We start from the raw sequence: 72089 nt of genomic DNA, 5'->3' as shown, positions 1-72089 counted from the left end.
CATATCCGTCAGGCACAGCAGAATACATCAAAGGTTTCTGTTTTTTTTTTTTTTAGATGTAGTTCATAGCGCGTGGACACCATTGCAGAGATGACAGGTCTGAGATAACCAGACTGAGATAACCAGATTGAGCTAGAAAAAGTAAACTTTGCAAAATAGGCAGATTTCTCTGTCGCGTGGGTGGGTAAAAAGATAATATGTGCGATAGATATTTAGGCTTGATTTGTTGTGGTACGTCGCATGACGTACTAATCTTCGGCTTACAACCGCCTGCTGATAAATCATACCAATATGAAGATAGAATATTCTTGTGAATATTTGCTCTGTAGCTTGATTGGAGGAAAGCTATTTTGGTATTTGCACGCGTAAAGAACAACTTTCAATTGATGTGGACTTATATAAACTACATTTATGTCGCTCGTTTGTCGCAATACATAACAAACACACACACACACACACGTGTTACATAAAACATACACGTGTATAAGAACTGAAGATATTTTGCGATAATTATCTGAAAAAGAATTACGGCGTCTGTGAATATTTGACTGAAGCAAACTTAATTTGGTTTAAGTTATATATGAATAATTAAGGTTTTTTAGGTCTGTAGGATATGTTCTGACGAGGAATTGTTAGTTATTAAGATCATTACTAAGCAAAGAAGTTAATTTTGCTAGAACTATTTAACTAAGATGTGAATTATTTTGTCATATGAATTCGATAGTATTAACGTTTGAGCAGGATGGCGGGTTATATGGTTATTTATTGATCATTGGTCTATATGTCCGACATTTAGTTCAAGATAGTGATTAATAGTTCACACGTCATTAAACGATAGCAGAATATGCTAAGATTCTGTTCATAGCAGAATATGCTAAGATTCTGTTCAGCTGCCAATATAGGGGTGCTGTGATACGGTGCGTCCGAGCTGACAACACGCTTTGCGGTCATCTGTAATAGCTAGGATAATTATGTCACCTGTCATTCTTTATCCGGCACCACTGTACAGCTACGATTTGTATTGGAGTGTTGTAATTCGTTGCATCTGGGACATAACGTACTTTGCGGTCATCTGCATTGACAAGTTGAGATAATGATGTTAATTTTCATTTTTCATTACAGGGCTGACTGCGATTCAGTGCACATAATTTTATAACGCGCTTTTCAATTTTCTGTGCTGGCCGTATAACATAACTTTACAAATTATGTAGATGTATATGTAAATTGCATCCAGTGATACATAACTAGATACGAATTGACCTTAATGGTAATGGATACTATAATTTTAAATTCAGAATATTAGAGAGATTAGCATTTAATAGGAAGTTGGACCACGACCTGAACGCACAAACTTAAAGTCACGCTTGTCTTAACATGGTCTTGCTGCTAGATTAGAAAATTATGACAATACGAAACTGGACGATTGTCTTAACATGATCTCGCGAGATTAGAAACGCATTATAACAGGCAACACGACCTTATGAGAGGTGAAGAGAGTCATATCGAGACATAAGCCGAGTGCATGAAAGAAGACAAAGATCTGCATTCGGAGTTTGATAGATTAAAAGGAAGAAGTTATCAAATAATGGCTTAGCCTTGTGCGTAACTCTCGTAGAAGAGAGTAAGCCGATAAAAATATGAAAATATACCAGTTGAGACTGTGATACATGTTAGATAACATAATGTGTAAGCAAAAAAGTACAGATAATTTGTAAGTTCTAGACGCAGTCAAACAACCTTTGCAGATATGAAGCGCAATATCAAACCTTGAAATATATCATTGCAGTTAAGTTCAGTGAGCGAGATATAACATGTGGATTCGTGAGTTAAGCAAATACGTGTCGAAATTCAAAGAACCATTCCTTAAATCATTTAAATGCAGTACCTCAGCGCAAAGAAATGCAACGCGACGCACGTGTTCACTCGACATGATTTAGAAGAACCAGGTATTGTAATTGAAGATAATGAAAGACATTTCTACAGTAGCAATCATTCGTACTCAGCATAATAACTCGAAAAAAGCAACAGCGAAAGCCTATTATCAGCATCAGTATCAAGGACTTGTACGAAACGGCAAGAAAGCCACGAGCCTCAGAAAAGTGTATGTACTTTCCATGAAGGTGTTCAAGAAAGGTTTTGGATCAAATTTTGTATGAGCCAAAGAATGGCATCATATGTATTATCATAAAGAAAATAATAAGTGAATTCAGGGAAACGAACAATAGAATATTTTCTGAGACTATGGCTCAGCAAGTAAAAAGTGTGCTATATTTGCAGTGTTTATTGTTTCCATTTGCCGGCAAATGTTTGACCGTTTATTTCTTCTGATGATATGGGCTGTACAGGGGTTATTGTACTTACCAACTTATCGGTACATTACCAATCACTAGGTATTGAACGAAGTGGATTTTGCAGTACTGAGGGAGCATTGACCCGCACAGTTGAACTTCTTCGACAACAGACATTCTGAGTTGAATTCTTTCTCACGCTCTTACAGTAGGTTAATGGCGAACTTCAGGGAGAATTTGAGAAACATAGAGTTGGGGTTATTATATTTTTTTCAAAAGGTCGCGTTGTTTCACTCCTTTGTTGATCTGTGGTAAGTAAATAGTTTTAATGATGAGGTCGAGATCGACGAATAGTGCAAATATTTTGTTTTCGGAGCCCTTTTGTCATGCTCAAATTAACTCGCAAAGTATGCTGAAACAATATATATATATATATATATATATATATATATATATATATATATATATATATATATATATATATATATATATATATATATATATATATATATATATATATATATATATATATATATATATATTTGATATGCTTGACCGAAATGGCATTTTCTTAATGATGAGAGATTAAAACGGCTTAACAGAAAATACTTGAGGTGGTGATTAGAAAAAGCATCTGTAGTATGTTAACAGTCAATTCCTATGTTCAGATTATTTGATTTTGTTATGAATATTTCAGATCATCATTCTGTACGAATAGAGCTGGTTAGGCCAGTTCTACATAAAAGAACAAGGGTACCTATGAGGAAAATTGTTAATTGAAAAAAGTCTTTTACAGGTTAGATAAGCAGGTATAAAGAAACAATGAGCAAACATTTCATAATGCTATTAGAAACGGTGAGGAAAATGATACATGATATTGACGTTATTATTCAAGATATGATAAACATAATGCATAATGCGGCTTCAAAGATTCTGCTAAAAAGAATAGGGTTTACGCGCACGCCAATTGATTTGGAAACTATTACACGTACCAAGGTCTCACACAAAATGCATCAGAAGCGTAGAGAATGAATCTCAAATGGCAAGCCACAAGGATGAGATTAAATGAAATATGCAAATTATTAATAAGCAAAGATTGATTTGAAAAGGATTATTACAGGCTAGATAAATGTACAAATTAGGAATAATTCAGTGAGTTCGAAATTCTGATTTTATGAAAGTGTTTACGCAATGTACCGTCAAAGCAGCAATTTAATTTTGAAATCAAAGTGAACGTTATAATTGCATACGACATTGAGTGTATTTGAGCACTGGTCTAATCGTTTTGCTTGGTTGTCGATACATAATACTAGTTATCCGTATGAAGAGCATCGCCAGATTGATTTAATCCAGGTCGCATAATAAAGCAAGGAAACGTTGTCCCATTTTGAGCAATTTGCTGATAAAGAAGACATTATGTCGACGATTAGGTTGCCCAATTAAGACAAGGCATATTGTCAAGGCAAATTTTATGCAGGCCATGCACTTACTGCGGACACTACTAGTAGTCTGCAGATCCTTGAAAATTTATTTTAAAGTGTATTAAATATTCCCAACCACGTAAAAAAGGAGTACTACAAAATTCCTTTCCAACTGTGGAATGAACAAGAAATGAGACAAAATTAATCATCGGGATATTATGTAGTTCATTGTTTCAAACAGTCTTGCAAAAATAGCCCCATATACAAATGAACTGGCTAGTTTCTCTGAATAGATCTCTTTTCTGAAATAATTACAAGAGGGCTTTAGAAGCATCTGTGTCAGTATTATTGCAGCATTTTCGTATCAAAATCGACAAGACATTATTTGGAAAAAGACACTCATGTCTTTGTTGCGTTGTTAGATAAGCATTAGTACTGTCTAGCGTTATGGGCTATTTTACGGTTGCTTGGACGGTAAATCAAAGGAAAGACCATGCTCGTTATGAAAGACTAGTTTTCAACCTTTACGTGTTATGTTGTTGATGCTTTTCTTGAGGGGGCAGGTTGGTGAATGGTTCGTGATGTGCTATGGACAAAGAGTATAAAAGGTTCTTTATTGGACAGGATACAGGTCAGAGACGTACCTTGTGCGCAAGATTCATTGTCAAGACGGTAGGTGATTCGATCATTTAATTGAATTAAAGTTTGCGTCATCTCAGAATTGTAGCTCTTCATTTGCCATTTGTTTTATTAGCAGCCAACCCCCGTAGTGGCTGGTTTGCATCATTTAATGCAATATGAAATTTCTATAAAAAAGCTGAAAAGTGGAGATGTAGATATATATATGTAGACCGAGAATATATGCAACTGTTTTGTGGGGCGGTGTTCTCCATTTTCTTTTTGATGAACTTATAACTCACTACGGTCAAAAGTAAGTAGTATGAAGGCTTACGTCTATAATACGACATTAAATCAAACGATCCCATAGAAAAAGCGTGTGATAAATAACAGCAGATTGTGATAAATAGAAGAAGCATGTGATAAAGGCACAAATCTTTCTTTGCTATTGATAACAGAGACACTGGAAAGAATCCCTTGGCAAGTCTTTGATCATTTTACCTTCTGCTCTGCACGGATGCGAACTCTGGTCTGGCATCTCATATATCAATGATAGAAAAGCGGGAGATACGTCCGATGTAGACACAGAGAGTTACGAAAAGTCAAAATACAAATTTGCTTACAAATACAACTTGCAGCACTTGTCGACGCTTGTCAGTGGAACAGATATTTCTTTATAATATCAGTGTTAGACAAACACTGTAGATCAGATATGTTATGCATTAGAAACTGATAGAATAGCTTAGAAATAAGGGTATCGGAAGCACACATTTTGAGTTCTCAATTGGGGTCCAGTTTGAAGATTAAAGGACTTAAGGCTTTAATGAAACTATCTGACATTACAATTAGTGAATGACTTAATTCACTTCAGAAATATTCATATAGAGTTAAAACCATGTATCATTTGACTTCTTGTGGCGTTTATTCCAAGAATTATTACGGTTAGTGCCTGAAATAATCAAATTATCTGTCCTGCCTGTTGATGCACCACATATCTGTAAACACTGGGGAAAATACGTTGACGACGATAGAGCGAAACATTTAACTTTTAAGTTGTGGAAAACTACTTGCAGAACACAATAATATATGTAAGATCGTTATTCACACGTTAGCAGTGAGAGGCGGGGTTAATTTATTTAATTAGGTAGAATATATTTTGACAGGGACCATTACTGGAGGCAGACTTCATTGTAAACAGTCAATGATGATGTATGCTATTGAGCAGGTTACTGGTAGTGACAGTGGGGGATATATAGAATCTATGTTGGGGTTTAGACCGAGACAAGGAACTCCCAGTCAAGGGGTTATATTATTCATCTCCCCACGAGGCTTGCCGGAGTGGGGAGACATATAATGTAATGCCGCGACTGGGGTTTCCTTGTCTCGGTCCAAACCTCAACGTAAATTATTTTTCTCACCCAATATTTTCCTTTAAAGTAAAAAGAATTTTCACTAGTGCTCACGTCTAATGTCTACATGTGGTGCATGAATATAAATATGTTAATGAGGGCCGTGGTGTGGCCGTTGCGTCCGAAGTACACAGTTTATACGCGTGAGCAAAGAAAAATAACAACATAAAACGTCTCATAGTAATGCGATATTATCACATTTACTATATGGATGCTATATGAAATTGACAATAAATAATTAATATTTATTACAATAAACTGTTTTATTTTCATCAGTTCCAATTTTGAAAAGTTATATTGTAAATAATAAAACGATACTCACTACTCAGCTCTACTGTATTTATATATAGTACAAGCTGTAACGAAGAGTAATATCTTTTTTTAGATTATTCATGGGTAATTAGTGATCTGTGTCACTATCGTATATAGCTCTCCTTTTCTTTGGAGCGGGTGAAACTGCTTGTGACATACTTGTGTTGTCCTTAATATTGATTGTAAAATTACCGCCGTGCATAATAGACCCTCCAAAAACGGACTCTAGAGGATAACCATGTGCCAAACTTTCAAGTTCACGGATTCCTTGAACATTTGTTTTTCTGTCTTGGAAATATGTCAAGTGCTACAGTGAAATTTGCTTATGGATTAATGTGTTGACGGAAAACTGATTCTTTCTGACTGGTAAGTGCATTATTTGTCGTTAAATATTGTAGGCATATTTTTAATTCAACTGGTACACAATGAAGATGCTTAACAAAATTAGAATACAGCGTGTTTTATATAACACTTTTCTGGCTGATAAAGTTTTCCGTAGTTGTTAAGAGAGTTGGGAGGCTATGAAGTGTATAGGTCAGCGTCATTAAATGTAGCTAACAGTATATAATTTGTTTCACACGAATTATTTAAAACTAGCTTTAGCTACATTAATGACGCTGACCTGAAAATGTTACGAGCTAGGCCTGCATATAGGATAAAATTGTCCCTGCTGTGTGGAACGAACTAGCATACTACCAAAAAGCTCGACATCGTATGCCTATGTGTCTTTGTCTCTCTAAAAATGTTTTTGTATTGTGTGTTCTCAAAGATGGATTTACCTAAGTTACTATGTTTTTGATATATATTTCTTGCTATTGTTATTTGATTTAGAACAACTACGTCAGACACAGCATGAAGACTTTTTTAAAAAGTAGTTCTGAGCGCGTGGACACCTTGGCTGTAACGACTGATCTGAGATGACTAGACTGAAATAAGAAAAGTAAGGTTAGCAAAACAGCTAGATTTCTCTGTCGCATGGGTGAGAAACAATTTTCTTAAAATGGATGCCCTTCGCTCACTCGATGTCTCTCTGTCTGTCTGTCTGTCTGTCTCTCTCTCTCTCTCTCTCTCACACACACACACACAACTATATATTTAAGAGAACGTTTCGCTCTCTGTCTGTCTGTCTCTCTCTCTCTCTCTCTCACACACACACACACACACACACACACAACTATATATTTAAGAGAACGCTCTTTCAAATGTATGTTACATCAAAGGTAGGTGACTTTAATATCCCACATATGTCAGACATTCTTCATGGATGAGTTCCAGCACGACTTACGTTCAGATTTAGTGCAGGGAAATAAACAAAATACATTTGGTGAAAAATAATATAAACAATGTCTTTTGAAGTGATTGGAAATTGAAGCGCGAGCTTTCTCTTTCTCTCACGCGAAAAGACCATAAGAGTTCCCAAATGTAATGAAGGAACTAGACATGTCAAAGCCTAAAAATAGCATCCAAAGTACGAAAACTCTATTGCATCGAGCAGTGGAATTTGAATAACGCATTGAAAGTCGTAGTAGACGTGTTTAAGCTAATTCTGATTTCTCGTTGGAATAGTGTCATCGTTTCATCTTGATTCCAAAGCTGGATTATACTAGATTACACACATAATATATATATATATATATATATATATATATATATATATATATATATATATATATATATATATATATATATATATATATATATATATATATATATATATATATATATATATATATATATATATATAGACATACATACATGCATACAGATAAAGAGAGTTTCTAGCTATAAGATTATATAGTTATTGTTCTTCCGAATGAAAAAATGTATATGAGACAGACAGAGAGTGAAAGAAAGAAACAAAATGGGTATTATTTCCTTTCTTAGAGATATAGATGGTAATGAAAAGGACAGCTAGGTGTTTTTTAAATCAAAAAAAATATGGACTTAACTTCATCAACTTTAACTATTGTAATCCCTTCCAACGGCTAAGTTCAACTCCTCCTCCGGTTGTTGTTGCTGAATTTGGTAGTTGTAGTAGAAACTGTTGCTGCTTCAGGCATCTAAGTGGCAGTGAGAGTGGATCTAGTGGTAACAAGTTTAGATATCATGGCACTAGAACGTCTCTTTCTATTGATTTTAGCAAATGAAGCCTGGTCTGATACACTTGTCTCAGACACTTTAACTCGACCAAAATGTATTGTACCATTTTGGTTTCATACCTTTCCTTTGTCCTTCAGCTCTTTCCTTCTTCTCGTTTTCTGAGGTGAATGAAGCACTACGGAGGTGAAGCAAACCTAGTAATATCGTCGCAGGCAAAACTTCTTTATGGAGATGACAACAAACCAGCCAAAGCCAAATTGAAGTCATCCACTTCTGAAAAAAGAATATTGGTTACAGCCGCAGTAGCAGTCGTATCACTATCACTCCGAGTATAATAGGCATCTGTAGCAGGTGTTCCCCGATACATTATCTTCTTGTTTTCATTCATATATATGGTACCAACACTGTTCCGCATAGGTAAACCGTAGGAAGGCTGGTGTACCTATGTATTGAAAGTAACATAACACGTTCGTTCTCGTCTGATTAGAACAGAGGCCACACGCTCTGACTGAATTTTGTCACATGCGTTTTGATTGGTGGAACATTAAAGTTCGTTTTGGTCCTGTATTAAACATAATATGCTGTCACGTGTTATTAAGACAATTCAAGCAAGATTTAGGTACGACTAGAGCCAACGCTTTAACGCATACTTTCTAATCGATCTGAATGGATCTTAAGCCATCACCAGGATTACTGACACCGCCCGAAATGTTAAGAAGTATTGTATGTTGAAAGGCAGGAGTGTCTGACGAGTGTATTTAACCTCTCGTGACACAATGTTAGAGGAGAAAAGCAATGAGTGGTTTGATCCTTTTCTTGAAGCATGTGTGTAAGGTTATATTAGTGTGTCTGTAAAAGCTTCACAACCTTTTGTGTGATAGCGTTCTTGTGTGAAAGTGTTTGTGTATAGTAGTGTGTCTGTTAAAGCTCCCCGCCAATTTGTGTGCTAGTATGTGTGTGTGACAGTATGTGTATAGCTTTATGTCTGTAAAAGGTTCTCACCCTTCTGTGTATGTTTGTGTGAAACTATTTGTATTACTATTTCCTGCTCTTTTCGTATGACATTAGGGGGAGGGGGTGTTTGCATAACAAGGGTGTATGTTTTGATAGTAATCAAAACGCGGGTTCTGGATAGAAGGTGTTTGTGTTTGGATTGTAATAAACAAATAGGGTGCTCAGCAGTATATGTGATGTGATAAACAGTATATTTCAATTATGCCCAAGATCAACCTGTCTAACGCCAAATTTCTATGGCAGTCAGGGGCTTAGAATTTGCAAGTAATGATATGCCCCATTATGTTCCGGCCTCCCCGACAATACTACTCAAGACGATATAGTCCATGGGTCGGCAACCCAGAGCACGCGTGCCACAATTTGTGGCGCGTGAAGAGGTTTTGTGTGGCAGGCGTAGTGCCTTTATAATCTCGATTTTAACAGTGTTACTTTCTTACTGGTGGCAGCGCTCGTTCATTTTGTAAATAATCCGGAGAAAAGTGGCAGCTATTTAAAATAGGTTGCCGACCCCTGATACACTCCAATGGCCTCAATACTAATTAACCTACTTGTGTTGTTGTGTACTAAACCAGACCAAACCAATCCAGTACATTAGTAATTTTATTTATAGGTTAGAACTAGTAGTTTTTACCCATCGTTTAAAAAGCTCTGTAATCAATATGCTTGAACACTTTAGTTCATTTAAACTCCAAAACAGACTATGTATTTTGCCTTCCTAAAACACAATTTTCACAACATATATAATGTCATATAAATAGTCTGCATTAAGATGAATTATCGTATTTAAATGTTTCCCACTGCAATAACTTGTAAATAAAAAAATTAATTAATTAATGATCAGTATTGAATCAAGGATTCATAGTCTTATTATAGCTTCAATCATTTCATGCAGTCAAAAGATAATAACGAACTTGGCACTGATAAATAAGAACGATTATTGACTGTCAAGGATGACGTATCATTTGAACTGAATCACCAATATTAGTAGTAAAGTGGGCCACTATAGCCTCAATGGGAATTAGCATTACAGACCCCCCCCCCCCCCCGGGCCACTATAGCCTCAATGGAAATTTAACATGGAGAAAAATCGTGGGCCACTATAGCCTCAAGGGGAATTTAACATGGGAAATAGTCTTGGGCCACTTTAGCCTCGAGGTGAATAAAGTGTGGGTCTATCTAGGGACAAGGGGAATTGAACATGGGAAGAGAGTGTGGGTCTGTCTAGGGACTAGGGGAATTTAACATATGGAAATTGAACATGGTGGGTCTGTATAGCGTCAAAGGGAATTGAACATGGTGGGATTGTCTAGGGACAATGATGGTAGAGGGTCAAACACAACAGAGACAGAGACATACATACACTAGTACAAGCGTGAGATTTGTATATAAAGCATTACCAAGACCTGAAATCTTGCTGGGGTGTTCAAAAATTTGCATAATTGTAATGATGCTATAAATAGCTATAATCAAGGAAATGCTCAACTACAAAATGGATGTGACTAAAAGTAACCCTAAAATGACGAAATTGTCCCAGAATTTAAAGGAAAATAAACATATCCCCGAAAATTAAGTTACAACGGTTTAGAATAAAATAGATAAAATTAGTAACTACTTACAAAATCAACTTGTGTGACGATCGTCGATAAACACCCATCTATCTATTTATAGCTATAATCAGCTAAAATTCCTATGAAATTCCACTATCTATTTATAGCTCCAACTTGTGGGTTATTCCTTTGGAAAATCCCATTATCTTTTTATAGCTCAGCTTGAGTGACGTTCCTGTTTATGAACTTTAGTACATATGTATAGCTACAACCTGTGGAAATCACCAAGTCCATATTTATAGTCTTAAAATTTCCAGCGTCAGTGACGTCACTGTACTGAACACTAGGGGATAAGTGTCAACAGTGTTGCAAGTGGCTGACCTGAATACGCGCTACTGTAGGTAGGTAGGTAGAATGTATTTGATAGGGATAAAGGGAGTTTTATACGGACAAACAGAGATCAATAGACACACACAAACACACAATTACACACACACACACACACAACGTACGCGCGCAGACACACACACACAAACACACACACAACGTACGCGCGCAGACATACTCACACACACACACAGAAACACACAACGTACGCGCGCAGACATACTCACACACACACATAAACACACACACACACTATAAAATAGATAAAATTAGTAACTACTTACAAAATCAACTTGTGTGACGATCTCAATATCTATTTATACTACAACTTGTGGGTTATTCCTTTGGAAGATCCCACTATCTTTTTATAGCCTCAGCTTGAGTGACGTTCCTGTTTATGAACTCTAGTATATATGTATAGCTACAACCTGTGGAAATCCCCAAGTCCATATTTATAGTCTCGAAATTTCCAGCGTCAGTGACGTCACTGTACTGAACACTAGGGGATAAATATCAACAGTGTTGCAAGTGGCTGACCTGAATACACGCTACTGACAGGTAGGTAGGTAGAGTGTATCTGATAGGGATAAAGTGAGTTTTATAGGGACAAACAGAGACCAATCCACACACCCACACAACGTACGCGCGCAGACATACGCACACACACACATACACACACACAGAGGGAAGAGGAAAAAACAAACCCCAAATATACTATCAACACAGAAGGGAGATAATACAAACCCCAAATAAACTATCCACACAAACGTACGCGAACGCATACAAACCCCAAATATACTATCCACACAACGTCGCTAACGCATACAAACCCCAAATATGCTATCCACACTCGGGAGGAAGAAGAAAGAAAAACAACCAAATATACGATCTACACAACGTACGCGAACACACACACACACACACACACACACACACACACACACACACACAGGGAAGAGGAAAAAACAAACCCCAAATAAACTATCCACACAAACGTACGCGAACGCATACAAACCCCAAATATACTATCAACACAGAGTGAAGAAGAAAAAAGTTTTTTGAAAGCACCTAAGCCCTCACCTGCAATGACCAACTCTGCCAAACACCTACACCCCATCCCACCCTACCCCCACTCCCAACACTACAAAACCCATTTAACCCGTTATTTTATGGCATCAGTGTGTGATTTAGGAAACATCAAGACACAAAATGATGGATGAATAGACTGACTATTGTTTACCGACTTGCATGCCTAAAGAGCGTGCGTGAAGGAAAACATCCTTCCATTTCAATTCTAACTAAAACATGATCCAGAGGGATAGAGAGAGGTGAAAGAGCACAATTTCATAAAGTGTGAGTAAAAAAACTAAACACGCCATGCTTATTATACAATGCCAAGACCAAGAGACACTTACGTTTTCTTTCTGGTCTATTCTCTTTTAGAAGGTAGTATGAAATTTCACATCAGGGCCAACGCATCGGCTCACATTGTCAATTTTTCCATTTCCATGTCTTTACTGGCACAAGTTCTTCATCATCTTCAATTTCTTCTTCTTCTGAATCCCTCTTCTCTGTTTCGTCTTGTTTTTGTTTCTTCTCTTTTCTCGTAGTGCACTCTGAATTCCAGTGTCCTTTCTCCTGACAACGATATTAGGTATCTTGACTTTTGTCTCTCTTTCTTAGACGAAGCAGGTATTCTGGAGACAAATACCCATTTACCTTTGCAGATATAGCAAACTTCATTAGCACTTACACACTTTCGTATGACTCTCATCAAATCAACGACCAAAAGAGTAAGTTTTGTTGCCACTTTCGCATGTGAATTATGCTTTCGTATGACTTTTAGCAAATATTTGACCAGCAGGTCGATCTGTGCTGACTCTTCCATCTTCTTGATCGTTTGAGAGCGGAATGAATACTCTGACGCTAAGACACTCTCCTTATATACAGAGACCTGCTGCGTATGAAACCTAGTTAAATGTAATTTTGCAATAAGATGAAACGATTTCATTGAGGAAGTAAAAGGCAATGATGTACCGTATCGCCTCACACAAAACCTGAAGTGTTAGTTCAAATCCGTGTCAGCGATTTCGAAGACGACATAACTGGGCTTTAATCAATGCTCTCCAATAATGCCACAAAACCACGAGTCCTGATTCACGCCAAAAGAAATTTCGTTCGGTCCATAAAAAATAGTATCACATCTGAGAAACGCAAAAACGAACTTCCAGAAAACTGAGAACGACGGCTTACACCTACAACATAAATGTATGAGTTCAAGTAGTGCGTAAAACTTAGTCAAATTAAATTTTTATAGTCAAGACGAAACGATCTCTTTTCGAAGAAGAAACCAGACACCAAACGATAATGGCGATCCGTGTCACACAACACTTTTCAAAATGTGTATTATAAGAGGTTTGTTCTAGCGATCTGCACGGTTAAATTAAATGTTGATGCATTTTGCAATAAGACGGACACAATTTCCATGGGATCGCCCATGGTACGATTGTTCGTGCATTAGTTTAATTTTTAAAAATATTTTTTTATATAAATCGCCTATAGGATAGACCCAGTAAAGCATGGCCATTCTCGTCACTGTCTGAATAGCTACTCAAGTCAATTCGAAGCGAACGCGGTAAGAAAATAAGTTTAGCCAATGAAATGGCTTACAACGGGTGATGCATTGTTTTGTTCTAGGACTGTGTGGCGTAATAATCCCTATGTTCTTGCGTTGTTACCATTACAGTGCAGACACTGAAATGTGAACTTACAAGCCCTCTTTGTGTGTGTGTTGTACCATTTCCTCTTACCACATCAAAATACTGAGCGTCACAGTATTGGTTCGCGTTTTCAAGCTGACCATTTTTTTATATCTCACTTAAACATTTCGACATAAACACTCACACTCACATCGGTAGAGTATTGAGGGGCATATTATCTTTTTTTTTTCAAACTAATAAATTTGGGGTTTGTATGAAGTAAAGAACCGAAAGTACAGTGAAACTCAAGGATGATGACCCAATCTGTCTGTCTATTGATGCGTGTATTTACTTAAAAAGAAATATGACCTCTAAAACACAAAGAGATACGGCAAGCATGATTAGATTAAAGATTAGATTTCTTTTAGGTCTGTGCGTTTTTGTTTTTTTTGTTGGTGATAATATGGATAATGTAAGTTCGGGTACAACGAAATTAAAAGAATTAGGCCCAGAACTCGGTGTGGAGGGAAGAAATATACGCAACAGCAGCGGGAGCAAGAAATGCAGACCTAGCCAGTTAGCATTGAGGCATTCTGTGTTTGACAATGCCTTTGATGTCGTACACGTCGTCTTTTTTTGGTGACAGGACTTGATTTGAAATAAGTACGGGCTAGCGTTTTGGTGAGTACTTAACATCCATGGCTGTCTTGCTGAGCACCTTTTTCATCCTTTACCACGCTCGGACAGAAAAATGAGTGTGTGGTGAGACAATTCCCACTCATGTTTAAAGCCTTTCAGTCAGGTTGTTAAGGACTAGTTAGTCCTACACCTGAGTGGCTAAATTTAAAAATAGTCTGTGAGTACATAAAAGCCTGGGGGATGAGGCTCTCTTTCCTTCCCCAGGAGTAATTAAAAATCACGCGGTGCGTTATTAAACCAGTGATACATGCTCCATTAGAGCGAAAATCACTTTAATTTTAGTAAGCAAGCAAACAAGTTCGGGTACCGTCTCTAGCACTCTTGATGACACCAACTGCCTGGGTTATTTTCTTTCTTGCAGGCCCCTATCTTCCACTTCAGACAGTGACGAGAATGGCCATGCTTTACTGGGTCTATCCTATAGGCGATTTATATAAAAAAATATTTTTAAAAGTTAAACTAATGCACGAACAATCGTACCATGGGCGATCCCATGGAAATTGTGTCCGTCTTATTGCAAAATACATCAACATTTAATTTAACCGTGCAGATCGCTAGAACAAACCTCTGATAACACACATTTTGAAAAGTGTTGTGTGACACGGATCGCCATTGTCGTTTGGTGTCTGGTTTCTTCTTCGAAAAGAGATCGTTTCGTCTTGACTATAAAAATTTAATTTGACTAAGTTTTACGCACTACTTGAACTCATACATTTACGTTGTAGGTGTAAGCCGTCGTTCTCAGTTTTCTGGAAGTTCGTTTTTGCGTTTCTCAGATGTGATACTATTTTTTATGGACCGAACGAAATTTCTTTTGGCGTGAATCAGGACTCGTGGTTTTGTGGCATTATTGGAGAGCATTGATTAAAGCCCAGTTATGTCGTCTTCGAAATCGCTGACACGGATTTGAACTAACACTTCAGGTTTTGTGTGAGGCGATACGGTACATCATTGCCTTTTACTTCCTCAATGAAATCGTTTCATCTTATTGCAAAATTACATTTGACTAGGTTTCATACGCAGCAGGTCTCTGTATATAAGGAGAGTGTCTTAGCGTCAGAGTATTCATTCCGCTCTCAAACGATCAAGAAGATGGAAGAGTCAGCACAGATCGACCTGCTGGTCAAACATGTGCTAAAAGTCATACGAAAGCATAATTCACATGCGAAAGTGGCAACAAAACTTACTCTTTTGGTCGTTGATTTGATGAGAGTCATACGAAAGTGTGTAAGTGCTAATGAAGTTTGCTATATCTGCAAAGGTAAATGGGTATTTGTCTCCAGAATACCTGCTTTGTCTAAGAAAGAGAGACAAAAGTCAAGATACCTAATATCGTTGTCAGGAGAAAGGACACTGGAATTCAGAGTGCACTACGAGAAAAGAGAAGAAACAAAAACAAGACGAAACAGAGAAGAGAGATTCAGAAGAAGAAGAAATTGAAGATGATGAAGAACTTGTGCCAGTAAAGACATGGAAATGGAAAAATTGACAATGTGAGCCGATGCGTTGGCCCTGATGTGAAATTTCATACTACATTCTAAAAGAGAATAGACCAGAAAGAAAACGTAAGTGTCTCTTGGTCTTGACATTGTATAATAAGGATGGCGTGTTTTGTTTATTTACTCACACTTTATGAAATTGTGCTCTTTCACCTCTCTCTATCCCTCTGGATCATGTTTTAGTTAGAATTGAAATGGAAGGATGTTTTCCTTCACGCACGCTCTTTAGGCATGCAAGTCGGTAAACAATAGTCAGTCTATTCATCCATCATTTTGTGTCTTGATGTTTCCTAAATCACACACTGATGCCATAAAATAACGGGTTAAATGGGTTTTGTAGTGTTGGGAGTGGGGGTGGGGTGGGATGGGGTGTAGGTGTTTGGCAGAGTTGGTCATTGCAGGTGAGGGCTTAGTGCTTTCAAAAAACTTTTTTCTTCTTCACTCTGTGTTGATAGTATATTTGGGGTTTGTATGCGTTCGCGTACGTTTGTGTGGATAGTTTATTTGGGGTTTGTTTTTTCCTCTTCCCTGTGTGTGTGTGTGTGTGTGTGTGTGTGTGTGTGTGTGTGTGTGTGTGTGTTCGCGTACGTTGTGTAGATCGTATATTTGGTTGTTTTTCTTTCTTCTTCCTCCCGAGTGTGGATAGCATATTTGGGGTTTGTATGCGTTAGCGACGTTGTGTGGATAGTATATTTGGGGTTTGTATGCGTTCGCGTACGTTTGTGTGGATAGTTTATTTGGGGTTTGTATCATCTCCCTTCTGTGTTGATAGTATATTTGGGGTTTGTATGCGTTCGCGTACGTTTGTGTGGATAGTTTATTTGGGGTTTGTATTATCTCCCTTCTGTGTTGATAGTATATTTGGGGTTTGTTTTTCCTCTTCCCTCTGTGTGTGTGTGTATGTGTGTATGTGTGTGTGTGTGTGCGTATGTCTGCGCTCGTACGTGGTGTGGATGTGTGTATTGGTCTTTGTTTGTCCCTATAAAACTCACTTTATCCCTATCAGATACACTCTACCTACCTACCTGTCAGTAGCGTGTATTCAAGTCAGCCACTTGCAACACTGTTGATATTTATCCCCTAGTGTTCAGTACAGTGACGTCACTGACGCTGGAAATTTCGAGACTATAAATATGGACTTGGGGATTTCCACAGGTTGTAGCTATACATATATACTAGAGTTCATAAACAGGAACGTCACTCAAGCTGAGGCTATAAAAAGATAGTGGATCTTCCAAAGGAATGACCCACAAGTTGTAGTATAAATAGATAGTGAGATTTCATAGGAATTTTAGCTGATTATAGCTATAAACAGATACATTGGTGTTATCGACGATCGTCACACAAGTTGATTTTGTAAGTAGTTACTAATTTTATCTATTTTATAGTGTGTGTGTGTGTTTATGTGTGTGTGTGAGTATGTCTGCGCGCGTATGTTGTGTGTTTCTGTGTGTGTGTGTGTGAGTATGTCTGCGCGCGTACGTTGTGTGTGTGTGTGTTTGTGTGTTTGTGTGTGTGTGTGTGTGTTTGTGTGTTTGTGTGTGTGTGTGTGTGTGTGTGTGTGTGTGTGCGCGTACGTTGTGTGTGTGTGTGTGTGTCTGTCTATTGGTCTCTGTTTGTCCGTATAAAACTCCCTTTATCCCTATCAAATACATTCTACCTACCTACCAACAGTAGCGCGTATTCAGGTCAGCCACTTGCAACACTGTTGACACTTATCCCCTAGTGTTCAGTACAGTGACGTCACTGACGCTGGAAATTTTAAGACTATAAATATGGACTTGGTGATTTCCACAGGTTGTAGCTATACATATGTACTAGAGTTCATAAACAGGAACGTCACTCAAGCTGAGCTATTAAAAGATAATGGGATTTTCCAAAGGAATAACCCACAAGTTGTAGCTATAAATAGATAGTGGAATTTCATAGGAATTTTAGCTGATTATAGCTATAAATAGATAGATGGGTGTTTATCGACGATCGTCACACAAGTTGATTTTGTAAGTAGTTACTAATTTTATCTATTTTATAGTGTGTGTGTGTGTGTTTATGAGTGTGTATGTCTGCGCGCGTACGTTGTGTGTTTCTGTGTGTGTCTGTGTGAGTATGTCTGCGCGCGTACGTTGTGTGTGTGTTTGTGTGTGTGTGTCTGCGCTCGTACGTTGTGTGTGTGTGTTTTTGTGTGTTTGTGTGTTTGTGTGTGTCTATTGGTCTCTGTTTGTCCGTATAAAACTCCCTTTATCCCTATCAAATACATTCTACCTACCTACCTACAGTAGCGCGTATTCAGGTCAGCCACTTGCAACACTGTTGACACTTATCCCCTAGTGTTCAGTACAGTGACGTCACTGACGCTGGAAATTTTAAGACTATAAATATGGACTTGGTGATTTCCACAGGTTGTAGCTATACATATGTACTAGAGTTCATAAACAGGAACGTCACTCAAGCTGAGCTATAAAAAGATAATGGGATTTTCCAAAGGAATAACCCACAAGTTGGAGCTATAAATAGATAGTGGAATTTCATAGGAATTTTAGCTGATTATAGCTATAAATAGATAGATGGGTGTTTATCGACGATCGTCACACAAGTTGATTTTGTAAGTAGTTACTAATTTTATCTATTTTATTCTAAACCGTTGTAACTTAATTTTCGGGGATATGTTTATTTTCCTTTAAATTCTGGGACAATTTCGTCATTTTAGGGTTACTTTTAGTCACATCCATTTTGTAGTTGAGCATTTCCTTGATTATAGCTATTTATAGCATCATTACAATTATGCAAATTTTTGAACACCCCAGCAAGATTTCAGGTCTTGGTAATGCTTTATATATAAATCTCACGCTTGTACTAGTGTATGTATGTCTCTGTCTCTGTTGTGTTTGACCCTCTACCATCATTGTCCCTAGACAATCCCACCATGTTCAATTCCCTTTGACGCTATACAGACCCACCATGTTCAATTTCCATATGTTAAATTCCTCTAGTCCCTAGACAGACCCACACTCTCTTCCCATGTTCAATTCCCCTTGTCCCTAGATAGACCCACACTTTATTCCCCCATTTCAATTCCCCTTGAGGCTAAAGTGGCCCAAGACTATTTCCCATGTTAAATTTCTCTTGAGGCTATAGTGGCCCACGATTTTTCTCCATGTTAAATTTCCATTGAGGCTATTGTGGCCGGGGGGGGGGGGGGTCTGTAATGCTAATTCCCATTGAGGCTATAGTGGCCCACTTTACTACTAATATTTTTGAAATTTTCTTCCTCAAGCTGATTGCAGCATGTTTAAGACCCCCACCCCCTTAAAAATATGTGTTTGTTATTGCCCTGGTTTTAAAATTAGGGTGTGATCATATATATATATATATACCACATCAAAGTTTTCATTTTATATGGGATATAAAACTGCGGCCACAAACAGTGCGCTTTAGGGAAGTGAACTCTTCACTACATATGTATAGCATGTACGCTGTATCAATGATATACCTCGAGATGTATAAATTTTTCATTAAAAGGAAACGAGGCTTGCCCGAGTTTCCTTTTAATGAAAAATGTATACAACGAGTGGTATATCATTGATACTGCGTACATACTATACATCAAAGTTTTCATTTTATATGGGAGATAAAACTGCGGCCACAAACAGTGCGCTTTAGGGAAGTGAACTCTTCACAATCCCTCGCATGTACGTACGCTCAAAAAAGAAGTTCTGTAGTGATTCATAATTTCCTGTTCACTTCATTCATATTAATTCCTATATGTTTCCTTTAGCAATATTAAATGAAATGAAAACACAAGGCTGATAGTTAACATTCAAAATAATTTTAATAATGTGCATGCAAATATTGAATTTGCAGCATTCGTTGTTATGAACAGTAACATGGCGGCCATTTGCATCTATAGCAACAGTACGATACGAGCCAGAAACATCAAAATAATGAAGGAACAATAGGTAATTAAACAATTTAACCTTAATCACATTTCATTGATATCGGTTATGTCCATATTTCGCTATTCCTACTGACTGTCAGTGTCATTTTCAATAATTCTCATACGTTTCCGCTGTGTGGGCCCTGTTTGAGAATTCGCCTGTTGAAAAAAGTTGACCAAGTTAGGGATCTCTCGTTCATGTTTTTTGTTAGGTTCATAACAAACATATTTTGTACGGTGATGTTAGATCCGTAGAATGGGTTGCTGAGAATCTTATTCTGCTGAATATTACACGTTTGGGAACTTGATATACAGTAGTCTGCTGCTGTGCAGTTGGAAATTTCTTTGTTGTGGGGATGGGGGTTGACAGCATCATTACTTGGGAGGCCGGTGTTGCTCAGGTAATTGGAGTACGTCTGTTGTTGTTTTTCACTAATGTTTGAGTAGCTGTTTATAGACTGTACGTTTTTGTGGCCTGAAATTTGCATGATATCAGTTGGGGGAATGTTTTTGTCTCTTAACTTCGGAATTAAGTACTTTAGGCTAATTGTGTTTGTTATCTTCTTTCTTTCTGTAATATTTGCCTTTTCTATCATTTTTTTCATGATGCATCCAAGTTTGTTAATTCCAGCGACTTGTTTCCTAAATCATTTTGGGTTTGTCTCTGTGATTGGCATAGGGTTGGGCGCAATATAGAAAGGATCTTCACCTTAACAAAAGTCTGCTGGTCTTAGCTCAAAATACTGCTTGTAGATAGCAAGTGGATCTCTCTCTTTGTTGATTTTGTTTTCATACATATTAGGATTAATATCCCTGATGTCCTTGACATTGTCTCCTGTTCCTGTTTTTGTCTGCCTTTCATTGAGTTCAAGATACCCGAGGCCATTCACATCTTTCTTTAGTGTAACATCCATCCATTTCAGATTGTAATTTTCAGTCACTCCCCTCAAACCAAAATGCACAGAGTTGTTAAACCACAATGTGTTAACGATGGCTTCAGGTATTTCCATCCCCATTAGTTTTTTACTATACAAGGCATTTATTTCTTCGTCTGTGATCGGTTGACTCCGATTGGGTTTATTTCCTTTTCCTTTAGATTTAAAATATCTTTGCTTAGCCCGAAGAGATTCCCTTGTTAATGCAAAATTTGTGTCTGTTCCTCTCTTCTTGATTTTAAGGTGGCGATCAATGGAGATGATGATGCATACATGAATGACATGAAGAACTTCTATGATGCTTTGAAGACAATCTACGGGAGCTAGTCGTCTTGAATATCTTCAATACTGAATACTGACAGCGCCACTGCTCACTCACATAAAACAAACATGTTAATGTCATGGTTATCTTCGTACTCGAAGAACGAACAAAATAAACAACAAATGGAATATACCAATTAATTGAAATATATTTTATAAATATTAGTATTCATACCTCGTGAAATCTAAATAACTTTTGATTTAAATCGTGATGCATATTTTTTAAATTGTAAATGCTGAACGTATTAATTCATATACTTCTTTTGTGATTATTTAGCTTTCCTTATCATTTCTCCATCTGTTTATGGAAAGTATTGCCTCCTTTCCAGGAAGACGGCTTTTACAACATGAACATATTGTATACGTTGCGCAAGTTGAGTCCTGGCAACTCATGCTTTCCAGACCCACGCGCTTAGACTGGATAACATTTCACATTTGCACGGACTGTTTGATAGATGTCAATTTGTTAAAAAGTTGATGTCAGTGAACGCCCAGCGTATGCAAATAAATGGTGGAAACAAGGGCGGATAAAGTCGCGATGCGCAAAGTTGGTCTGATTCAATTCCTCATGTTGATACTGTCTAAACGGTTATGAGCAATACCTACTGTTGATACTGTACAAAAAATAATTAGCAATGCATTCTGTTGATATTGCACGAAAGGTTATGAGCAATGCATTCTGTTGATACTGTTCACAAGGTTATGAGCAATGCATTCTGTTGATACTGTTCACAAGGTTATGAGCAATGCCTTCTGTTGTTATTGTACAAAAGGTCATGAATAATAATTTATGTTGATACTGTGCAAAAGGTTATGAGCGATGCATTCTGTTGTTATTGTACAAAAGGTTATGAATAATAACTGCTGTTGATACTGTGCAAAAGGTTATGAGCAATGCCTTCTGTTGATACTGTCTAAAAGGTTGTATGCAATGCTTTGACATAATTAACACGTAGTCCCATATAAAGCATATTGTCTTGCAGCTAGGTGTCATTGCATATCCAAAATTATGTTCTTTTTTGTTTTCCTTTATTTACTGAGGCAATAAAAGTATTTTGTCTGGCAACACCAGAAATATGATTTAATTAAATCCAGAGAGAATGTCCAGCTTGATATTGCATAGTTTTCCAGTCATGGATGATCCCATTTTCTTTCGGCATGCATCTCTTAATCTTGTTTGAAGAAAACAAATTGCATATTTGCGATGTATCTAACATTATGAAACAAATCTGCTTAGTTAAATAGATGAGCATTGAATAATCCGTTTTGCTGATTGCTTCAATATTTTAGTATCACTTATTCACAGAAAGGCTTTCACGAACAAGTTCTTTTCGCCGAAACTTTAGTTGTACACGCTGGGCAGATATAATGTTACTAGGTAATGTTTCTGTATGCACACCTATAAATGCATTTCTAATTTGAGATAGAATGGTACTAGGTAATGTTTCTGTATGCATACCTATAAATTAATTTATGATTTCATTTAAATAATCGAGTAAAACTGTAATATTCTCCCTGGATACATATGCCATGACTCAGACATTCTGCTTGCGTTGTATTTATTTTGTCAAGTATAATTCCATTTTATTTATTTTAATTTGTAATGGGATCAATAAGAATACACAAGCTCTGAAAATGTATTGTGTGGCAATTATCAATGTTGTAAGTAAATTGCAGAAAATAAATAAAAGGATTGTTTCGTTTTTTAGAAAAGAAACAAAGAATAGAAACTAGGCAGTAGTTTAAAACTTAGTAAATGTGTTTCATTAGACACATATATGCCTTAGTAGACTTCTGCAATATAGACAAATATGTAAGACAGAGCAATCTTCTCGTCTAGACAGGACCATATTAAACACAAGACATGAAATCTACTCATTAACGGGGATGGCAATTACATAATTTACATTAATCTATTACGTGTCTCAGAATTATTCAAATTGCCCCAAAAACTGAGGGATATTACCGCCAGCGTAGTATTCTCCGGGCTGCTTGTATTGCCCGCTGGTCCGTGCGTAGGTGTCCAAAGCACATAACTCCACACTGTCGTCTCCACTTATTACATATATAGCATCAATATTGTATCTGTGAAAAATTCCATATTCAAGGACGGATTTCACATGATGATAAGTACAGAGTTATCTCGAACAAGTCCTTATTCAACGAGGAATTTCACATTAGGATACACACATATAAATTTCGGTCAATTCCCTATCCAACGATGAATGTTGCAACATGTTACACGCATGCCTATTTCGAACAAGTCCTATTCAACGAGAGATTTCCCATAATGGTGCAAACATGCAATTTTGAACAAGTCCTTAATCAAGGAGGAATGTCCCATAATGATACTTAACTTTTTCGAACAAGTGCCTTTTCAATGAGGAATAACCCATTATGATTCGCACGTAACTATTTCAAATTATTGAATCACAAATATAATTAAGCGTTATAAGAGTTATATGTTGCTCCATTTGCATGGGAAAATATGAACGAGTTTTTCAGATGAATACTGCACGAACTTGGAAGTGTAATGTATCCATCCGACAAGACGAGTTCATATTTTCCCATACAAATGCAATAACCTTTTTATTATATACTCATTTTCTTTTTCTACATAATTATTAATTATATAAAGAAAAATGCACTACAAGAAATAAAACAACCGAATTTATGCCGTATTCCAAACTAAATACACAAACGCAGATTCATCAGTACATAACAACAACATTAATGAGCACAAAACTCCGCCCAGCGAAATTTAAACTTTCGAAAGAAATTGTCGTTTTTGTCTACTTAAAATAGAAATTCAGAATAATATTGTGAATGAATGCGCATTCCAACAACTTTTACATTTGGTCTGGAATGAATGAATTTTGGTATTTTTGTCGATTCTACGAAATGTTTTGCTTATGGACTGGATTTGTCTGTATTAATTCTACTTGAAGTTCATCTGATTGCAGCAACTAGGAGGCGTCTTGACTCATCTGCATGTGTGTTTCTGTTCTGTCATTAAATGTTTGGAATCATCATGTGAACCCTTTTAATTGTAATTATCAAAATGACGCTATTGAATTTAATGTTTATTTCATTTTGAGTGCAGTAAGTAGAATGTAATTGCACTTGGAATATAGTCAAAATTACAGTACAATTTAGAAACCTATAATCTTGCTTTATAACCTATGATATAGCTCATGTAATTCGGATTTGCAAAACTAAGAAAGTACATTTTGTGTAAATTTTGGATGATAAAATGTAAGTATATTTTTGCCATTTTTATTACCTGCTAAAGAAGACCCGTTTATGCCTTGTAACTTGCATACACTTTATAGTGACCACAGCAAGTTTATGACCTGTGTGGCTTCTATCGTTAGCCCAATCCAAAACTGATTTATTCATTCGACAACCTATGGCATGGATCTCAAAACTATTATAATATTCATATCTAAATTATGATACTTGAATGTTTACTGCTGACAATCTTCTTGTTGAATGTAACTTAATTCTGCGATTAAAGTAAAGTCCTTTGTGCATTTGATATGAGTTCGCAACAGAGTTCATATCTTACAAATACAATGACAAAAGAAGAAGAAAAAAACACCTTATAATTGAGTAGCTAAACATACGCCATCATTGACCGGAAGTTAGCACCAGAAGATTGTTTCAGATCCTCAGTCAGCTGCCCTGATTCCATAGGAAACTATGCCTTTTTGGAAAAAGCGTTCAAATTCAGTGAAATTTCCAGAATATTTTAGGTAGAAAATATTATAATTTTAAAAGAGTAATAATCTACCCTCAATCATTAAGTGAGAATGTTCTAAATATGTGTTTTCCTTTACAAACCTGCACAAGTATTACAAAGCGCCATTTGTTCCTGCGATCTTCGTATTTTAAGGAATGAAAGTGAAATTACCCTCATTATGCATTAATGTTGGATGGAAATAAACCTACTCTTGAGGTGATTATATCAGACGCTAGGCTATGTAAAATTCTGGGTCGAGAGTGACATTTATAACGATTCGTATAAAGAATTAGATTAATAGTAAATCTATTATAAATTTAGATCATTATAACCACAGAGATGTGTTCATCATGAAGAAATGCGGACTTTATTATTACCACAGAGATGTGTTCATCATGAAGAAATGCGGACTTTATTATAGCCACAGTGATGTGTTCAACCGTCATAAAGAAATGAGGACTTTATTATAATCACAGAGGCGTGTTCAATCATCATGAAGAAATGTGGACTTTTTAATGACCACAGAGATGTATTCAATCATCATGAAGAAATACGGACTTTATTATAGTCACAGTGATGTGTTCAATCATCGTGAAGAAATGCGGACTTTATTATAGTCACAGTGATGTGCTCAATCACCATGAAGCCACGCGGGCTGTATTAAAGTCATTGTGTTCAATGGTCAGCAAGTAACGGGGACTTTTTATAGTCACAGAGGTGTGTACATTCATCATTATTATGACCGATGCATGACGAGTGTCTGAGAACTGAACATCAAACTACAAGCCAGTGATGGGGAATACATAAACCAGAACGACTGATGTCTGCAGCGAGGGAATAGTTTTTTGTCAAGATGAATCCGTCACCATGTTTCATGATTCTATATAGGGTTGTGTATTGTGATAAATCACCCTCAGCAGGTTTACTGTGTATTACATATGAGATATGAACAGGAATTAGATGACTGCACTGCATGCATTTCTTGTGAGACCTCAGCTTTAGTGGCTAATCAAGGTACTTTCTGATGCATTGTTACAATGTAAATCGTTCTCCATCGTAAACACCCGAATCCCTTTCCGTGAATGCTCCAGTCTGGATCTGTTAGCGGTGATGGTGCAGCATGTTGGTGTTATTATACTTTCAGGTCTTACAAGAGTGCCACATTCAGCGCAATTCGCGCATACCTTGATCGTTATAAATATGCATGGTTTTGAACAAATCTAATTTGGATAAAGCAGTTGGTATAAAATATATAGATAAATTGATAGCCAAGTTTACTGTGGTCTCAATAGCTATGTAGTAAAGCACTAGCTCAGTTAGCTAGGATCTGAAGACTTAGAGACTGAATGTTTCACCACATGTTAAGTGATATCACATCACTCATATCAGTGTCGTTAATTATAATACCTGTGCTGATTAAGACCATGCTTTTGCTATGTATATTTAATCTGTATTGTATGTTGTCATTTTTCCATGGTCACATTTTATGTATATTTAATCTGTATTTTGTGACTGACTTTTATCCATAGGAGTTTGGGCCTACCTGACTAATGTCTTTTATATAAACAAAAGTCAAGCAGCTAATTCTTTAAAGACTATATATGATTTGTTTCAGAATATTGTGAGTGCTTTCTAAATTTTCACTTTTATTCTAGGTAAATAAATTATTTGCTGAATATTTTAAAACTTATTAGTTTTCGCTCTTGTCTGTTATTTAGTTTTCGCTCTTGTCTGTTATTTAGTTTTCGCTCTTGTCTGTTATTTAGTTTAAGACCATTGACTATCATAAGTATCTTATTTAAATTCTTCTCAACATACAATATGTGATTAACAAGTTCAAGGTCGCAAGGATTAAAATCGTATCACAATTAAGATATGAAATACCGAGTTGCGATGAGAGTGTGCGATGCTATGGTCCCTATAAAGTTAAAGGCGATTCCTAATAACACACACATACACACACAGACACACACACACAAATACACACACACACACGCTGAAATATAAACGTTTTAGGTATAATATTATGCGAGCCTGTTTAATTAAGTATTTCTCTGTAACAGTATGAATATTACAGATGTATGTGACTGTGTAGGTGCCATTGTGACAAAAGCAATATTAAATTAATGTATTTGATTTGGCATGGAAATAAATCCATGGCATGTGGAAACAAACGGTACTTTAATGTTTGGTGGGGACATGATTTATTCTTAATTCGGTGATTACTGTGCCTCGTTCTATGCGCAAATAAAGCCTAGGCCTGAAATGTTTCAGAAACAACATTTATACTTGCTAAAATATGTTTAATGAGTTAAAACTTTACAGAGATCATTTTATTAAGAAAGGCGGGAAAAATTGAAAATTGTCCAAACTCTGGAGGTGCGTGTGTTTATAATGGCGGTTAAATTAACCTAAATTCCGGTTGGAAAATTTACCGGTTAGTTTTTTCGGCCGAAGTTTTGTGTTTTTATAAATGTCTTAGTCCAAAAATTATCCAGTCTAAAGTTTGCAAGAGACGAAGTTTTAGCTCCAAGAAGAAGAGCAAATATTCTCTAGTGAAAACTGTACATGTAGCGTATAGCTGGAAATCTTTTAGAGACACGTAAACAATGGTGACTAGGGAACAGCTCTGTAAAGGTGTAATGAGACAATTCTGTAAATGGGGAAACGAATGCAAGGTATTGTGTCTCAACGCTTAACTTCCTATAATCATTATCTTTGTTATGAATCTTAAAATAGCTGTGAAATTATATGTTCATATGTCATACAAATCTAGTATGATAAGAGTTCATTATCATTTGATTTATATGATGTTTCTATTTATGAATCTTAAAATAACTGTGTGAAATGATATGTTCATATGTCGTATAAATCATGTATGATCTGAAACCATGTTAGCAGTTAGAGTCTGCTTGTAATAGGATAAGGCAAAACTCTGAAGGGGATTTTTTAAAATTCTATAAGTGGGGATTCGTGTTGTTCTGATCAATATCTCAGCTCAGATCATTTTTAATATTCACAATAACACAGAGGTCGAGCACCCTGAGTCAATGTTGTTGTTGTTGTTGGGTTTAACGCCATTTTTCAGCACAAGATAGGCTATACATGGCGGCCAGTATTAATGGTGGAGGAAGAACCCGGGAAAACCCCCTGAAAAATAACCACCGACCCACGACACGAGAAGCTACTGGCAAGCTTTCTCACATACCCACGTTGGCTGAATCCGAGACTCGAACCCACGCAGATAGAGGTGAGATGGCAGTGATCCGTAAAGGAGAGCGCTTTAGACCACCCTGAGTCAAAGATAATGAACCAATAACGTGTGATAAAAATAAAACTCGCAACCAAATTGGCCATTACTTACATATATATATATATATATATATATATATATATATATATATATATATATATATATATATATATATATATATATATATATATATATCCACACCTGTCCAATCAGAAGGTTCCACATCATCGTTGAAGCGTTTCTACGTTGTAATAATGCATGAACTATGTAATAAGGCCATACCGTGGCTATTAAACCGAGATAAATCGAAAGCTGTGACATCCATGCATTAAAATCTGGCTTCTATCGGTCGACATTGGTAATATCTTATGAAAGGTGTTTATTAAGATTGACGGATAGACCAAACGTGTGGCGTATCATCTTAATATTTTACATCTTTTTTAAAACATTTTGAGAGACAGACAAACTAGCTCGAGCTATTTGGTGGAACCATAGCTCGTTCCACACAGCATGGTGAATTTTGTCCTTTCTGAAGGCCTAACTTAGTAAATTTTCAGGTCAACGCAATTAATTGTAACTATACTTACTTAATTAGCTTTAAATAATTCGTGTGAAACGAATTGGACACTTTTAGCTAAATTAATGACGCTGACCTGAAACTTTACTGAGTTACAGATAGGATAAAATTTGCGATTGGGTGTTGAACGAACTATGACAGAAAACACTGCTTCAGGCTCACAGACTATACACATCACAGACTACCAAAATGAAAACTCCAAACTTTCTCAAGAGCCACCGCAAACACTGCAACAACTGGAAATATGTTAAAACATTCCTGCGTTCTTGAAATTTAGTTTAACACCCCAAATAGCGCCAGTTGACTCAAACACTGTAAACAAATGCAAAGCCAGGCACTTACCAATCAGTGAGGTTAATTCATTAGCCCATACGCAATTCCAGAAGATGTCCATGTAGCGTATTGTTGCACTAGTAATAGCAACACATATATAGACAAATCATGTAACCCCTTGACTGGGTTTCCTTGTCTCGGTGCAAACTCCAGCATAGATTGTCTTGGTCTACTAAATATTTCTGCCATCCTATGCCATTTGTTCTCCTTCCCCGACTCTCTCTCTCTCTCTCTCTCTCTCTCTCTCTCTCTATCTCTCTCTCTCTCTCTCTCTCTCACAAACTAGAATACATTTTATTCCTGAAAACATATATATTACCTATTTTAACTCATCCATTTCAGCTGATAACGTTGCCGGAGGAGTTTCTATACTTGTTTTAATCTCAGAAATGGCTCGATGGAATTACTGGAATCTGGCATAGGTTCAATATGCACTGACACTCAGAACTAAGCTTTAAAATGTAAATATGAACTTGAATATTCTTCAATATTGTTTTTTGTATGACCAGTTGCTGCACTCTTTGTGCTATATATTTGGGCTGGAAGTTGGTTAACCAATGAATGCATTCATTTTGCATCGTTTTGCTCCGTAAGATGGGGCGTGTTTCATGTGTCCTAGTCATGTCGCTACTTTTAAGCCTGTTGTTTCTGTTTCGTACTATTAAAAGAATTGTGGGCAACGTTTGACTTAGAACCGTGATAGAGCTAATGTCCCTCTACGCTCAGACTGTTTTAAACTTACCACAGATAACAAATTCGAACCAGTTTTGCTCCTTTGTTATATTAATCGGTATTGCTTGAACTTGTCTCCTTCAGTTCGTTATAAATGTGGTGGCTTCACACATGTCACCTAACTCAGTTTATCTGACGCTCAAAATGTATTGAGCCAGCTTAATACATTCTGAAAACTTTCTTGTCTTGATTAAATCAGTTATTGTGACATAGTGTTTGTTAAATGAAGAAAGAAAGAAAAAAAAAACAGGTATAAACTCTCCGTGGTCAAATCATCCAATCACAGTGGACAAATCATCCAATCACAGTGGTCAAATCATCCAATCACAGTGGACAAATCATCCAATCACAGTGGACAAATCATCCAATCACAGTGGACAAATCATCCAATCACAGTGGACAAATCATCCAATAACTGGAGTAGACATCTTCTCTAAAGCATGTGCATATTCTCTGACTGAATTACATCGATGCGCTACATTTTGAGGATAGCGCAATTTTGAGTGATGTGTACATTTCGATACAGCATTTATAATTAATCGAAGTAGGCTAGTTTATTTGTGAATTTAGGATATACTATTTGTAAAATTTAACCATTTACATTCAAAATATTTCACTTAATCAGATTATTTTAAGATAGTTTGACACGTTTTCAATCCGTATCAGTTTTAAAAATTTAAAAATGCTGTATAGCTTGGAAAATCGATAATATCCACATCCTTTGGTTCCTCATAAAGAATTTCAGTTGATTTTGTTTTAACAGAAGTTTGAAAGTGGATTTCTCAATGTCATTTTATCATTTGGGAGACTGCTTGATTCGGAGCCCAGTAGCAAATGATTAAAGGATCAGGTTACAATATACCATGTAAGGGTAACTTGGGTTGCAGTTTAAATTCCAATGTGCAAATAACTATTTAGCAACGAAAGAGATGCAGTGTCCGAAACAACTTATTTAGAAAATTGAGGAGAACACGTCTGAGCGTGATGAATGACCAGGCTTTATAAAAGTGCTACATGAGTTGGCTAAGAAACACTGATCGTTTCCTGCTCAGTGAACTGTAACAAATACGCCTATTCAATATAAGTTGGTAGTTTCTTTTTCTTCTTCATGAACGATCGCAGGACAATATAGAAATAGACAAAATTGGAATTAGTTCATGATTGATCGTCCTTTTTCTTGACGTTAGAAAAAGAACTTTGAAAGAAAGAAGCAAACAAGCTTCTATAGAAAAATAAACTGTTAGACTTCCTCAAACAAACATTTTGGCTGTTGTCGTTGTTTTGCCAAGATAAAAAAAAATAGTAGAAGGAATCATAAAAAATACAAAGGAGACAACTATTTGGTAAAATCATTTTCTTTAGAATGCGTACATTTACTTCAAGCTCTCTCTAGTACAGTATTAAAAGCCTCTGACAAGAGAATGCAATTTGTTTGATTAAATTCGATGACTGTAGAGATACATCTAATGCGCTGATATATTGAATCGTTTTCATCAAGCAGAATCAAGCCAGAGCAATAAATTTCTTCTCTTGTCACATATTCCACAGTAATGCAAAACTGTAGATGTACATTACGAGTTGATATTATCAATACGCCTTTGAGTGCATACATCCATGGATATTTTGTAGATTTTATTCAAACAATATCAAGCCAAAATCCACAACTGCATTGCATTCAAAGTTTACCTCAACAAAAGTGTTCTTCTAATTCTAATCCATGATATAGTGACTCTAAATTAAAAATCAATTAATAATCTTCCCCAAAAATGTAATGTTCTTTTCTGTCTGTATGAATTAATCACCATAACGTTTGAAATTAAATTGCGTAGGTTACCTATTTTCGCTCTAGGAATCAGAGTAAATTATTCTGAAGTAGGATGGGATTAATCCATATTCTATCTAAGACCAAACAAGGCTGATAAATCGCCATTTAGTTCCCCTTCTAATGATGAGATATTGACAATTTGCTATTTTTCGTGATGTACCAGTCGTTGTGATTGCGACAAATAACGAAATAAAGAAATGATAATCTTAGGGATACAACAGAACTCCTTCCCCAAATCATTTTGTATGATTATTGTGAAATTTAACCGGTGCATCTGCACTTTCAGTAGCTGATTTAAGAGAGTACATCATTCGTCTCCTTTTATAAAGCCCATCGAATGAACGCTAAACTTAGATATTCATTTTACAGCATACACATGCAAATGGTGGTAAACGTTCTACTTACGCCAGCATTTAAAATTGTGGCTTGTTGACTCATCACTACTCTAACTGGATAAAGAATACTGCTATTCAAGTCAATAAGAAAATCATAAGTATTTATTTACTGAATATCTCTGGACATTTTCTAAACAGTAAAAAGACAGACAGCCTCATCAAAGTCTAAACAGAAGAAATGATGTTGTTTGAGTGCAGCCTCTTGTCCGTTGTATGTAATGAAAAAAGGCGCGATTTGGCCGGGCATGGACAGCTCACATACACTAAAGTTTCCAAGAACAAGCACCTGTGTTTAGAAAATGTAACATAACCTATTCTGATCTCTTTATATTGTGCGTCCGAGTTAAGGTCTATCATAAGTTATATAGTCTTGGTACACCTGAATTTATCTAATGTACTGGGTTTAACAAAACAAATAATGAAAATTTTAAAAATATAAAGGAGCTTTGTGTAGTAACACCTACTAGCACAGAAATCAAATCCAAGGGAAATAAATCAGTTTGATATATAAGCATCACGTGTGTATAAATAGCTTATGTCAGTTTAGCTCATTTTATTATCTTTATTATTTTATATACGAAATAAGTAAAGAAATTAATTATTTGGTGTATATTCGAAGAATGCAATGCCGGAAAAAATAATGCTTTTAAAAATCTAAAATAGAACTGATGCAAGTAGGTCTTATGTATCAATCTGTAGAGTGCAAGATTATATTTTGCAGTGACGGACACCATAGCAGTAGTATTGTTTAGAATGTCTTAACAAAAATTATGAACTTGGGAATTTCCTGACTATTTTCAGTGCAAAGGAGTTCGACACTGTCAGGATGAGGTATACTTTGATGTTACCTGTTTGATTAATTGAACGGAATCTGCTAAATAATTTGCTCTGAGGGCATTCAATTATAAAATCCAATATGTTCTACGGTCAAATGTCATCGGAAAAATTGTAAATCAACATACACATGAACTTAGAACAGTCTGCATTTCCAAACTTCGCATTGAGATCTTAAGGATACTAAAATATATGCAATATTTATATTTTTGATTTTTAAGTATTTCCCATATCTTTTAAAACCTCTTATGTTTCTCCCAAGGAGTACGCATTTAATCCTTTTGCTTAAGATCTGTTTATTTAGAGATTAAGATTAACGTTATGGACTTTCTGCTAGCACCTTATTTCCGTGTGTATGTGTGTGTTTATGTGTATGTAATGGTTTACGTACATGTAAACGTATATGTGCAATACGTTACACAAACTTACTTTGCTTATAGTGTACTGTTCATGTTGTGTTTTACATCCTATCATAGTTATGCACACCCAATTGTATCACATATTTGTTTTTCTTTGTATGTTAGGATGTTTAATAACTGCTCTGTACACATACATAATATCTCTCTCTCTCTCTCTCTCTCTCTCTCTCTCTCTCTCTCTCTCTCTATATATATATATATATATATATATATATATATATATATATATATATATATATATATATATATATATATATATATATCTATATATATATCTATATATATATCTATATATATATATATATATATATATATATATATATATATATATATATATATATATATATATATATATATATATATATATATATATATATATATATATATAAGCATAACTTTGCTCTAATCTGCCATCTGCGTGTGGCCTGAGGCTTCAATATCAAGTAAAGGTTCTATTCTGTTCTTGTTCTCTAGTCGAATACAACGTATACATTGTAGTCAGCTTTCGCAGAACTATGCTAGGGACAAATAATATAACTGAAATCCTGGTTACACTTCCAACAAACATCTCGGGCTGAGGTACTAAACTAAATATTTTTACAGAGTGCACAATTATTATGCAGGAAGAAAAGCTATGAGCAGTGAAATTATTACTACATTTAGTCAGTGGAAGTACTTTTCGCCTATTCCAACTTAGCGGTGTTCATTGCAAGTACACGTCTATAAGAAAACTATGTGATACCCATGATTAAACGCAACGACTCTTACCTAAAATCGTCGTGTAAAAGATATCTTTCATTTACTGTGTATTAAAATCAATGGAATTAAAAAAATAGCTGACAACAGATAAATGAGAAACGAGCACATTATGACTGTTCGTGACCTGATCAATACGTCTAAGGCAGTTATGGATGTTTCTAGAATATGCAACCGAGAGAGCAATTTTCTTGATGTAATATAATATTTACACAAAAATGAATAACATGATATTATAAATCTATAGCTATACGATATTATAATTTTGTGAAATGTCAACCAATCGTTGTTAGTAGAAGTGTTTTCTTACATTTCAGGTATGATATAGTGTTTAGCGTGTCTATCACTTGTGTGTATAAAAAGATTAGAACTTAAAATTATATGGTGAAACAGTTGACTTAAATGGTTGGTCGTTTATTGGTTTTGAATACCACACTGATGTTAAATTCATAGGAACTAGTAAAATTTGGATATGATAATCATCAAAAGATAGATAGATTACGTGAAATCCCAGTTGCCTATAGTGACGCAAGTGGTTGCTTAGATAACGAAACAAACGCACTGACAAAGATGATTTTACTACACAATATATGAAATAGTGTACAAATCTACTTAAGTTACAATGAAAGCTTACGCTTGTTTTATCTTGTGTAAAGGGAGTTACAATTTATTGTTAGCGAAGGATTCTAAATGGCATTCAAGGCCGAACAATATTAATGGATGTACAGGTTGAAAAAGATTTTTGTTTGAGCACAAGTTCCAGATATCGTTCCTAAAGATGTGAATATACCTTTATAATATATCACAGTAACTGTCTATTAATTGATTCCAGCTTCAAATATAAAAGCATGGGGCTATCGAATAAAGTTAAGATTCGATCAATATATTTCTGCAAATTGAGTTTTGTTCTACAGTAGGAGAATGGGGACTTTCGTGTAATGTTACGATATCAGCCATCTCTGCAAACTGAATGTTTTTCTATAACATCAGAGTGGGGAGTTTACTTCTAACGCTGCAACATGCATCTAATCCAAATAAGAGTACTGTATCAATTGTGGAAAGGATATCGGCTGGTTAAAATCGCGTTCAGTATATGGCTCAAGCTGAATTCATCATCGGTAAAGCTGGATTCACTCGCAAAGAACAGTGGATGATATAACGGTAAAATATAATGGTAACGATTTCCTTTATCGGTTAGGTATGTAATTCTCAAACGATCGGTAAAGCTGAATTCACTCGCAAAGAACAGTGGATGATATAACGGTAAAATATAATGGTAACGATTTCCATTATCGGTTAGGTATGTAATTCTCAAAGGATGTAATACTGATCATTACTACCTGTATATTTAGATCAGCTTCTTTCATCTTTTCCATGGTTTATCTTACATACTATTAAAACTTATTGGTTTTTATATTTATTAACACAGTCGCACTCATGTTATATATATATATATATATATATATATATATATATATATATATATATATATATATATATATATATATATATATATATATATATCAGCACTAACTGATTTCAGTACAGTGACAGAATCCTTTCTAAAGACAAACATTTTTGAAAATAAAACAAAAATGTAAATGAATCGTGTGTTATTATTTGCGTCATTGTAAATAATCAATGAACGTGCTTGATGGAACTATTGGTTTCGTATTTACTTCTCGAGCGAATGCACACAAGATACGTCTTGCCAGCATATACTAGCACGGCACGTGTATTTAAGTCACGTGGCAGAAGTGTTTAGGATACTCCAACCTCTTTTATTACATAAGATTATGAATATCTGCATATTCAGACCTGTATAGCATAGTTAGTTGGTTTGATTAGGCTCACACGCTATGAACTCATCTTATGACATAATAATTTTAACATTGTTAAAAAGTAGAAGAAAGCATTGTCTCCTGCCTGCATTTTCCACTATTGTGTTGCTGTTTCTAGTTTTGCCAAGTAATTATCGTTGTCAAGTCTAAATAAACTGTGATAACGGTCTGGATGTTTTATCGGATAAGTACATCGCCTCAGTTTCGTTTAGCATCTCAGAATAAGTTATGAACACTGCCTTGATGATAACGAAGATTTGTTCTCACAGAATACACAGCATGCATCGGGTGTTAAATTACATCATAAAATCGTGCCTTTTCCTTAAAGGAATCCTGAAATTTCCTTGTCTAAATGTTGAAGATTTCGTTATGTTTGGGGAAGTCAACACTTTCTGGGACATTAATTGGTTTTGTTTTGTTAAATATGAAAGTTAAAAGTGAGTCATGTTAATTGTGACAAAAAGTGAGGAGATTGTTGAAAATGTTAGTGAAATCGGATCATGGAGGTCATACTCTATAATCTATACAAGGGTGCAACCAACTGAGAACATTATTGTCAGATAAGTTTGTTCAGATCACTTTGGGGGTGATTTAAACCGTTATGGGATATTCTTATCAAAGAAATAACTGTCTTGAACTAATTGAGAAATACTTTCTTGCATTAATTACACTTAACAAAAAGGCCACAATTATAGTTGATTTTAATTTAGAAAAATATTCTGGAAAAAGAGATGCATAAAATATACCAAGAGAGGGACGTTCAGTCAGTGGAAATACTTTTCGCCTATTCCAACTTAGCGGTGATCATTGCAAGTACACGTCTATAAGAAAACTATGTGATACCCATGATTAAACGCAACGACTCTTACCTAAAATCGTCGTGTAAAAGATATCTTTCATTTACTGTGTATTAAAATCAATGGAATTCAAAAAATAGCTGACAACAGATAAATGAGAAACGAGCACATTAGGACTTTTCGTGACCTGATCAATACGTCTAAGACAGTTATGGTCAAAATTATAACTGGAAAGAAATAAAATAAAATTAATGATTAAGAAATAAACGGTCAGTAGTCACATTATATGAATGGTCTATATCGCTCATATGCGTGATTGTACTACGTTTTCCACAGGATGACTTTTTCAAATTACATGTAATGCTATTATCGCTAAAAACTGTTATGATGCTCACCATTTTTGTTGTGTGCGTTAGAAGAAACATCTTAAGTACAAGTTAGCGCGTTTCTGAAGAACTATAAATTTACTATGGCAAGGCTACTACTTCGAAAATGGAATGTACTTCAACAAAAAACAATCCCAAAAACCCACTAGCAATTTAGGGCTTCAGCAATGATTATACAATCTCTTTGAAATGTTTCACGTACATTAAATAATTCGTTTGGAAAATAATAAAATTGGACTGTAATGAATGAAAGAAGGAAGTGATCTTAAATTTTCTGGAGAACTTTACGATCAGCATTGGAACATATCCACTCAAAGAACCGACATCATTGTGTGGCACTGTGTGAGATCGCCACTGCAGATGACTATGTTTTGGACACTAATGGAGGCATACGTCGATTTAGGGTGTATTGTACAAGTAGACGAATTTCTTGTAAACGGTATAATATAATGCTTCATCTGAACGAGCAATCAAATATAAAGGTGTTAAGGATTCACTTCTGCGGTGATATGAGGCAAATAACGCGTGCTGTAATTTAGATTCACAAGCTGACATGTCGAAGACTTCAAGAATATATGCTATTTTAAACTGAAACCCCTACAGTCGAGGAATGAAACTATATCATCATTTACCCATCGTTAACTAACGTTGAAACCCATTTCATAGGGATCAAGGAAATCAAGTCCTTTATTTATAATGCGTTGTATTAGTCACTTCGATTGCTAATATTTGGTCAGACAATTAATCTATAATACCTTAATTGTGATTTAGAAACTAAAATGTTCAAACGTTCGTTAGGGTAGCAAGCGTAAAACAAAGATCAACAGCCAGTTTTACAGTAGGAAATATAAAATGTTGCCTTAAATGCCATTAACATAATATATTAATACTCACACACAGGCAAGCAAATAATAAAATAAACACGCTAATACAAGAAACGAACAAACGATAAAAAACGTGACAAGAACTACAAAAATCCCATAAGAAATTCAAGCAAACATAACAAGCTTAAAGGATACATACATACAAACATACATACATACATACATACGTACGTACGTACGTACGTATGTACGTACGTACATACATACCTACGCACGCACGCACGAACGCACACACACACACACACACACACACACACACATACATACATACATACATACATACATACATACATACATACATGCATACATGCATACCCATGTACATATCATAAATACATACATGCATATATCAATACATACCAATGTCTCCACATTCCATAGCATGGCATTATGGTGTTGCTTATTTATTTGTTAAACTTTTATGTATAAATTGCATGTTGATAATAAAAGTAAATGATTTACTGCAAACGCATTTTGATTCTTTCATGTTGCAGCACCCAGTAGTATCTTATTGTTTTTAATAACTGCCTAACATATACCTTCCATTTATATGAATTTGTGTCTAAAATAAAATAATCAGCGAGAATGTATTCCAAATGTATTCAGAAAATACGCAGGAATACCATCTTAGGATGTCAGTATAATTGCCGACTGGTGCTTCATACAAACGCTTTGAGAAAGAAAAAGAAAACAGCTACACAGACTCATATAGAGTTAGCGATATTTTTAAGTGAGAGACAAAAGGCGAACTTGTAATATTAGATAAGTTGTTGTTGTTATTGTTGTTGGTTCAACGGCAGTAGTCTATTGAACAGAGCCAAACAACGAATTAAAGCAGAAGTCCTTTTTGATGAAGCATGCAATTCTAGACAGGACCGGATTTCCCAGACGGAAGATACAATCACATGTATCATTACCAAGATCATTTCGATAATATTGCTTCCTTCACAGGATTTCTTGGATACAATTGAAATGCAACAAACGTGACCATGTATTTACTGATTAGAAGCAACATATTCATTGTGGAGAGATATGTCCCGATGAACGGGCTGTTCCTCCTTCCAGTTTTGGCATACCTGAAGCACTAAAAGAACTCAGTGTTATACTTGCAACATCACATAAAACAGTTTCAAGAACAGAAATATCCTTGCGACATATTGTCTGTGTTCCACTTGTGGACAGCATATTGATACTAATAAATAAATCTTTCACGTATTTGCAGGAAAGAAAGAATTCATTATTGTGACCAAGTCGTCGAGCTGGGTCATCAATGTTATATTCACATTATGAGAACTAACTCCAATAAGTATTGTATAAAGAATAGATCCAGATAAAGAAACATAACCGTCGTGTGGATGTCTTCTTGGAATGTTTTCAGTAGATTGGAAAATGTATTCACAGTGTGTGGCACATCTCGTTGGGAACAAACTCATTTAAGAACTGGAATTATGGCTTTATTCCTGAAGGATTTGAAAAATGTTTTCGCATCTCGCATACATTGTATGATTTTGCTGAGTGGATTTTACACCCCACTGACAATACTTGGAGTGAGGAGGAGATGCAACGTTATGAAAGTGGCGTCGATGGTTTACGGTCTGGTTTACAAGTTCAGGTCATTCGAGGGAAAGTTTTTCTTGAAATTCATTACAAGGAATCTAATTTTCATCAGTCGGTTTTCCTACAGTATTGGCAGCTGCATATTGTAAATATCACTACGTGTTACGTATCACTTTATGTTATCCTGATTGCTTCAAATTAATCCATGAAATTAGTGCTTAGTATTCTCTTTACTGATGGGTGCAATCGTGAAAAACCTTGTTATCCCCGAATTTGGAAGTTTTTGTTTTCAATGAATGTTCTGGCAAACATTTTTCAACTCGACTCACAAAACGGAATTATGGCAAAATGACCTCGTCTGTCTGAATATGGCCCATGATAGCGGTTGTTTGGGGTGGGGGTGGAGGGAAACAGTATATTGTAACAGAACCCATCTTAAATACAAGCGTGGCTTAAATGTTAAATTACAGAAGTAAATAAACTCACCTTTGCTCACCGAAAATTGTGGACATAAATCGGCCTCCCAACTGACCGATCTTTATCACCACAATATATTTACGAAAAATGTTTTGCAAATCCGGCCCAAAAAGAAATTTGTCTTCGTCGTCTGTACGGTCTACTGTACCAAATCAAGCATTGCCAATATCCGGTCACAAATACATTACATTAAATGTGGGAATTTCTGCATCTAGAATGTGAAGTGACGTTTCAGTGTGAAAATCATTGATCATGTACAGTAGGCATACTCTAACCGTATCTTCAAGCTGACATCGTACTCACTGGACATTCTGTGTTGAAAATTTATTTTTGTTCTTTTGTAGAACGCTCTGTTTATTTAGATGTACGCTTATTCGTTGATTTTACATTTGAAGGAAAAAAAGATAATCTACTTTTACTATTTCAACTTTGTTTGGAACTATTCGTACGCACTATAAACGAAAGGAGCAACGTATATCCCAATGAAGAAAATTATTACTTCTTCTTTCTATCTAAATCATTTCTACTGAAATAAAAAGTATATGATAAAAAGAATGATTTGATATTAAATGATTTAATGATAAACCGATGACACTGGTTAAATATTGTTCAGCTTTTGCTAGCCTAGGATCGCAAAAACTGGATATTATTCAACTCGTTTCATAAATCCAATATGAGATTATTGTATATTTGAGATCCTCTAGGTATTAAACATATACGTTAAAGAATCCACGAATTAAGTGGCCATGCCTTATGAGGAAATTTCCTAAACATTTGAAATTCATGTTTAAAGACAATTTTCTACTTCGTGCTCCGCGTTTGCCTGAAGATCACATATATGACGTTGATTGTATTAGAACAGAGCAACGATACGCTTTCTCGCCTATTACCAACCCATCTCTTTAGATACTTTTGATTTTGAAGAATAAAGACTTAAATATTATTGATTCAATGTGGACATTCTACGAATCTGTTGTGAAACATTTCGATAGTTATTTATGAATCGAGGAGGAATCGTTCCCTTAAAAAAAGATTATACAATTACTAACGAGTGAGAATTAATGTACTAAAACAGACTAGCCTTTATACTACTCCAGCCCTTTCAATCTGTCAGCCGTTGACATGTTAGCAAAGGTTTCGACAACTAAAGTTGATACAACGATGTAGAACCAAGAACCCGCTTCGACAGGAACATGGTTCAATGCAAAGTGTCACATGATCTCGATCGTGAATACCAGCTGATAAAAGTGTACGAAATTTGACATGTTTATACCACAAATCAATAATAACAGGACGAAAACTCCCCAAGGGAACGATTTTGTTTAGGCTAAGAGTTTCTTAAACTGAAGCAAAATGCTAGTGCATATCCTTGGGGATGTTGCTCCAGAAGACAGAGATGAATTCAACAAACTATACCGATTCCGAGAAGAGTTTTGTGTTAAACGATAAATATTCACAATATGAAACGCTTTTCAGATCATCAAATCATCAGTCGACCCATAAAATAAGTGTATCAGACCGTCTGCGACAAACGTTCTCTGTTATAAAGAAGTCAGTTCAAAGCATTATTTTGAGTACCAAAAGTTAAGCGAAGACTAGTGCGATGTATTCTGACCAAAGTGATGCTGGACTGTGAGATATAAGCAATGGAGCAACGTCTTGCCGCTCTATTATATTGAAAGAGATGCCATTCGTGTGTCATAGTATAGATCTTATCCACAAACCACTCTGGACACCAAACGCTCATTGAGAATCACAAATAAAAGATGGCTACGACTATCTAATTGTTTTGCCAGGTTATTGTAATTTTTAAGGTTGATTCCAGAGATTCAAAGGGGAATGGCCTCAATGTCTGGAATTATCCTCAAAGGGTAGCATGATTTGTCAACTTCGGATAAGATCAAATACAGTGTTTCAATTATGGTGTAAAACTTTACGATTGGAATATGAAGCTGAAGCTTACATTGAATATTAGAGATGGTGTCCGTGCTGTCTCGAACGTACCTCTCGTTGATACATTAGAAGCGGAAAGGATTATCACATTAGCTATGGGAACGCATTAATAGAGACTATAGATTAACGCGAATCGCAAAGAATAGATGTTTCCTGTATCGCAAAGGCGTATGAATTATTTGTTATCTGAATAGCCTAGCTTATAAATAGCCTGTTTACTTTGAAGATGTTCATATGGTGAGATGCTGACAAAATGCAAACACGTTATATATCCTGCCATTCTCCACGACTTTCCTATCATTCTTTCACCACGTTCCATGGAAGGAAGTGGTTGACAGTGTTTAAGCGTCAGTGGATTTAAAACGAAACAAATGATTGTACAAGAAGATACGTTTACTTTGAGTGTTGGAATGCTTGTCTTGTGTTTTTTAGTGATTACATGTATTGGATCTGGGTTGCCAGCTGACTATTTGCGACTAAATTATGAACAGCACATGCAAAGACGTCCACGACAAACTCAGAGTGTTAAAAGTGTTGCTAATAGTGATGAATACAATTCCTCTACCCCCGTGTGAATAAGACATTGGTCACACGTTATCAACTCTTCACACTGAGCAAGAAGCGTGCATTGCATGCTGGCTAAACTAACAAATTTACGACTGAAAAGATGTAGGTGACAAGAAAATCATTCACATTTAAACTTTGGAGACAAGAGGTGACTGCTTTTGCCAGAGATCCATTTAATCTGCAGACAGAATCTCTCGCGACTACGAGATCTTGCACATATTGCCATCTTCGATAACATGTCCGCAGAAGGTGACAAATAAATTAAACTTTGTTTTACACGAAAATAACAGCATCATAATGAAACTATTATTTACATTATTCAACAATGTAACACGCATCGCACCATCAGTCTCAATGATCATCCTGTGGTGTTCTTTAAACGTCCATGAGATCAATCTCGAGTTTAAATTTGAGCCAAACTATTAGGCATACTTTGGCTAAATAATGCTTATGACGATGCCATATAACTGCCATATACATAATTGACTCATGGATTTTAAGCCTACCAGTCCATATCATATGACTCACGGATTTGTTTGATGATTGGTGCCAAAAGAACGTCAAGTTAGTTGCACATTACCTTCCTGTTTTCGTCTGTCTAAAACAAAGACTAACTATAAAAATACCATTCGCTTCTTTCCTTTCTGACAGTAATCAACAAGTTTTCCTTTATTCTCATTCTCTTGCCAAAAAAGACTAATGTACTGGATGCGATCAGTTAAAGAAAAAATTAACAAGTGCATTCACATTTCTAAAAAAAAAAACTAGTCTCGAGGAAGTGCTACGATTGTTACATTAATGCCACGTCATTATACTACATTCCACATAAGCAAAACGTGTTTAGGAAAACAAGTAATGCAAGAATTAACATAAAACCAGGTGGAAGTGGAATTTGATCGAAGTGATCATAGACTATTATTCGTAGAACACGAGACATGAACATAGGTGTGGATGATATCCGTAAACAGTAGTCACAGATACTAAGTGGAGAAGACGAAGAAACGAAACATATAGAACACTAAGTAATTGAGATTATGATGCTTTCCTTCCAGTAACACAGTCACAGGTCAAATGTGAACACGAGAAAGATAGTCATAATGTCTTGCTCGAAAGAACAAGAGAAACACCTAGTCTCCTATTTTTCCTGCCAATTCGACGAATGAATCACACGATTCACCATAGAGCATTATTATGGTTGTCAGTGTCGATCATCGTGATCAAGTGTAACACGACACATTTTTATAATGAATCATGGAGACAAAATGGGAGAGTATCTGGAAGATGGATGGGCTGTCATCCTGGAAGAGAACATATTGAAAGAGGGTTATAAATGCATGTTTAACCATTTCCTATCGCCATTGAATTCTTTGGAAACGAAACCACATCGCAGCTGTCTTGCAGCAGAGTATAGACACATCCCTTTCATCAATTTACCTGAGATATCTTTATAAAGAGAACTTGGAGTGAAAATTTCTCTACTATCTGGTCCACATTTTGTAAAGTTTCTTGGAATTCAGCGGTACGTGCTAAGGGCGAAAGGCCTCATCAAAAAGGTAAAGACTATCGAGATGTCATCAACACAGACGATAGCCTTTGGTCAGAAATCAGTTATCTGTGAGTCAACGTTTGATTTCTATGAATTACATCCTCTGGAAAACGATTTCAACTATTTTTTGAAAAAACATGAAATATTCACTTAGTTCAATAATATATGATGAAAAGGATCGTATTTGATAGTGTGTCTACAATAGTGTGTGTAATTTATATTCATCAACTAATTCTTGAATTCCGCTAGGAAGATCTACTGAAAGAGATTGGACGTGATTTCTCTAGAAATGATGATAGAATAGAAACATCTGTTTGTGAACATCATTGTTTTTATCCAAACACATAGTGTCTATAGATGGCATGATGACGCTCTGCTAGATTGCAGGAAGTCTAGTCTTACTCTACAGAGTTTATGAATATTTTTAAATACGTTCATGCTTAATGTTTGGTATATGTACGTGCTTAGAAAGGGACTCGCCATGATCCGTCCCTTTCATTTATTTATGTTTATGATAGTGACAGGTATTAAACAAAAAGAAAGTCTATTCAAAATGATTAGCATTTGTCCTCGTTTCTTTCTTTCTCACAATGTGTGGCTTGGCTCAAAGAAATAATCCACAATTTTTAATGAACCGATAATGTGTAAGCCAAGGTGTGTCAGTGTTTACTAAATTTCCAGGTTTCACAACTTCTCAAAAAACGAATCTAGCTGAAATGTTATTGATTGTTTTTGTAAGACATTTTGATGCCAATATACTTATAAAGCAACAATGGTTAGTCGCGTTTAATGGAAAAACTACAGTCTAGGACTGCAAAAACGAAATTCAGCATTACAAAAGTCTACATTCTACTTGAGTTTCATGTACGCCAAATTCTGACTTCATCTGACACTAACAATTATAAACATTTCAAGAAACATAAATATTGTCACTAAACGTATGAGATCTCAGACTAAAGAAAACAAACAAGTCACACGCAACATTCAATAAACCTACGTCAGTTAGTGCGGACAAGTGAAGGGTTGGCAAAAATTGAAAACCCGAATCTGGCTGACTTGACACTGACTGTTTATGTTAGGAAACCTTGTGCTAATATGTTTATCAAGACGCAATGGGTAGTCGTTGTATTGAAATAATTAAAATATGAAAAGTCTAAATCGGTTTCATACAGGATTAATATCCATGTCAGATAGATAGGATTTTCTTTATAAAAGTTTCCTCTTCTTCAACATGTATATGTGTGTGAATGCGTGTGTCTTTAGTTTTCTCTCCATTCACTCCACGTGAGATGGTATTGCTACGGTTGTAGTTATTAGGAATGGGGTAGGGCATGGTACTTTTCTTTAACAAGGGATGGCATGGATATTATAGAGGATAGGGGTTTTACTTTTGCATATATGGGGATTGTTGTTAATATTTGATTCGCATTCTTTGATAGGTTTGTTATTGATTACATGCCCTGTGTTATTAAAATTGTGATTTTTATCTGACGTTGTCCAATATCAAGGTCATTATCTACCTGACAAGAATCATTGTTTTTTAAATCCGTAAATAACAATTACATAGTATATATTTCTCTGTGAGAGTAGGATAAATATTAAGATAATTTTCTTTATCTGTGTCAAGGACTTTACGTTTACCATGTTCTTTGTTATAATTTTATTAAAAGACATTGATGCTTGGATTGTTCAGGAAATTAAATGTTGTTCTACATCATGGCTCTTAGTGTATGTCCTAGTTTTATTTTTAAAAATAATCTTGTTTATATAGAAATTATGCATTCGTGCTATAAGATCGTGAGGCAGATCATTTGTTGTGTTCAGTATTCGATTTGGGCTGGAATTATTTAATTCAATTTATTTATCGACTGGAAATTCAGCATGCTCAAAAATATTCTTGGAAAGATACATTAACGGGTAATTAAGGTGGGTTCAAACAAGGAAACCTTTCATTAAAGTACTGTGATTTATCTTGAGACTGTTTGCACATTATTACAATTCACATCATTGGTATATTAGTACATTGATACATTAGTACATTGATATATTAGTGCATTGCTACTTTAGTACATTGATACATTATTACATTGACACATTAGTACATTTATACATTAGTACATTGATACATTAGTACATTGATATATTAGTGCATTGCTACTTTAGTACATTGATACATCATTACATTGACACATTAGTACATTTATACATTAGTACATTGATACATTAGTACATTGATATATTAGTGCATTGCTACTTTAGTACATTGATACATTATTACATTGACACATTAGTACATTTATACATTAGTACATTGATACATTAGTACATTCATACATTAGTGCATTGCTACATTAGTACATTGATACATTAGTACATTGATACATTACTACATTGATATATTAGTACATTAGAGACTACCCGACACTACAGCACATACACACCTTCACCGTTTTAAATTAATTGGAAGACTACTATAATTGTTTTAGATCTTTATTCATTAGGACTTGTTTTAGTAATTCTATAATTATTTGAAATTTAATTCGCAATACCATACGTTTGTTTTACATTTTCACTTTGTACTCTGGGGAAATAAATTATTTTCTGAATTTTACGAAGCTTGTGCTTCTCTATCTTTTCTATTATTTATTGAAAGACCACTGAGTCATAATTGGACATTTGGGAAATAATAGGGGGAAAGGGAAGGTAGCAGAAATGAAAGGGATTTGAATTCTATTTTAAACATCTTCATTAAAGTCTAACCTGTGTGGCCAATAAAGGAGCGTGTGCTCGTCGCTTTAAACATCCTTTCTAGTCATAAACTGAGGCATTGGTGTTCGAATTTCGATAGAGGTCACAGCGCCATTTTTTAAATGATGTATGACATAAACGTCATCAATAACACAAATTCATCTTTGGGATATATGCTGGTGCAAGCAAACACTTTGACTTTGAGAAGTTCACTTTAAACTAATTTGACTAGGCACAAACTAGACATATTCCATATTTATAACAAGAATTTATATGTCGATTATGCGAATGAATTCTCGTATGTTTAAGGTCATATGTAGTTAATAGCAGTCTTCATTAGCCCTCTTATTCGTCATTTCGCCAACAAATATCAGCCATCTTTAGCCCTCTTATCTTTCATTTCGCTAACAAATAGCAGCCTTCAATAGCCTTTTTATTCTTCATTTCGCTAACAATTATCAGCCTTCAATAGCCCTCTTATTCTTCATTTCACTAACAAATAGTAGCCTTCATTAGCCCTCTTATTCTTCATTTCACTAACAAATAGCATCCTTCATTAGCCCTCTTATTCTTCATTTCACTAACAAATAGTAGCCATCATTAGCCCTCTTATTCTTCATTTCACTAACAAATAGCATCCTTCATTAGCCCCCTTATTCTTCATTTCACTAACAAATAGCATCCTTCATTAGCCCTCTTATTCTTCATTTCACTAACAAATAGCATCCTTCATTAGCCATCTTATTCTTCATTTCACTAACAAATAGCATCCTTCATTAGCCATCTTATTCTTCATTTCACTAACAAATAACATCCTTCATTAGCCCTCTTATTCTTCATTTCACTAACAAATAGCATCCTTCATTAGCCCTCTTATTCTTCATTTCACTAACAAATAGCATCCTTCATTAGCCCTTTTATTCTTCATTTCACTAACAAATAGCATCCTTCATTAGCCCTCTTATTCTTCATTTCGCTCACTGACAGTGTGTTGTGATTGACTAACGGATTCCTTGATTCACTGTGGAACTTAAAAAAACGATGCCCTTTGTTTTGTATTTCTGACCTTAATGCATCCGTTTCCTATATAGTCTGGATGTGTCGTTAAAGTTACAACATATTACTTGTGATACGTGGCCTTAAGTGTAGGATATTTCGTCTAAGTTCAAACTAATCAATCCATTACATCTGACACGTAGCCTTAAAGTTCAGCTAAAATATTACATCTGACTTGTAACCTTAATTGTTCAAAGTGTCCTAAATTTCAGGTATAAGGAATATGTAATACAACCAATAAGCAAGAAATCCATAAGTAGGCTGGATTTAGTACTAGAATATGTAGGTAACTTTGGTATTTATTGTAAACTTTGCTGTATGTTTATCAAAAACCTAGTACAGTATAGAAAAAAAAATGATTTCTGAGTTGTCTCCAACAATTTATCTGAAAAATAAGATCATTTTACAAAACTCAATATTTTTTCCATCTTGACTTCCTTTCGTTCTTGCAAACCAATTACTCAGACTTGGAGTGTTTTTCGTCAGGTTGAAGAATAACAATATGTGGTTTGAATTTGATTACAGTGCTTGAAGCTTCTACGTTTTGTAGCAGTATCAGATTGTTCGCCCACACAACAAGGAGATGCGTGTTAATTTAGCTGCAAATAACTAAATATTAGTTTAAGACTGACAGCTCAGACAGCTGTGAAATGCAGTATTTAAAGCTACTCATTCTACTTGATTAATTAATATATAGCATCCGTGTTGCTGCAAACGATGTATTGCTTGTGTGCCATATACCATTCTCGTTTTGTCTTTCAAGAAAGAGCTTTTAATGAAAGAGGTTTTTGGGTATATGTATTGATGCACTGTACTGGTTTGTTATAAAATATACATTGCCAATTACACCGATAGGACCGTTTAAACAAATCAATCGTGTGATCCTTATCAAGCAATAATAGTTGCCATCAGTTCCAATTTTAGGCAATTAAAGTTTCAGAGCGCAGCAATTCAAAAAATGAGACTGTGGTCAACTTTGGATAAACTGTTACTTTCTTCCTGGTTTGCACCAGACTATTGGTAGAACCCAGTACTAGACTTTATCTACCTGTATTATCGTTGCTCTGACTGGATGCATGTAATCATTTTGTCATTTTTGAGACGTTGTAATAACCTATAAACCCCAAAAGTGTGAAAAGTTCACATTATGCTTAGGTACATTAATGTTAACATGAACCTGGATCCCAAAACTGGATAAAGGTTGCAGCGTTTGACATTAACTAAAGCGAGAGAGCAAGAAAAAGAGAGAGAGAGAGAGAGAGAGAGAGAGAGAGAGAGAGAGAGAGAGAGAGAGAGAGAGAGAGGGCAATATGGTTAGTTATTGCGGTCAAGGTGGCAGGACAATATGATTTAAAAATAAAGTACGATATAGATGAATATTGAATATGCAAGGAAAATTCTTGTCATGAAAGCAAAAGTAAAAATCGGCGCCTAAAGAAGGGAAAATGAATGGATTAGACCAAAATTTGTATATTATTATGCACGACGTGTATTCAGAACTCGGTACAAAGAAGACACAAAATAAGTATATTCTTATACTAACTCTGCAGGTTGGGAAACCTGGTGCTCATGCGAAAGTTGCGAAAGTCATCCTCCTCATCATAGAGCTTGCTCACTACGCGATCAAGAATATCCTGAGACAAGCAAATACCTGCACAATGTTGAATCAAGATCTTTCACATGACACGTAAGGCTATATAAAGACACTATCCATCAATCAGTAACGTGCAGCACAGCCAACGACAGACACGAATGCGAATGACCCATCTTCCCAGTAACTCATCCGCTAGTGCCATCTTCACTCGCTTCAGTCTGACTCCCATGGTAATTACCTGTGATTCTTCTGTGAAAAGGGAGCATCGTAAAGGAATCGCGTATACTTGATTACGACAGAAAATACTGGTCATTATGTCAAAGAAACCATCGACAAAAGTGGAAATGAGAACTTCAATGTCAAGCTCTGCACATCTACCCAGAATTTGCACCTGCAAATATCACAATTGTTTCTGAGCAATGCACGGCACAGTTGTTTGTTGCTGAGTCTTTGCCATCTATGGAGCTGATGGATTAGTAGCAGAGGTTTGATTCCTCAGTATGTTAGAGAAAATTTCCTTTGATGGAAATTTATTTAGCATGTCTGTAATTTAAAAATGTAAATAGGCATCCACTCTGCCAATAATGTGGTTAACCACAAGTACAATCATAGAAAATAAAACAGCCCGTACAAACCGAAATACGTGATGTACAGCGGCACAAACGATGCTGTAATGAAATACCAGGAAGAGAACAATTTGGACAGTGAAATTGTCGCGTGGCTTTTCTGCTGAAAAGAGCAACCATTATATCCTAAATATGGTATAGAGGAACATTTTACAAAAGAGCTGTACAGCTTGTATCGGTGTATCGGTTTGGCATTCCGGCATTCGGTACAAGGTTATCACCTGAATAACGTGAACAAGTATACGATAACGTAGCGGAAAAAAATAAAATTGATTACTGTATTAACGGATGATTCAATGAAGGCACCATTCATCTAGAGGAGGCCAGGCACCTCTTGGACAGTGTGTAGAATGTGGATCTTATTCAAATTAGAAGAGTGATAAAAAGAAACGAAGCCTGTTACAATCTGGCAATGAACTGATACAAATGATGATAAACAAAGAAAAAAAGGAGAAAAGGCAATGGGAGGAAAAGAAGACAGAATGAACAATATCAAATACTCATTCAACAACAACACCACCGGAACGATCTCTCGCCCCACAAGTGAAGGATATGGGAAAACGAGGCCATTCCGTGGCCTAAACTTTCCCTATCCTATTAGTAGTGAATGGGGCCACTTCAGCGACAATGGGAATTAGCATTAAAAACACCCCTGGTCCACTTTGGCGACAATGGGAAATTTAACATTACGAAAACCCCTGGGTCACTCTAGGGACAATGGGAAATTAACATGGGGAATAGAGTTTGGGCCTGTTGAGCGACAATGGGAAATTAACATGGGGGAATAGATTGTGGGCCTGTTGAGCGACAAGGGAAATTTAACATGGGAGAAAAAAGCAATTCTAGGGACAAGGGGAATTTAACATGGAATTACAGTTTGGGCCTGTCTAGGGATTAGGGGAAATGGAACAGGGTGGGGACCCTATTTTAATATGGTCCCGACCTGATGGGTCTCTATTTTTTTTTTTTTTTTTTTTTTTTTTTAAAAATAAAAAAAATGGGGTAGACAATTGAAAGTCGATCTCTTTTCGAGAAATGTGGGTGGCCCTAAAAAGGGCCTTTGGGTTCAAATATGCCCTTAACATGAAGGGCATCTGTGACTTCTTCTTGTCCTTAGGCTTCGTCTCACTGTAGGACCGTAAATCAGGACTCTTTTGAGGCATCCTTGCCTCTCCACGTAAATCCTACGTATCCATAGGTTGCTGGCGGTCCTATGGACAACTGTCCATTCGGATCGGACATACATCGGTATGTCCGTCCTGAACATCATTGTTGACACAAGGGTGGAAGATTCAACGTCAGTCCACATGCTGAGGCGACGAGAACAGGTAAATCAATGCAGTGAACTGCGCTTATTTATAGGTAGAGGAAGGATTGAAACGGATTGAGTTCATTGACCAATCCAAACACGCGTTACAAAATTCAGTCAGCTCGCATCCAATCCGAAGAGAACAGTCTGTGACGTCACGTAGTCTATATAGATTCGCTACCGTGTGCAGTCAATCTATGCGAGACAGTGATTCAACATGACGGAAACTCAGAAAACGATCCATTGGGGTGCACCAGCAGTGGAGACTACACAAGGGAACCCGGACTTACTTTCAGAAGAGGTATATTGGGATTTTGTGGATTTTCTTACCTCGCAAGAATTTGTTCCGGAACCTTCGTCACCTTCATTACCACACGTGGAGAATTTTAGACAGAGACAGAAAGAAGAATTGGAGAAATTTATACAACGACAAAAGGAAGCGGAACAAGCTTTTTTTTTACAGCAATAACAGCAAGAAGAGGTAAGAAAAAACAACAATAACAACAACAAGCAGCAGCAAAGAAACAAGAGGGTGAAAATCAAACGGTCACGGTACTGTTAGACATTTTAGCGGAGTTAAGAAGTCTGAAACAAATGTATCAGACTTCTTTATCACGACCGAAGAGAATACGACCTTCCCGAGCTAAACACGCCAACCCTGTGACTAATCTTACCGTACCACCCTTAGTGATTTCAACCAAATCATCATCATCAGAAGTAGGCCTCGGCCGTGGCAAAGACTTAAGGCAGTTAAAGTTGATTGCTTAAACTCACCCCTACACCAAAAACCAAAGGCCCTTTTCAGGGCCACCCACTTCTCTCGAAAAGAGATAGACTTTCAATTGCCAATAACTCAAAAAAACAAAAAAAAAAAATCCATTTTACCCCTATAGTACGTGTATATGAGTACGTGAGTGTAGCTTCTTATTTAAAATTAAAACTCAAAGACACTTACCTTTTTATACCTAATTTATTCTTTTATCAATAGTTACAATCCAATTCACAATTCACAACAGAGCACTTTAAAAAGTACATTCACTTCTTCTGTCTCACTGTTTAGTCTCTCTGTTTTTTAAATTTCTTCACTGTCACATTCTTTTCCTCCTCTTCCTCTTCACTTTCTTCCCTTCTTCTTTTCTTCTCCTGTTTCTTTTTCTTCACCTGTCTGTTATCGTCCTCCTCTTCTTCCTCTGAAGAATCCCTCTCTTCTTCTGACTCAACTTGTTTCTTTGTTGGGCAATCTGGAGACCAATGTCCTTTTACTTGACAATAATAACAGGTATCTTGACTTTTGTCTCTTTTAACCCCTGTTTTTCTTTTTTGACGGTCTGGACACCCTGAAGACCAATGCCCTTTCTTCTGACAGATATAGCAAGTATCTTCACTTTTATCTCGAAAAGAAGGAGAGTAGTCCGAAGGCTGGTCTGAAGAAAATTTTCTAATGACCCCTCGCAAAGCTCTGATGAAACGTTCGATTTTGCTAGTTTCTTCCATCGTTGTGCTCGGTTTGAGAGTGAAATGAATAGTGAAAGGACAAGACACACACCCTTTTATATACGCTGGTCTGCCATGACTATAAATTAGTCCATGCTGTTTAAACTTTAGTCATTTGACGTTTTGCACTCAAGATGAAACGATCCAATTCATTTGAGAAGAAAGACGAAGAAAGTAAGAGGCGGAAACGTGATCTATCGCCTCGTACCAGGGCTGAAGTCTTGGCACAAATTCATGCCAGTGATTTTGAAGAGGACACGAGTGAACCAGAATCCGAACCCTCTAAACAAAGTTCACCACCCTCAGTCAACCCTGAAAAGTACTATTCCATTCGAGAGACGGAAAAGCGCTCCTCTAGAAAATTTAGAACCACGGCTTACAAATACACGGTGAAGTTTAAAGACTTCAAGGCTGAAGTACCGTTAGAGAAAGCAGAAGGGTTCATTCACCCAGGTGTGGGATGCTTTGCTCACCACACTCAAGCGACAATGTCAAGCCAAAGAAGACGATCGCTTGAGACTTTCCTTACAACACGACGGTTTGAAATCCCCTGTTTGGATCGAGCTTAGCAGCCCTACAGAATTGACTGCTTCCAAAGTCATGGACAAGATTCAACACGTACAACAATCCAATGACCAGTTTGACATCACCGATGGAAAAGCCACACTGGACATGACCCACGTCTCTCCTTCTCAAGGGACTGGCCGCAAAAAAGTCTTATTGGTGAACGACCTTCGCAGCACCAAAAAGAGTCTAGACCGAATTCACAACCCTCAAGACCAGATGTGTTTCGCCAGGGCAATCGTGGTGGGACGAACCTATGCTAACAAGAATGACACGGTAGAATGGAAAAGAGCCTGGAAAACTATTCAACGATCCGACCGGGCCAAACAACGAAGTGAAGCAGAACTCCTGTTGCAACAAACCGGCCTGTCCAAAGACACACCCTGTGGCATTCCTGAAATGCAAACATTGCAAGATGTCCTAGCTCCACGATACATCTTGAAAGTGCACCCTCAAGAAATGCGTGGGCCTCTGTTGTTTCCAGGGAAAGACTTTAAGGATGGAAAATACATTCATGTCTATTATCACGATAACATTTCGATACCATTACCAGTATCACCGGATTCCTGGGATACAGATATTACTGTGAGAAATGTGACTATGGCTATAACAATCGAGAGCAACACAAGCATTGCGGATCGAAATGCTCAGGATGTTTGGCCTCTCCACCCTGTCTGAACGAAGGACGAGTGCATTGTCCAGCTTGTCTGCGCACGTTTGTCAGCCCTACCTGTTACCAACAACATCTCAAGACGCAAGGTTCACAGCAGAAATGTGCTTGTCAACTCCTGAGATTGTGCCCTACGTGTGGACAAGGCATACGTACCAACAGTGCCAAGGAACACGTATGTCGAGGAAAGAAAAAATGTCACATTTGTCACCACATCGTGGACTTGGAACACCAATGCTACGTGCAAAAATACCAACCCCAACCAGAGAAAGAGGATGGTCACAAGAAGAAAGGCAATTTCATCTTTTTCGATTTCGAATGCATGCAAGAGACTGGCATTCACATTCCTAATTTCTGCGTGGCTCATCGAGCGTGCGAGAAGTGCATTCAAGAACCTATCTTCAGTCATTGCCCTCACTGCAGCAAGATTCCTGGAGGACGCGAAAAAATCTTTCGGGGACCGAACACGCTAGCCGAATTTGCCGAATGGGTCTTAGACCCCATCGACAAAACGTGGAGCCAAGAGGACATCGAACGTTACGGAGATTGTCATCGTCATGCCACGGTGATGGCTCACAATTTCTCCGGATACGATGGACAGTTTCTTTTGAGATACTATACGGAACAAGGCACCGAGCGTCCTAAAGTCACTTTGAACGGAGCCAAAATCATTTTCATGCAAGTGGGACAAGTACAGTTTCGATGAGTTACTTGGCCATGATTTGAGCTGAATGCCTAAAACACTTGGAATGACAGAAATGGCTAAAGGGTACTTTCCACACTTTTTCAATACGGAAGCCAATCAGCACGCCGTTCTACCCCATTTACCTGAGGCTCACTATTACGACCGTGACAACATGCGTACCGAACAACGAGAAGCTTTCTACGCTTGGTACCAGGCTCACGCCACCGACCCTTTCGACTTTCAGGAAGAAATGTTAAAGTATTGTCGTTCCGACGTGGACATTTTACGACGTTGCTGTGGAAAATTTCGAGAACTGTTCATGGAACACGGAGGGGTCGATCCTTTGAAAGAAGCTTGCACCATTGCCAAACCGTGTTCCTTAGTGTACCGGCAATGATTCATGCCTGAAAACACTGTGGCTGTCATCAGTCCTCAAAAGACCAACTATGTCAAACGTCAATACTCGGTCAAAGCCCAACGCTGGTTACATTACTTGTGCGACAAGGAAGACAAATGGATTCAGCATGCCCGCAACGGAGGAGGTGAAAAGACCATCGGAACGCATTCGGTCGATGGCTGGGACTTAGAAAACCCCAAGATCGTGTACGAGTTTAACGGTTGCTTATTTCACGGATGTCCCGTCTGTTACCCTGACCGTGGCACTAAAAATCAATTTTTACAACGAACCAGGAAGACTTGTACCAGGACACTTGTCAGCGACGCCTAAAGTTAGAACAGCAAGGATACCAAGTGGTGGAAATGTGGGAACACGAATACGATCACCGTTTGAAAACCGATCCCGAATTTAAAAGCCTCGTGGAAAGTTACCAGTTCATGGACCCCCTGAACCCAAGGGATAGTTTGTACGGAGGAAGGACCAATGCCACCTGTTTGCTGTACCAAGCCGACGAAGAGAAAGGAGAAGAAATCAAATACTTGGACGTGTGTTCGCTGTATCCCTACGTATGCAAATATTGTCGCTTTCCTGCAGGGCACCCACAATTGTTCACGGAACACATCGACCTGAAAAACATTCGACAATACGAAGGCTTGATCAAGTGCAAAGTTTTGCCTCCCAAGGACTTCTACCATCCCGTCTTACCTCACCATTGCCAAGGCAAACTGATGTTTCCTTTGTGCCGTACTTGTGCCGAAACGTGCAACCAAGATCAGCCTTGTCAGCACAGCCAGGAAGAATGGGCTTTGACGGGAACCTGGGTCAGCATAGAATTGTTCAAAGCTCTGGACATGGGATATCAACTGTTAGAAGTGTACGAAATTTGTCACTTTCCCAAGACACAACAATACCACAAGGGTGACCCCACGCAGAAAGGCATTTTCGCCGACTACGTGGATGCCTTTTTGAAACTGAAACAAGAAGCCAGTGGCTATCCTTCCTGGTGTCACACTCCCGAAGACGAAAAGACATTCAAAGAGAAATACTGGGCACAAGAAGGCATGACTTTAGATCACATCGAGAAAAACGAAGGCAGGCGATCGTTTGCCAAAGTGATGTTAAATTGCTTGTGGGGTAAAATGGCACAACGTCCGTGTTTACCCAAGACGGAATATTTGACAGAACCTTCCCGCTACTTTCAGATGATTCACGACAAAACCAAATTCATGAAACACGTGGACGTCGTTCGCGAGGATTTGATCTTGGTCAATTACGAAGAAGATCTGGACTTTGTACAAGACGACACTTTTGGAAATGTCATCATTGCGGCTTACGTGACAGCTCATGCTCGCTTAAAATTGTACGAAGCTTTAGAACTGTTAGGGGAACGCGTCCTGTACTTTGACACGGACAGTTGCATTTACATCCATCACCCGAGTCAACAGCACCCTGACATCGAAGGAGACCGTTTAGGAGCCTGGACAGACGAGCACCCCGACGACAAGATTCTAAGGTTCGTCAGTGGTGGTCCTATTCGGCTACGAATACCAGGACCCACAAGGAGAAGTGCACACGAAGTGTAAAGTGAAAGGATTGACTCTGAATTATCGTACCAGTCGTGTGGTCAACTTTGGGGTATTGAAAAAAGCCTTGCAATCTGGAGAGAATGAACACTTTAAAGTGACCACCTATCAACCGAACAAGATTGTACGTTTACCCACTCACCACATCGTCAGTCGACCCTTGGAAAAAGTCTATCAAATCGTGTACCAGAAGCGAGTGCGACTTCCCAATCTTTTCACCTTGCCGTATGGACACGCCTGTATTGGTCTGCATATAAAAAGGAACCCTAGGCAAGATCGATAGTTCATTGTGACTACCAAGACCAAGTGAACAAGATGAATACTTTCAGAGAAACACAGAACAAGTTTAGAATGGCACATTCAAGTGTGGGGCTTCTGAAGTGGAATGCCATTGTGAGCCTTGCAACTTTTCAACCTGTGTTAGTGACAGTACCAGAAGAACCCGTCACCCAGGACTGGACTGTCGTGGACATCCCTGAAAGACCCTTTCGGGAGTACACTTTTGTGACCTTACCCCCTATAGAACTGGTCAGAACTTTACCCAAAACATGTTGTACAGAGACTTGTTTTTATTCCACGTTGACGGTTATCATGTGCCTTTTATTGTTGTACTTAAGCCTTTGGCTTTTATGCATTTTGTCTTTCGTATTCATGTTTAAAACATTCAATAAACGTGTCCTGAAAAAAGTATGTAAACTCTCGTCTTGTTTGTTTTCGTGTCACAAGTGACATTCCTCACACTATGGCTACCTCTGCTGTCTCTGCTCCCTCTTCCTCCACTGTCAAAGTCATCGACGAACACTTAGATCGTGCCAGTTGGGAGGCTTTGTATCTTCGCCATCCCTTTCACATGCTCATTGCTGGACCTAGCGGTTCAGGCAAAACCGAATTCGTCAAACGCTTGATCGAACACAAACATCATTTGATCGATCGTCCACCTCAACGCATCGTGTGGTGTTACAAAGAGTGGCAATCGGCGTACAGCCTCTTGCGAGAAAGTCAAGGCGATTCCATCGTGTTTGTGGAAGGCATTCCTAAAGAAGACGACGGCATCATCTCTGACTCCCGTCAAACCCATTTGGTCATTTTTGACGACATGTTAGGAGAGGACGAAGAAGAAATTAAACTGTGGTTCACGTGCAAAGGGCATCATCGTAATGCCAGTGTCGTTTACATCAGTCAACATTTGTTTCAACAAAGTAAAGCCCATCGCACCATCAGTCTCAATGCGCATTACGTGGTCTTGTTTAAAAGCCCTCGAGATAAATCGCAAGTGCAAGTCTTAGCCAAACAGTTAGGTACACCTTCGCTGACTCAGGCGTACGACGATGCCACTCAAACTCCACACGCCTATTTACTTGTCGATTTGAAACCTACGACCCCCGATGATTTGCGATTTCGTACCCACTTGTCTCACCACTGGTGCCAAGACGGAGGTCCAATCCTGTACACGTCTCCGTCCTCGACTTAACTTCATTCCACAAAAAAATCTATGAAAACCTCAGACCCTTTTCGTCTGTCTCACACACATTTTGAACATGACGTCCCTTCAGTCGCATCTTCCCGTCAAATTGATTCGTGCCTTGTATGGCATCAGTCGAGAAAAAAATCCACAAACACGAGCTCGTGTCTTAGAAGCTAGTCTCAAAGAAGTCTTACGATGTTCACGGTGACGGCACGTCAATTACTACAAGGTATCATTCAGATTCCTCATCAAACCAAACGCTTTTTTGATCGAAACAAAGTCGCTTTGACCCAACTGGCCGATCCCCGCATCGGCACTCAAACCAAAAAACAAATCATTTTGAAACCTGGAGGGAGCGGTACTCTAGGAGGGGTCATCATTTGCTCTCTCTTAAGATGGGATCCTAATGCCCCCAAAGTTCTCCCCAAGAAAAAGTCAAACGACGCTCCAAGAAGGAGACCCGTGTCTGCAAGAACTTCTCCAGTGGCGGGACCATCCTCTCACCAGACACCACCCCGGAAAAGGAAAAGAAGCCCCCAGAAAAAGAAACAGAGAAAAAGCCCCCAGAAAAAGAAAAGTCCACAGAAGAAAACTAGTCGCAAGAGAGGCACTTTGGCCAGGACGCAACCTTACACTCGCAAACCACGACCTGCAACGACGGTGGCTGCGTCTCCGGCAGCCTCAAGTTCATCCACTTCTCCGTTGATGACACCAAGAACTGAAGAGTACTTGGAGACGTTGATTACACCAAGAACTTCTCCGTTGATGACCCCAAGAACTTCCCCAGTGGCAGGACCCTCCAGTTTAGTGGGAGTGGCTGCTGCTCACAAAGTACCTTCTCCCAAAATTAAAGTCCAAGAAAGATCGGGCATGTTACAAAGTTTACTGGATTTGTCCAAGCAAGAACTGGCTCGATTTAGTCCGTTACGTACCCCTGCACGACGTGTCATACCTGTCCTCAAGTTGATACGACGTAAAGACAATCAGTGGCGACGCGTTCCAATATAAAAAAGGTGTGTGACCAAGTAGGGTATCAGTGTTTTGGTGCTCCTGAAGATGTCACCCTCCAGAATACATCCCTCTTCTAAACAACCCCTAGGAAAGAAAAGGAAAGGACTGCCACCACGTATAGTCAAACATGGGGACATGTTATCTCTCCTGTCTAAAGCTTCTCCACCTCTACGAAAAAAATCTCATTCAATCAGTTTCCAAAGAGGTCATCGATACCGTGTGCGAATTTTGTTTGAACGTCTTGAAAGGTACGATCCCTTTGTCCAAACACCAGAAACAATGCTTAGGCAAACATCGTCACGTTCTTCGCCAAATGGTTCAAAAGAAAATTCCCCTTCGTCAAAAGAAGAAGATGTTGGTCCAACGTGGAGGCATTTTACCCCTCTTGTTAGGCCCATTGCTGAAAGGAGTCTTGGGAACCATGTTGGTAGGACTGGTGGGAGCAAGATAAAAAGGCCCTCTGAAGTCCCAAGATCTCAGAATCGACCCTTGACAACCCCATGGAAGGACGAAAACTAGCTGTAGTGCCTTACAAACGATGGATGGAATACCATCGCTGGCAAGAACAACGCACCCCGCATTTACCTCCCAATCCCCATTTGAGCGAGATGTCCCAGTTACAACACGAATTGCAGTCCTTGATGGATCGCCAAGATTTGTCCGAAACAGAAAAATCGCAAAAGTACGGTCAACTCTTGCAACGACTGCAACTCTTTCACCAGAAAGCTTTAGACGAAACAGCTGTACCCACTCTGAAAGATTTTAAGACCTTGATGAAATGTCCAGCACCATCACCAGTACCACCGCTACCAGTGACCAAGACAGAAAAAGAAGAAGAAGAAGAAGGGTTTCAAACACCACCAGAAAAAGTACACAAGTTAACAACACTACCTACCTCCAGAATTGGATGGATTAAAAAGATGATGACCACCCCTTCTTCATCACAAGAGAAAAAGAAAGTGAAGACAGAAGTGAAACAAGAACCGATATCCCCTGTTCCGACATCCTCCTCTGCGACACCTACTGCCGGTCGCACACGCAAAGCATTGCAATCCAGGAAAGTACCCCAAGAGAAAAAGAGTAGCATCCTCCAAGAGTGGGTGCCTTATTAACACACAAACCAACAAATGGAAAAAGTCTTAGCCAGCATTTACTACGATCCGTCCCATCCTGCAGGTTACGCAGGAGTTCAAAAATTGTATAGTGCTGCCAAAACGCGACTGAAAAGTCGCCGTTTACCTCAAGTGCAACGATGGTTACAAGAACAAGTTACCTACACTTTACACAAACCCATTCGACGCAAGTTTTCCAGACGTCGCACCCAAGTGGAAGGCATCGATCATCAATGGCAAGCCGATTTAGCCGATGTCTCTCATTTGCCTACAATCGTGGCTACAAATATTTGTTTTGTGTCATCGACGTCTTTTCCAAATTTGCCTGGGTCGTACCCTTGACTTCCAAATCGAGCAGCGAGTTAGTGAGAGTCCTGCAACGAGTGTTGAAACAAAGCGGTCGTCACCCTCTTCGATGGCAAACGGACAAAGGCACCGAATTTCTGAACCAAGCTTTCCAAAAAGATTTAAAGAAACGTGACATTCATTTTTTTACCACCTAGAATACCGAAACCAAAGCCAGCATCGTGGAACGTTTTCAACGCACTTTGAAAGAACACATGTGGCAATATTTTACGCATCACCACACTCTGAAGTACATCGACATCTTACCGCACCTGGTGCAAGCGTACAACCAATCTTGCCATCGAACCATCGGACGTGCCCCGCAAGAGGTGACTCCAGAAAACGAAGTGCTGGTGTTTGAACGCCTGTTTGGTACATCCCCCAAGAAAAGTGGAGTGTTGACCGTAGGAGATTGGGTGCGCATTGGCAAAACCAAACGCACTTTAGACAAAGGTTGCTTACCTAACTGGACGACCGAATTGTTTCGTGTCACTGAATGAGTGCATGGCCGTCATCCTGCTGTCTATAAATTGGAAGACATGAACGGAGAAGTGCTCAAAGGAACGTTTTGCTTACCCGAGTTACAACGTGTCACCAAAAAAGAAGACGACGTGTACGACATCGAAAGCATTCTCGAACGCAGAACACGTAAAGTGGGTAAACGACGTGTCAAAGAAGTCAAAGTACGTTGGAAAGGATATCCACCTAATTTGGATTCTTGGATCGACGCTTCGCAAGTCATCGACTATAAAAGGAAGTGACCATCATGCCCTTTCACACAGACGCAGCTACTACTGCTACCACTCCTTCACCCAGCTCTTCTCTGCAAGATTTACAAAAACAACCCTTGTGTGTGTGGTGTGGAGAACGTGTGCCTAAAACACAAATCGTCTTTTTCTGCCAAATGTTCGTGGTGTATTATGTCATCGGGGCAGCCATCGCCAATTTAAGTTTGCAACAAGGAGACAAACAATTGTGGATCATTTTATTGAGCTGTTGCATCGGTTACCTGCTTCCCAATCCCTCCCTGAAATTCTCTTCCAACGGGAACCACGGGAACCTTGTGTCCAGTGCCAGTGTCAGTCACCACTCCAATAACAACAACAACAACCCTATTTTGGGCGGAGACACGCCTCTGACGTCCAGTAACCCCTCGGACAGCCACAGAACTCTGGAATTATGAGTCACCAAAACCAATTTTACTTAACCTTACCCAGTGACACTTCCATGGAGGTGTTTCCCAAGAACACGTTGTGCTGTTACACGGCCAAATTACCTCAGACCATCCCATTAGACCACGAAGGCCATTGGGAAGTGGCTTTAGTAGAAATCATTCACCCGACTCAAGTCCTCAATGTCCTTCCCAATCAAAATTTTTTTGATGTGGAAGTTCATGACGAACAATTGCAACAGTACTTGGATACCTATGGCAAATATGACAAGAAAACCTCTGGCACAAAAAATCAAAAGTACACCACCTCTCACTTGTTCGTTCCCCCAGGCTATTATTTTAGTGGTCAACATTTGGTGAGCACCATAACCTCCAGGTTTAATGTCGTGTTTCTGAAAGCCTTGGAAAGTGTCAAAAAAAGTGTCACCATGGAATACCACAAAGCAGCTCGTCGCTTCTTGATGAAATTTGACGGGGGTAAAATCGTGTCCATTTTATTTTGTCCTGAATTGTTTGACATGTTGGGCGGAGACATGGACATGAGAAAGGCCATGCTCAAAAAATACGAATTACCAATCATTTACGAGAAGGAGTCTTTTAGCAAGTTATTGCGTGCCCCGGTAGAACTGAACCAAGGACTGAATTTGATGTTTGTGTACTCCGATGTGGTGGAGTATAACGTGGTGGGACACACCTCTGTACCGTTACTGCGTGTCGTTCCTTCCAAAGTGGATTCTGCCACGGTCACTGACGAGGAAGGTGGAAACACTTACCACGTTCACCGCGAATTTGTACATCCTCACTATTTGCCTGTCAGCAAGTCGTATTTGGACACGGTCAACATTGCTATAAAAGGAGATCTGGGACAAAATATTCCATTCACCAAAGGAAAAGTCACGGTGAAACTCCATTTTCGAAAACGGTTCTCTCACGATTCGTAAGTCATGTATCCAGTGTACCGAGGGGTTGCTCGACAGCGAGTACACGGTTTAGGAGATATGTTAAAACCGGCCTTTCATTCGGTGGCCCCGGTGTTGAAACCGATGGTGACACGCGGATTGCACGCCTTGAAAGATGCGGCACTGACACAAGGCAAAGAATTTCTCCAAAATGTCATCATCGACAAACAAAATCCAAAAGAAGCCTTCATGAGGGCAGGCAAAAATGTCTTGCTGCAAACGGGCAAAGACCTTTTGGGCCGACGAGACACACCTATAAATGCCCTGCACGCTACCGAGTCAAGCATTCAGCAAGGACAAGGCAGAAAGAGACGACGAAGAAAACACCCTTTCACCAGACTTCACACGTCTAAAACTAGAAAGGCAAAGAAAAGAAGAACCGTTCGAGACTTAGACGTTTTCGATTATTGAAAAAGAGAAAAAAATGATGCACCGAGAGTCTTGCGCTTGTTCCAAGTCGGAACTGGATCTGTTTGCTATGCCCCCCCACCATGATGGCCATGCGAGAATCCCAGTGGGTGGAATTTCATCCCGTCTCCTCTTTGACGGATTCCGCTCCCATCGAGTTTGAAATCAAAGGACAACCCGAAGATTACATCGATCTGAATAGCAGTTACCTGTACTTGAAAGCCAAAGTGATTAAAACGGACAACACCAATCCAGGAGGCGATGCTAGAGTAGCTCCTGTCAACAATTTCATGCATTCCTTGTTCAGCGAAGTGGACTTGTACTTGAATAACAAATTGGTCAGCAGCAGCATGGATACTTACCCATATCGTGCCTACCTGGAAAATCTCTTGACGTACGGAAAAGAAGCCAAGAATACTCATCTGGATGCTTGCGTGGTATGGAAACCTGACACGGCAGGTGTAGGCACGTTTAACGACACAGTCCTAACAGAAGATGAAAATCCTCACAATGTGGGGTTTAACGACCGTCGTAAGAAAATTCTGCAAGGGCGAAGTTTAGAACTGATGGATCGTTTGCATTTGGACATGTGGTTACAAGAAAAGTATTTGCTGAACGGGGTGGATATATGTCTGAGACTGAATCGTAGCAGTGCCGCTTTCCATTTGATGGCCCATGATAATGAATACAAAACTATCATTCAAGAAGCCCGACTTTACTTTCGTCGTGTGGAAGTGTTACCTAAAGTGGGAAACGACGACCGCCAAGTATCCGATACGACGCATAGAAGTGAAAACGTTCACCATTTCCGCTAGACAGCGATCTATGATCGACGATCATCTGTTCCAAGGACAGTTACCCAAGCGTTTGATTGTTGGTATCGTCAGGAATTCAGCCTTCAATGGAACCCACGATCAAAATCCTTTTGAGTTTCAACATTATAATGTGTCCAAGATCGAAGTCAGTCGCGACGGCAAGACCTTGTGTACCCGACCCTTTGAGCCCAACTTTGGTGTCGCGAAGAATTATTTGAGATCGTACTTGTCCCTGAACGAAGCCACCGGACAGTTAGTAACCAACACCAGTCACGGTATTTCGTACGACGATTATGCAGGAGGCTACGCTTTGTGGGGTTTTGATTTCACTCCAGACCAAGGCAGCGACGAGGGACATTTCCACCCTATAAAATCGGGTCAGATTCGTGTGGAATTTCAGTTTGCAAATCCACGTCCAGATCACACAGTGAACGTCCTCCTGTATGCATAATTTGACAATACCATAGAAATCAACAGTTTGAGAGAAGTCATTCTAGACTATTAGAAGCCATGGAAGACTGTTATCCCTCTTTACCTAGTGGAGAAACTTTGAAGATGGAATGTGAGGAGACCGGGGAAGAAGAATCTCAAGACAAAGACGAAGAAGTTATCATGATGAAGTCAAGATGGCCAGAACAAGAAGCCCATTTAGTCTCCTGTTTTGCCAAACTCTTGGTCGAAAAAATGACGGAATTGATCAAGAAAGATTGCTATGGATGTCAAAACGATCATCCCAGTCAAATTCAACACGATAAATGCCTAATGCTGAGTCAAGAAGAAAAATTGAACGAGTATCTGGACGAAGCTTGGAATCTCATCTCCGACGAAGTCGTGTTACATCAGTGGTATAAAGACTTGCGTGAACATTCTTGTCCACCATTAACCACTCAAGAGATCCATCGTATCGAAGCTCTCCTGAATCAGAGTGGGGAGACGAAGCGAAGAAACGGTTATGTGTCAGACATTTTCAAGCAAAAAGTCAGGATCGAATTGATGCCTTATTATTACCTGTGAAGAAGAAAAAAAAAAAAACATGGACGACAGTCATCTCCCAGGAACCCATTGGGTAGCCGTCTACTTTCCTCAAGAAGGATGTGTGGAATATTTTGATTCGTATGGATTTCCCCCTTTGGAAGACGATATCATTGACTTTATGAGAAGAAATGCTTAGACCACCCGATTCAATAATGTGAAATTACAAGGTACAGATTCCTTGGTGTGTGGACAGTACTGTGTGTATTTTCTGCATCATCGCAGTCTGGGTTATCCCTTAGAACATTTAGTGACTCATTTTGATCCTCGTTCTTCTTCTAGAAACGATGTGAAAGTAGATCAATGGTTTTGTGACCATTATGCTTATCTTTTGTCTCAAGCTAGGAAACGTAGTGTCCATCAATGGCCTAATGACTTCCAACAGTGGAAATCACAATTTCATTCACAATGTTGTCAGCCCTGTCCAAAATAATGTGTGAGTTGGGAAAAAATGTTTGTCATTTGAAACAAAATGTTTCATGTTATATTGTTGGATTATTGTTAAAATTGTTAGAGTTGTTTGTTAGTGTTAAGTAATTTTGAATAAAAAATGTTGTGTTTTGAAAAAAAATGCCTTTGTATCCCTCTCATGGCACTCATTGAACGTTCCGGCTCGAAAACCGTGGAGGGATGTTTTCCTTCACGTCCGCGCTTTGACTTTAAAGCCGGGGTAGCCTCCAATCTAACCATCCATTGTCGACTCATCCTCCTACGAAGATGTGCTCCAAGCTAGCTAAGCTAAACGAAGCCTACCTGAATTTGCACAGGGTCAGGCACAGTCTGATACCGAAGCCAGAAGAGATAGAGAATGTGAGAATGCTAAAAGTCACTGAAGACCTGATAGAAGAGCTCTTCAGAGAAGTGAACAGGGAGAAAGAAGAATGGACAGAGAAGTACAGACTTCAGAAACAGCAGAAAGAGCAGCAACAGCAGCAACAGCAGCAGCAGCAACCTGAACCTGACAGAGGCTTTGTCGATTGTCGTATCGACACCAAAGAGTTCTTCTTCTCTTTCCGAAGAAGCAGACCTATAAGCAGAAAGTCTATCGTCAGAGGACATCGCATTCTTATAAACTAAAAGATTGCCATAGCAAACAAAAAGAACAGCCCTTTTCAGGGCTACCCCATACTCTAGAAAAGAAATAGTAATCCATTTGCCAATGTGTGTAGGTAGAGTAGTGTGAATATAAACACTGACTCTTTTTTTATAGTGTGAGTGTATGTGTTTGTGTATATGATTGTGTGTTTGTAAGTGCTCACGTACGTTTGTGTGTATAGTAGATTATGATGATGTTTTGTTTTTGTTGTTTGACTTGTGGGGAGAGTAGATTTGGGGTTTGATTGGATTGCTTTGCGTATGTGGATAGTATATTATTTGTTTAATAAATTTTTTTTAGAATAGTGATGGGTAGTATAAAAAGTGAGCGAGTGTTTCTTTTAGGTCCGCGCGTTTGTTTGGTTATGATCTAGGTAAGATCAATTTTGTTTTAAGGGGATGTTTTACATCACGTCCGCGCTTTCAGTATAAATTAAAAATCGTTCGGCAGTCTAGCTACCCTTGTTGATTGATCAACACCACCAGAATGAACACCAGACTAGCTAAACTGCTTGAACTTCATGTATACCTGGAATATGCCAGGCGTATAGTGAATAAGCTGGCTGCAGAGGCCATCGTAGAAGAGGGAAGGATGAAAGAGGAGGAGAGAAGAAACAAAGAAGAGGAAGAAAAGGCGAGAGGAAATTTCAGAATCCCAGAGACAGAAGATTGGGGTTCTGAAGCCACTTATCCCGCCTCTGCTCTCCCCCGAAAAAGAGTGAAAAGTGACTGGGGAAGAAGATGTGTGTGTGGTGCCAGGCCTGGAAGGTGCCATCATTAACCAGGTGTCACTGGAGTTCAAAAACAAACAGCCCTTTTCAGTGCTACCCAAACCTTTAGAAAAGAAATAGTAATCGATTTGCCAATGTGTGTGTATGTAGAGTAGTGTGAATATAAACATTGACTCTTTTTTTAAAATTTTGTGTGTGTGTGTGTGTGTGTGTGTGTATGTGTGTGTTTGTAAGCGCTCACGTACGTTTGTGTGGATAGTAGATTATTGGGTTATGTAAGAGCTAAAGTTGGTTTGTGTCAATAGTAGATTAGGGTTTCATTTTAATGCTTTGCGTGTGTGGATAGTAGATTAGGGGTTTGTTTATTGCTGCTTCACGTATGTGGATAGTAGATCATATGAAATGAGAAAAGTAGGGGATGTTTTCCTTCACGTCCGCGCGTTTTAAGTAATGATCTAGATAATATAAATTTTTGTGTCTTTGGGGGGATGTTTTCCTTCACGTCCGTACTTTAACTATAAGAACCCACAAGGTTCGTCGTTCGCACCATTCTACGGAAGAACCCAAGAAAATGAGTATTGAACTATTTAATGACCTAAAGGATAGTTGGTACTGGATGACAGATGCAGCCTATGTGGTGGAAAGGCTAGAGAAGGAGTGGATGCATGAAGTTACTAAGGACTTTGTCAAAAGTCAAGTGACGAGTCTAAAACTTGCCAGGGATCTGATTGGGACATGATTAAAGAGGAGGTTAAAAAGTTAAGAGGCTTCATACAACTTGACTAGGTGAAAGTAGGTAACCTGAAAGAGGCCCTTGATTATGAAGTGAGGTGTTTTTTAACAGATATTTTGGAGTGGACTCAGTGGTCCTATGTGAAATGGGGTTTAAACCAAATGATGAAAGCAGAGGAGATGATGAGGAAAGTGATGAGAGAACAAGTCAAGATAATAAAAGACATTTGGACTGTAGAAAGAAAAGATAAAGAAAACAAAAGGAAAAAGGAAGAGTTTGAGCGGCTTAACAACAATTGGATGAAAATCCAAAACAAGTTCCGAGCCATGGGTCACCCGGACTGGACACCGGAAAATGAAAAGAGAAAGAAGAAGGGAATTTTGGCAAAGATAAGGGGATGGATAAAGAAGTTAAGGAATTAGAAGAAGAAGAAAACCAAAGGCCCTTTTCAGGGCCACCCACATTTCTCGAAAAGAGATCGACTTTCAATTGCCTACCCCATTTTTTTATTTTTTTTATTTTAAAAAAAACAAAAAAAAAACAAATAGAGACCCATCAGGTCGGGACCATATTAAAATAGGGTCCCCACCCTGTTCCATTTTCCCTAATCCCTAGACAGGCCCAAACTCTATTCCCATGTTAAATTCCCCTTGTCCTTAGAATTGTTTTTTTTCTCCCATGTTAAATTTCCCTTGTCGCTCAACAGGCCCACAATCTATTCCCCCCATGTTAATTTCCCATTTTCACTCAACAGGCCCAAACTCTATTCCCCATGTTAATTTCCCATTGTCCCTAGAGTGACCCAGGGGTTTTCGTAATGTTAAATTTCCCATTGTCGCCAAAGTGGACCAGGGGTGTTTTTAATGCTAATTCCCATTGTCGCTAAAGTGGCCCCATTCACTACTCCTATTATATTGATTGTTGGCATGGCGTGGCCTAAACTTTCCCTATCTTATTATATTGATCGTTGGCATAGCGTTCCCTAAATTTTCCCTATCTTATTATATTGATTGTTGCCATGGCGTGGCCTAAACTTTCCCTATCCTATTATATTGATTGTTGGCATGGCGTGGCCTAAACTTTCCCTATCCTATTATATTCATTGTTGGCATGGCGTGGCCTAAACTTTCCCTATCCTATTATATTGATTGTTGGCATGGAGACAGATGGAGTAGATATCTTTTATTTGGAGCTCGGCTCAACTATTAAAGTAGAGTTTGGCTGAAGCAAAACAAACCAGTGGCGCTTTTCAGGTCAAGCCAGATCTCGTAGAAGCAGAAATTCTACAGAGGCAATTTTCATATACCCATTTAAAATAAGCATACTGTAAATACAAGACATAGATTAACCAACAAACCATTATATATATATATATATATATATATATATATATATATATATATATATATATATATATATATATATATATATATATATATATATATATATATATATATATATATATATATATATATATAATGCTGGTGTAAACAAATGGTTCTTACTTCTGTTTTCAGAATTTATAACATCTAATAGCATCTAATAGATAAGTAACTTGATTGGTCTGTCCTACCATATACAATTATTTCCTTCTTACTAGCATCATCTCGTGACTGTCGGTGTTGATGTAATGTTGAAGATGTATTGATTTTATACTGTTGTCAATAGTATGGGGAGTAAGGTAATAGCTTGATGGCTCTCTTCGTTCTGCTCTTTGCAGAGTGCATTCGCAGCAAGTACACTGGAGAGTATGTTAGCATACCTCTGTCAGACTTTCATGTACTGTAACATTTCTTTATACATTGAATCAGGAAAATGTAGCACGGCCTAAAACATACAGCATATCAAAATGGCTGCTTCCATGTGATCGATACATGAATGTGAACTAGTTCAAAGTACACTAATACAAATACGGAAAATGGATTTTGCTACACTTTCAAATACCAGCTTCTGAAAGTATAATAAAAGAATTATATACCTGTCATTTGAGAGATGCCCATTTAAAGTTAATCTAAAACGTATACGCTATAACGCAAACTACACCTGTCAATCATATACCAACATAAGGAGAATTAAATATAATTTTTGCAATACCAATCTTATACAAATAACCAGGATAGCCGAAGAAGAAAAACTGTAAATATTGTTTAAAGCATCACACTATATGTCAAACTCGAACCGGTAGTGAGCAACCTAATAAATCTTGGCCTGCCGTTTTCCCTGTCTCATCTTATCGCTTCAAGTACATATCAGCGGATATGGTAATGGGGTCATAAAACGCGGGTTCCCTGCACTTAGAGCTTCATTTGTTTCGTTTATATTGCGCTGAGCATTGCAGGTAATCTTTATTTTTGTGCTCACATATATCGATGGCACTTGAACCGATTCAGGAACAGAAATTCACTGTTTACCCTATTGAACGTAATGCAAGTTTAGGCTTTTCGTTTCGTTGCATACATTTCTTCTCACGATTTCATTAGAATGCCATAAAACTTCATACACCTTTTACAATCATCGAACGTAGACTCATGATTAAACGAGATAATTTCGTACAATTAAATATGTACAAATATGTCTAAGAAAGTCAATATGAGACGTTAAGACGTTCAGCGTTTGATTAAAATAAGAATAAACTTTGTCATTTAATATTTAGATTATATATTAAGATTACTTTTATGATGACTGTCGTTTACTAAATGCGTTTTAAGCCTGTTTCAAAACCTGTCGTCTGTAATGAGTTTAAAGGACAGATACTGGCTTGGCTGATCCCAAAATTACGTTTGATTGTATGGAAAACCAAATCACAATTTCAACAGAAATGTCTATTAAAGGAAACCTTGCCTGATGGCTCAAAACTGATCTGTCAGTTTGAAAAATCTGTCTGGTGAAAACATTCCGATAGATTCTGTAACATAATATGTATTGACGGCATTCGCATAGAGTTCTAGTCAAAGTGAGTGACTATATTATCATTATTTCCAAAGACAACACCATTGACATTAACGAAAATGAGGGAATTGGCAAAATGTGCCTGACATTTATGTCTAGCACTCCTTTGAACCTTGGGCAATTTTCGAAAGGTATCATTTTCACTCTTAAATATACATTTCACATTCTTTATGACACAATAATTTAAAAGTGTGGTCGTCGCCCGGTTAATGACGTACTCAGTACAAACAGTGTGAATATTAGAAAGTTATTTCTCAACTCCTGTGATTATGAAATAACTGTTGAAACTGCCAATCTATTTTATTCGCTGATACTTAGGAAGTACGAAATAATAGCTCTGAAAAAGTAACTTTTGTGACAAACGGCACATTTGGAGTGATATGTATGTATATGTATATATATATATATATATATATATATATATATATATATATATATATATATATATATATATATATATATATATATATATATATATATATATATATATATATATATATATATATATATATATATATATATATATATATATATATATATATATGTTATTATTATTATTATCAAATATCTTTTTGAATGAGAACAATTCATGAGATGCTTTTCCTTTTGCTAATTATTTAGTTATTCATAACTTGCAAGTCTTGAATGATTCATAAGTTGACTACACGGCAAAGGTTATAGCCTTTAAAATCTAACTCTAAATACAATAAGCATTTTAGCCATAATTACACTTATGTGCCATACAGTCATATTTTAGAAAGTAGTGGCGCTTGGATTACATTCTTTTTTTACATCCACAAAATTGATGTGATGTTAATGTCAATACGTTTATATTCCTATTTCTTTAATTTAAAAGTGTCTTTTAAGCATGTACGCGAACTTTTGTTCCTTGTATCACCTTTATTTAATGAACTCAGATCACCAACTAACACAATAACAACAATCGTTGCAAAATGAACATAGAGAATTATAACGAAGTTATAATAATGACAAGAAAGCTTGTGAAACGCAACAAACACACTGAACTTAAAACGGAATGCTTTAGCATGGATTAATGCTTGCATGTAGTATGGACCCATTTCATGTAATACAATGCTATGCTGAAACTCTGTAAATCGTCTAATGAAACGCTTAACTCTCTCTTGCAATTTTAGAAAGAGTAGACGTATATTTTTGTATTAAAACAAATAGATTTTATATCCAACAAGCTATCCATAGTATACGAATAATATTGCTTTTCCTCAACAACACATTTAGCAAAATATGTACATATTCCATAGACACTGGATCAAATGTTGTTTGAGTCGATATCTTTTAGGCAATATTGGGCTCGATAGTTATATTATCAGAGAAGTCAACATATAACTAACATGACAATAGAAAAGTTGAATTTCCCAAAGATAATATGAGCAATGATAATTGTTATCAGAAGGCAGAAATCGTGCCTGTAGCATAAAACGTGGAGCATGCTAAATTGTTC

Source organism: Sinohyriopsis cumingii, chromosome 4 (genome assembly GCF_028554795.1).
Source record: "Sinohyriopsis cumingii isolate HCF-2022 chromosome 4, ASM2855479v2, whole genome shotgun sequence".
In the NCBI taxonomy this organism is placed as follows: Eukaryota; Metazoa; Mollusca; class Bivalvia; order Unionida; family Unionidae; genus Sinohyriopsis; species Sinohyriopsis cumingii.
The sequence above is the reverse complement of the archived record's forward strand: the minus strand, read 5'-3'. Positions refer to the sequence as shown.